At 38.8% G+C, this 71,615-nt stretch overlaps 1 protein-coding gene, 2 long non-coding RNA genes and 1 pseudogene across 3 annotated transcripts; 3 read left to right on the top strand and 1 right to left on the bottom strand.

Moving 5' to 3' along the window:
- Positions 1–8,120: 8,120 nt before the first annotated feature.
- On the top strand, positions 8,121–15,679 carry LOC107569374 (uncharacterized). Its single transcript, XR_001606891.1, has 3 exons — positions 8,121–8,317; positions 8,673–10,259; positions 15,601–15,679. It is a non-coding gene; the product is annotated as an uncharacterized lncRNA (long non-coding RNA).
- Positions 13,550–14,065, top strand: LOC107569375 (uncharacterized). The gene is made up of 2 exons (XR_001606892.1): positions 13,550–13,657; positions 14,013–14,065. It is a non-coding gene; the product is annotated as an uncharacterized lncRNA (long non-coding RNA).
- A 14,335-nt stretch (positions 15,680–30,014) lies between the features above and the next one.
- Positions 30,015–67,107, bottom strand: LOC107569371 (death-inducer obliterator 1-like). Its single transcript, XM_016255453.1, has 16 exons — positions 67,091–67,107; positions 66,104–66,293; positions 62,012–62,808; positions 53,786–53,981; positions 51,475–51,693; positions 43,847–44,021; positions 40,302–40,650; positions 38,985–39,144; positions 38,809–38,877; positions 38,591–38,734; positions 36,422–36,560; positions 35,822–36,296; positions 35,565–35,706; positions 35,339–35,428; positions 34,996–35,191; positions 30,015–34,911 (listed from the first exon to the last, which is right to left on the bottom strand). Exons 1-16 carry the CDS (start codon positions 67,105–67,107, stop codon positions 31,133–31,135), a joined length of 7,137 nt encoding a protein of 2,378 aa, XP_016110939.1. The 3' UTR covers positions 30,015–31,132.
- A 1,126-nt stretch (positions 67,108–68,233) lies between these two features.
- LOC107569370 (uncharacterized) overlaps positions 68,234–71,615 on the top strand; it is a 4,850-nt pseudogene continuing 1,468 nt past the window's right edge.

Genomic DNA, 71,615 nt, shown 5'->3' with positions numbered 1-71,615 from the left:
TGGGCAATTTTTGGCTCGCCCCCCCCCCCCCCATCTAAATTATTCCTTGCATAATGTGTGGCCAAAAATCTAGCACATGCTATTTCCTGAAATTAGTTTTTGTACAAATGTGTTTTTTATTTATCACCGCAGTGTGAAACTGGCTGCAATAGTGTCTGATCATTGAGGACTGTGTTGGTTAAATAAACTAATAGCATTTTCACAACTATGTGTGTCTGTTTTGCAAACAATCTAGGAATTATGCAAATTGAGTGTGGTGTTTGGATAATTGTGCTTATATTGTGAAAAAAAGAACCCGGTTTTCAAAATTGCGTGTAAACAATTGGAAAAAAAAACTGAGAAATGTAAACAAAAAGCTCATTAATTTACTTGTGCTGTTGATAGTGCATTATGGGAAAGAAGGGTGGTGGTAAAAAAGGAAATTGTTTTACTTGATGTGTGGAATGTTTAAGATAAAAGTTGAGATGTTGAATGCCTGTTTTATTAAGTTTGAGGAAATTATGGATGTTGTAAGGATGGTTTCCCTATGGTGGTTCAGGCTGTAGGATTGCCGAATGACTAAAGAAACGTTATCAGCACGATGGTATAAAACTGTACATTTCTAGTCTATTACCACCCACTGCCACTTATACCAACGACGGAAATAAGTGCAGTTAGAATAGCTACATTGTGGGAGAGCGTTGCTATTGTGTAACTATTGTATTGCAATAGGTAGCACTTTAAGATTAACCTTGAATCAAGACTAGTTAGCACATAATTGAAATGGTTTAATATTTTGTTATGGTTACACTTGAATTGGTTACAAAATAGATGAAGGATGGTAAAGCATAGTTAATGGTACCCAACATGTAAAATATTACCTGAGAGAAAGAGATAGAGAGAGGAAGAAAAAGAGGGAGAGAGGGCAGAGACCCAAGAAGAGCTCCAACAAAGAAAAGAGGCAGCAAAGAAAAGAGACAGAGCAACAGTTACAGTCCTCTTTTATCCCTTCCTTGACCATGTGACTAAAAACCAAATGTGAGACATTCAAACTGACCAATCAGCAGATTATAACTTCACCCACTGGGCAAAAGGTGTGACAATTAGCAGACCCCCGATGTATACACATGTTGGCCCACAGGCCTAGATCACTATCAGCACCTCTGTGCCTTCAGGAATGCCAAATGGCCCTTTTGTTACTGAAGATAGGTTTGGGACAGGAAAGCAGAAGTCTTTGATAATTTTTGACCTTACAATGTTTTTTATTGTGTTTTTACTCAGGAGGTCTTAAAGGTTTTAAATGACTTGGGGATGGAATTGTCATTTTTAAAAGATTAAACCATTTAATGACTCCTTTTTTAAAAATGTTTGTAAGATGTCTGTAAACTCTTAATTTTAGGAGTTTTATGTCAAAGAAATCATCTTATGTATTTTGATATGTTAAATAATTGATATGTATGTTTGAATTGATAAAAAAAAAAAAAAGTCTGAGTCCGATCTCGTCTGATCTCGGAAGCTAAACAGGGTCGGGCCTGGTTAGTACTTGGATGGGAGACCGCCTGGTAATACCAGGTGCTGTAAGCTTCAGTGTTTTCTTCACTACTTATCTAATACACTGGCCTACAGAGTGGCTGATCTTTAAATAGCCCACTCTTTGCGGCAGTCCCTGCTTACGGCCATTCCACCCTGTCTGTGCCCGATCTCATCTGATCTTGGAAGCTAAGCAGGGTTGGGCCTGGTTAGTATTTGGATGGGAGACTGCCTGGCAATACCAGGTGCTGTAAGCTTCAGTGTTTTCTTCACTACTTATCTAATACACTGGCCTACAGAGTGGCTGATCTTTGTGGCAGTCCCCGCTTACGGCCATACCACCCTGAGGGTGCTAGAGAGTTGTTCAGGAAGTGAGTTGGCTGCAGTAGGGAGAGGAAGGCTCTCCCAAGCTTTTCTGTGTTTTAAAATCTGAGAATATAATTTCAGAGTCTTTGGATTAAAAGAATTTGTGTGTTACTGCCCTGAGCAATAACAACTGCTCAGGAGCGTGCAAAATGAGCAATTTGCTCACAACGGATGGATCCACTGGGAATGAGGCGGATATGATGAGAGACAAGGAACAAGACAATGGAATGGAGAATGAGCAAAGACAAATTCAAAGAAGAGGATCAGAAAGAAGAGGAGAGAGACAAGTGCATGAACAACATAAGGAATATGCAAAGGAAGCGACAATGACTGTAAACGTGTCAGAGGTGGATGGAGGAAAGGCGGAAGATGTGATCAACGCTTTAATCGCAAAGGTGGGAGTTACTAAAATATTGGCAGTGCGACCCAGATTAAATAAGGAATTTGAAATAACTTTGGAAAATGAGAATGTTTGTGAGAGTTTAAAAGAAGGACTAACAATCAAAGGAACTGTTTGTGAAATTAGGAGTTTACACGCAAGAGAGTGTATTGTTTCGTTTATGCATCTGCCGGCTTACACAACTGATGAAGAAATCATTAGAAAGCTGAATGCATGGGGTGTGTCGGTGGCATCAGGGATCAAAAGGAGATACTATCCAGGCACGAGTATTACAGATGGGACTCGCTATGTGAGGGTTAAATTTCCTAAGGACGTTGTATCACTCCCGTACAGCACGAGGTTTGAAACAGAGGAAGGGGTACAGTATTTTAGAATTATACATGATCGACAGATAAAGATATGCAGGCTCTGCATGGGCCCTGGACATGTAATGAAGGACTGCTCTGAATTCAAGTGTCGTGACTGTGGAGAGTTGGGTCTTTTCGCAAGAGAGTGCGATGCAGTGAGATGTCCTGACTGTAGGAAAGTACTCATAAAATGTGAGTGCTGGATGGAGTCCTACAATGTGACAGAGAATGATGCAGAAACAGAGGAAACACGAAATGTAGAGGAGCCAGAGGAGGAACAAACAGAATTAATGGAGGGAGAGGAAGGAGAACAAGTAGAAGAGGATGTGGAGAATGATGTGGAAATAGAAAAAGAAGGTGGAAGTCTGGGGAGTAAAGAGGAGGAACAAGACCTATCAGACAGTCAGGAAGAAGAGGAAGAGATGGAGGGGGAAAGAAGGGAGGACAATAAAAAAGACTGGGAAAAAGTGTCAATAACAAGAAGACGACTGTTAAAGGTAAAGCCGAACTTTGAAAAAGCTAAAAGAAGACATTTAATGAAAATGAAAATAAAAGAAAAAGAGATAAATAGAGGTGAATGTAACCAAAACAGATTTGAGGTATTATACGGAACTAATGATGATGTTTCAAGAGACGAACTGGAGAGTTGAAGTAATGAATGATTTTAAAAAGTTATGGAAAGGGGATGTTTTATGTAACAATGGAGATGGGAGAAGAGGGAGAGGAGTAGCAATCTTAATCAAAAAAGGGGTGTGTGAGGATGTGCGAGTAGTGTATAATGATGAAGAAGGGAAATGTTTGGCAGTGGAAATAGAAGAAGGGGGGAGGAAAATAATTTTATGCAATGTACATGCACCAGTTATAGAAAAGGAAAAAGTGTCTTTTTTTAAAAGATTGAAGACTGTTATGGAAAAATGGAAGGAGTTTTTAATAATTGGAGATTTTAATACTGTGTTTAGCAAAATGGATATTGCAGAGGGCATGGTTTTTAAATCAGATAGAGGGCTCAGGGAATTTAAGTGTATAATGGAAGAAAATTATGTGGTGGATATATGGAGAGAAAGAAACGAAGGAATCAGTGAAGGCAACAAGTAGTTCAAAATGTTATGTGTGCAAGTAGAATAGATTTTATATTATGTAAAAGGGATTTTATGAAGATGGTTGATCATATTTATTACAAAGAAACATCATTAAGTGATCATAAAATTTTATGGGCACAGGTTGATTTGAGTACAATGAAGAGAGGGCCAGGATTATGGATTTTAAATACAGAGCTCTTAAAGGAAATTAGTTTTAAAGAAGGAATAGAAAAATTAATAAAAGAAGAACAGAAAAATCAATTGTACAAAGAAGACAAAATAATATGGTGGGATAATGTTAAATATGAAATCAGGAAATATGCAAAGGATTAAGTGTCAATAACAAGAAGACGACTGTTAAAGGTAAAGCCGAACTTTGAAAAAGCTAAAAGAAGACATTTAATGAAAATGAAAATAAAAGAAAAAGAGATAAATAGAGGTGAATGTAACCAAAACAGATTTGAGGTATTATACGGAACTAATGATGATGTTTCAAGAGACGAACTGGAGAGTTGAAGTAATGAATGATTTTAAAAAGTTATGGAAAGGGGATGTTTTATGTAACAATGGAGATGGGAGAAGAGAGAGAGGAGTAGCAATCTTAATCAAAAAAGGGGTGTGTGAGGATGTGCGAGTAGTGTATAATGATGAAGAAGGGAAATGTTTGGCAGTGGAAATAGAAGAAGGGGGGAGGAAAATCATTTTATGCAATGTACATGCACCAGTTATAGAAAAGGAAAAAGTGTCTTTTTTTAAAAGATTGAAGACTGTTATGGAAAAATGGAAGGAGTTTTTAATAATTGAAGATTTTAATACTGTGTTTAGCAAAATGGATATTGCAGAGGGCACGGTTTTTAAATCAGATAGAGGGCTCAGGGAATTTAAGTGTATAATGGAAGAAAATGACGTGGTGGATATATGGAGAGAAAGAAACGAAGGAATCAGTGAAGGCAACAAGTAGTTCAAAATGTTATGTGTGCAAGTAGAATAGATTTTATAATATGTAAAAGGGGTTTTATGAAGGTGGTTGATAATATTTATTACAAAGAAATTAAAATTTAAATTAAAGAAAAAGAAAATCTAAAAAAAGAATTAGAATTAAAATTTTATGGGCACAGGTTGATTTGAGTACAATGAAGAGAGGGCCAGGATTATGGATTTTAAATACAGAGCTCTTAAAGGAAATTAGTTTTAAAGAAGGAATAGAAAAATTAATAAAAGAAGAACAGAAAAATCAATTGTACAAAGAAGACAAAATAATATGGTGGGATAATGTTAAATATGAAATCAGGAAATATGCAAACGATTTTTAGCAAAATGGTGAAGAGGGCAAGGAATTTTAAAGAGAAGGAAATAAGAAAATAATTAAAAGATATTTTAATTGAGGGAAGAGAAAATGTGCAAACAATTGTAATATTAGAAGAAAAACTTAAAGGAATAGAAGAAAGGAAATTTAGAGGGGAGATGCTAAGAAGCAGGGCAAAATATGTAGTAGAAGGGGAAAAATGCACAAAGCTTTTCTTTAATCTAGAAAAAAGTAGACAGAGAGAAGGGATGATCAAAGAAATAAAAGGAGAAAAAGGTGAGATGGTAAAAGAAACAGAAGATATTTTAAAAGAAATAACAAAATTTTACAAAAAGTTGTTTAGTAAAGAACAAATTTTAATGACAGAAAAATAATTTTTAATAGCAAATATAAAGAACAAATTGAATTTAGATGATAAAAAAATGATTGATGAGGAGATAGGAAAAGAAGAAAGAGTGTGCTATAATGCAATTGAATAATGGAAAGAGTCCTGGAAGAGATGGTTTACCAAGTGAGTTTTACACATATTTTAAGGAAGTGTTGACACCAATTTTAAAAGAAGTATATGATGAGATGTTTAAAAGGGAAGAAACAAGTAATTGTATGGGGATTGGAGTTATTAAATTAATATATAAGAAAAGAGGAGATAAGAAAGATTAAAAAAATTACAGACCAATAACAATGCTAAATACAGACTTTAACATGCCTGGGAATACCCAGACTGCCTGGGAATACCAGGTGCTGTAAGCTTTAGCATTTTCTTCACTACTCATCTAATACACTGGCCTATAGAGTGGCTGATCTTTAAATAGCCCACTCTTTGTGGCAGTCCCTGCCTGAGGGCGCAATTGAGCTAATCAGGAAGTGAGAGTACTGGTGCAGAGAGCAGGTGGAGAGTGATTGTTTGAAAAAACATTTAGTTTTTTGGGTTTGTTTGCTTTCATTATCTAAAAAAAAACAGTTTATCAGTTGTGTAGCTTTAACTTTTCTTTTTTTTGAGTTGCTAAATGATACGTACAGATAACATGGAGATGGACAAAGGACAAGGCAAACAGAATATGACAGAGAATGAAGATGAAGATGTATCAAGAAGACGAAACTATGAGAAGAGATTAACAGTGTTTGTGGAGATAGTGGGGGAAGACAGAATCACGATGATTGAGTTGCTGAAAAAAGTAAGAGAAGAATGTTGAGTGGTAATCGGTTGCAGGTATAAAAATCCAAGAGAATATGAACTGACAATGAATAAAGAGAAAGGAAAAGACAAAGTACTGGATGGGCTAAAGATAAAGAATAGTCGGTTGATGGCAAAGGAAATAAGCAATAATGAGATGGTGGTTTCATTCCTAAACCTGCCGACATATATTCAAGATGAGGAGATAATGGGAAAACTAACTGATTGGGGAGTCGCAGCTGTTTCAACAATTAAAAAAGAATGTGGCCAGGGACTGACATAGCAGATGGATCAAGATTCCTGAAAGTCAAGTTCACGGATACTGTTAAATCGCTGCCATATTCAACAAAGTTTCAGACTTTGGGAGGAACTGAGCACTTTCGAGTCATTCATGACAGACAGGTAAAAGTTTGCCGTCTGTGCATTCAACCTGGACACATAGTGAGAGACTGTCCAAACTTTAAATGCTTTAAGTGTGGCAAGCAGGGACACTATGTGCGGGAATGCAATGAGGGAAACTGCAGCGTGTGCAGGATGAGGACTGCATTTTGCGTATGCAAAATTTCAGAAGAGAGGAAGGAGGAAGATAGCGGGGGAAGCTTCGTTGATCTTTATGAAGAGTCGGAGGGGATTTTAACAGCGGAGGAAGAGGAGAAAGAGGACGCATGGAGATTTAACAGCAGGACAACGGACGGCTGAGAAAGAGAGCAACAGAGCTGATGTTAACTCCAACCCGAGAGGAGATGGAAAGTTTAAAGCATGGCAATGGGAAAAGATGACCGAAGAGAAAGATGGAGGGTCAACCAAAAGTGGTGGTAAAAGTGAAGGGGATGATTGTAAAAAAATCAAGGAACAAAGCTCCAAGAAGAGGAGTTTAAAGAGGAAGGAAAGCGGAAGAGAAAGGGTGACGGAGGTTTTAGAGACTCCACTGATAAATTTGGAAGAGGAATTGGACACAAGTGAAGGAAGTATCAAGTTGCTGAAAAGGAAAATGAAAGGAGTCGAATAATGCTATGCAAAAAAAGTAAGAACTTGATATTTTTTTATGTGTTGTCTCCTTGTATTTTTATTATATGCAATGTGAGACATAATGAGCATTGCCTGCTTGAACTGTAATGGTCTCAGAGACATTAATAAGTTTGAGCAGGTGATTGGAAAGCTTAAAACAGATGTAATTTGTTTACAAGAGACACATTGGTCTGAGGACATAATGGTTAATATAAAAAAAATCTGGGAAGATGATATTTATGTAAATTATGTAAATCAGAGGGCTTGTGGTGTGGCGATTCTGATAAAAAGAGGAGGAATATATAATGTAAAGCAAATATATAATGATGGTAAAGGAAGACTGTTAGGAATAGATTTTATGTTCTACAATGACCTATTTAGATTGGTTAATTTATATGCACCTAATGTAGAAATTGAAAGAAAATGAGTTAAGCAAATTAAGCCATTATGTACAGGCAACTGTATAGTGGTTGGAGATTTTAATGTGTGGTGCACAAGACTTGATGTGTCTAGAAGTGCAAATTTCAAATCAGATGTGTCCAGAAAGATTTTAAATGAATTAATGCAAAGTGAGGACATGGTAGATGCCTGGAGAGAGGAGAACCCATTTAAAAAGGAATTTTCAAGAAAGCAAATGGTGCTGGGAAATTTAAAACAAAGTCAAATAGATTTATGTTTAGTTAAAAAGGAAATATTACATTATGTGAAAAATGTGAGATATAAGTTTATTGGAGTAAGTGATCATGCTGCCATGACAGTAAAGATGGGTGTAAATATGGAAGCAAGAGGTGGAGGAATGTTGAGTCTGAACTCATCTTTATTAAAGGAAGAAGCTTACAGGAAAAGTATTAACAGATGTATAAGGGGTGAAATTGAAAATTCATTATTCGAAGAGAATGTGTGTGAGTGGTGGGAAATAATGAAAGGGAAAATTTAAAAAAAAAGTATAAGATATTCAAAACAGAGGAATTTTATGAGAAAGAGGGAAATGGAGGTCATGGGAAGTATGATGGAGAAAGAAGCAGAGAAAATAGAAAATAACTCTAAGTATACAAAAGAACATTTCTTTTGGATAAAAGCAGAAATGGAGATGTATGAAAAGGAAAAGTGCAATAGTGAGGAGCAGAGGTAACACTTTACAATAAGGTTCCATTAGTTAATGTTAGTTAATGTATTAACTAACATGAACAAACAATGAACAATACATTTATTACAGTATGTATTAATCTTTGTTAAGGTTAATGAAAATACAGTTGTTCATAGTTAGTTCATGTTAATTCACAGTGCATTAACTAATGTTAACAAGCACAACTTTTGATTTTAATAATGCAGTAGTAAATGTTGAAATTAACATTAACTAAGATTAATAAATGCTGTAGAAGTATTGTTCATGCTTAGTTCATGTTAACTAAAGTGGTTAACTAATGTTAACTAATGAACCTTATTGTAAAGTGTTACCGGTGAAAGTGTTACCGGAGCAGAGCACAGTATGCGGTGGAGGGGGAAAGGTGCACAAAGTATTTTCTGAATTTAGAGAAAAAAAACAGAGAAAAAATTATATTACAGAGTTGGAAAATGAAGAAGGGGAAAAGGTAACAGATTATGTAGAAATAATAGAAGTAGTAGAATCATTTTATAAGAAACTCTTCAAGAAAGAAAATGTAAAACAAGAATGTGTGGATGAAGTTTTAAATACTGTAAGTGCTAGTTTATCTGATTGTAGAAAGAAATAAGTGTGAAGGAGACATAAGTATCGAAGAAATAAAAGAAGCAATAAAACAAACAAAGCCGAATAAAAGTCCAGGATCAGATGGTTTAACGCATGAGTTTTATAAGACATTCATAGAGATTTTAGCACCGATATTGATTAGGTTATTTAGGAGTATGGAAGAGAGAAGTGAGGTACCAGAATCAATGGGTTTGGGGGTAATTGCTATTCTGTACAAGAATAAAGGTAGTCCACTTAGTTTGAACAATTACAGACCTTTAAGTCTTTTAAACACTGATTATAAAATTCTGACAAAAGTTTTAGCTAATAGAATAAAAGGAGTAGTGGGGAGTATAATATCGCCAAATCAAGCATACAGTATACCAGGAAGGGACATTACAGATACAATATGTACAATAAGGGATGTAGTGGTAGTATGGATAAAGATGGGGAAGGGGGTTTGGTTTTATGCATGGATCTAAATAAAGCCTTTGATAGGGTAGAGCACGGTTTTATGGAACAAACAATGAGGAAATTTGGATTTGGGGAGAGGATTCTGAGGTGGATACATCTGCTATATAATAATGCAAAAAGTTGTGTAAAAGTAAATGGTGTTTTAACGAATCCCTTTCCACTAGAAAGATCAGTGAGGCAGGGATGTCCGCTGTCTGCGATGCTGTATTCAATGTCAGTTGAGCCGCTGGCAACACTGGTAAAGAGAGATGGGGAAATAAGAGGAATTCCAGTACCACATGGGGGATTGAGTTTAATTCACCAGTACGCAGATGACACAACATTTACAGTAAGAGATATGGAAAGTATAAAAAGAATAATGAAACATTTTGAAACATACGGAAAAGCATCAGGAGCAAAAATTAATATAGAAAAATCGGAAATAATGAGTATAGGAGGGGTAGATATGAGCGGGTGGGATACTACTTTTAAAGTCACAAAAGAATACACAAGGATTTTAGGAGTGAATATAGGAGTAAATGCAAAAGAAGCAAGAGATGCTACATGGACAGGGATTTTAAATAAAATAAAACAAGTATTACGTTTTTGGAAATTAAGAGAATTAAGATTAAGGGGTAAAGTAATAGTTGTTAATTCCTTGCTGCTTACTAAATGTAATTATGTTTTGGGTGCAGTTGACTTGCCAGTTTTGGTGTTAAATGAGATGAAGGAGGTTCTGAATAATTTTTTATGGGGAGGGAAAGGGGTTCAAATATAAAAAAAATACATTCATATCAGACTATATGGAATGAGGTTTAAAGTTGATCGATTTAGAGGTCAAAAGAAAAGCAATAAGAGTGAAAATAATGAAGAAGTACTTATATGATAAAGTGGAATATGGATGGAAAGGTTTTATGAGAAGGTGGGGGAAGTCAATCCAAAGAGCTCGTGATTGTCACTGGTTTATATGTGATGGTCATGCTGTGCATCTCTGACCATTTAATCTTGATTACTTGCCCCAAAAATGACAATCTCCTTGGAATTGTCAATAAGTGTTCTTTTGTTTAAATGCTGTGAGCTACTCAAAGCTGTTAGTTGGTGGGCTTGCTTCAGGCTTGTGGCGCCAGGATCTGATTTACGAACATCCTGTGTCTTGGGCCTCTGTGGAATTCGGCTCCTCGTGTTTCAACTATGTTCTTGATCAAATCTTAAATTGTCTGATTCGGTCTGATACCCTACATTGTCCTTTCTGTTAAATGAATGTAAAGTGCAACGCAATTAGCACGTGCTTCAAGTGCATCGATCAAAACTGATCAAACTTAGTGAAAATACAGAAATAATCAAATATACACGTAAAATAATGTAACAAATATGATTTAAACAGAGTATAAAAGTATAAAAGTGATTTTAAGCAAAGATGAAATTAGATTAATCAGAGCTCGTTAAAATCCCACCTCTCCCATGCAGAAACAGTGCAGAAAGGGAAGAGGAGGTGCAAAGACAGGAAATTAAGATTAACGCTGCTGTCAGAAATTTAATGGGGAAGTGCACACACACAGACAGGCATATCAGGTATACATCGTGAACATTTTTGTGTAATTCTACATATGAAATGAATATATTACTTTCCATACCTGTTACACTCACCCCCCTAGAATTACACAAAATTCTGAGAACATGAAAAACTCTGTACACTGGAATTACATGGTCCACACTCTAAGCAATCAGTGAAGACAGTCAGCAATCAAAAGAAACCCAATAAAAGGATAAAAATGTTTTGAATTTATAGAGTGGCTGATCTTTAAATAGCCCACTCTTTGTGGCAGTCCCTGCCTGAGGGCGCAATTGAGCTAATCAGGAAGTGAGAGTACTGGTGCAGAGAGCAGGTGGAGAGTGATTGTTTGAAAAAACATTTAGTTTTTTGGGTTTGTTTGCTTTCATTATCTAAAAAAAAACAGTTTATCAGTTGTGTAGCTTTAACTTTTCTTTTTTTTGAGTTGCTAAATGATACGTACAGATAACATGGAGATGGACAAAGGACAAGGCAAACAGAATATGACAGAGAATGAAGATGAAGATGTATCAAGAAGACGAAACTATGAGAAGAGATTAACAGTGTTTGTGGAGATAGTGGGGGAAGACAGAATCACGATGATTGAGTTGCTGAAAAAAGTAAGAGAAGAATGTTGAGTGGTAATCGGTTGCAGGTATAAAAATCCAAGAGAATATGAACTGACAATGAATAAAGAGAAAGGAAAAGACAAAGTACTGGATGGGCTAAAGATAAAGAATAGTCGGTTGATGGCAAAGGAAATAAGCAATAATGAGATGGTGGTTTCATTCCTAAACCTGCCGACGTATATTCAAGATGAGGAGATAATGGGAAAACTAACTGATTGGGGAGTCGCAGCTGTTTCAACAATTAAAAAAGAATGTGGCCAGGGACTGACATAGCAGATGGATCAAGATTCCTGAAAGTCAAGTTCACGGATACTGTTAAATCGCTGCCATATTCAACAAAGTTTCAGACTTTGGGAGGAACTGAGCACTTTCGAGTCATTCATGACAGACAGGTAAAAGTTTGCCGTCTGTGCATTCAACCTGGACACATAGTGAGAGACTGTCCAAACTTTAAATGCTTTAAGTGTGGCAAGCAGGGACACTATGTGCGGGAATGCAATGAGGGAAACTGCAGCGTGTGCAGGATGAGGACTGCATTTTGCGTATGCAAAATTTCAGAAGAGAGGAAGGAGGAAGATAGCGGGGGAAGCTTCGTTGATCTTTATGAAGAGTCGGAGGGGATTTTAACAGCGGAGGAAGAGGAGAAAGAGGACGCATGGAGATTTAACAGCAGGACAACGGACGGCTGAGAAAGAGAGCAACAGAGCTGATGTTAACTCCAACCCGAGAGGAGATGGAAAGTTTAAAGCATGGCAATGGGAAAAGATGACCGAAGAGAAAGATGGAGGGTCAACCAAAAGTGGTGGTAAAAGTGAAGGGGATGATTGTAAAAAAATCAAGGAACAAAGCTCCAAGAAGAGGAGTTTAAAGAGGAAGGAAAGCGGAAGAGAAAGGGTGACGGAGGTTTTAGAGACTCCACTGATAAATTTGGAAGAGGAATTGGACACAAGTGAAGGAAGTATCAAGTTGCTGAAAAGGAAAATGAAAGGAGTCGAATAATGCTATGCAAAAAAAGTAAGAACTTGATATTTTTTTATGTGTTGTCTCCTTGTATTTTTATTATATGCAATGTGAGACATAATGAGCATTGCCTGCTTGAACTGTAATGGTCTCAGAGACATTAATAAGTTTGAGCAGGTGATTGGAAAGCTTAAAACAGATGTAATTTGTTTACAAGAGACACATTGGTCTGAGGACATAATGGTTAATATAAAAAAAATCTGGGAAGATGATATTTATGTAAATCATGGAAATCAGAGGGCTTGTGGTGTGGCGATTCTGATAAAAAGAGGAGGAATATATAATGTAAAGCAAATATATAATGATGGTAAAGGAAGACTGTTAGGAATAGATTTTATGTTCTACAATGACCTATTTAGATTGGTTAATTTATATGCACCTAATGTAGAAATTGAAAGAAAATGAGTTAAGCAAATTAAGCCATTATGTACAGGCAACTGTATAGTGGTTGGAGATTTTAATGTGTGGTGCACAAGACTTGATGTGTCTAGAAGTGCAAATTTCAAATCAGATGTGTCCAGAAAGATTTTAAATGAATTAATGCAAAGTGAGGACATGGTAGATGCCTGGAGAGAGGAGAACCCATTTAAAAAGGAATTTTCAAGAAAGCAAATGGTGCTGGGAAATTTAAAACAAAGTCAAATAGATTTATGTTTAGTTAAAAAGGAAATATTACATTATGTGAAAAATGTGAGATATAAGTTTATTGGAGTAAGTGATCATGCTGCCATGACAGTAAAGATGGGTGTAAATATGGAAGCAAGAGGTGGAGGAATGTTGAGTCTGAACTCATCTTTATTAAAGGAAGAAGCTTACAGGAAAAGTATTAACAGATGTATAAGGGGTGAAATTGAAAATTCATTATTCGAAGAGAATGTGTGTGAGTGGTGGGAAATAATGAAAGGGAAAATTAAAAAAAAAAGTATAAGATATTCAAAACAGAGGAATTTTATGAGAAAGAGGGAAATGGAGGTCATGGGAAGTATGATGGCGAAAGAAGCAGAGAAAATAGAAAATAACTCTAAGTATACAAAAGAACATTTCTTTTGGATAAAAGCAGAAATGGAGATGTATGAAAAGGAAAAGTGCAATAGTGAGGAGCAGAGGTAACACTTTACAATAAGGTTCCATTAGTTAATGTTAGTTAATGTATTAACTAACATGAACAAACAATGAACAATACATTTATTACAGTATGTATTAATCTTTGTTAAGGTTAACGAAAATACAGTTGTTCATAGTTAGTTCATGTTAATTCACAGTGCATTAACTAATGTTAACAAGCACAACTTTTGATTTTAATAATGCAGTAGTAAATGTTGAAATTAACATTAACTAAGATTAATAAATGCTGTAGAAGTATTGTTCATGCTTAGTTCATGTTAACTAAAGTGGTTAACTAATGTTAACTAATGAACCTTATTGTAAAGTGTTACCGGTGAAAGTGTTACCGGAGCAGAGCACAGTATGCGGTGGAGGGGGAAAGGTGCACAAAGTATTTTCTGAATTTAGAGAAAAAAAACAGAGAAAAAATTATATTACAGAGTTGGAAAATGAAGAAGGGGAAAAGGTAACAGATTATGTAGAAATAATAGAAGTAGTAGAATCATTTTATAAGAAACTCTTCAAGAAAGAAAATGTAAAACAAGAATGTGTGGATGAAGTTTTAAATACTGTAAGTGCTAGTTTATCTGATTGTAGAAAGAAATAAGTGTGAAGGAGACATAAGTATCGAAGAAATAAAAGAAGCAATAAAACAAACAAAGCCGAATAAAAGTCCAGGATCAGATGGTTTAACGCATGAGTTTTATAAGACATTCATAGAGATTTTAGCACCGATATTGATTAGGTTATTTAGGAGTATGGAAGAGAGAAGTGAGGTACCAGAATCAATGGGTTTGGGGGTAATTGCTATTCTGTACAAGAATAAAGGTAGTCCACTTAGTTTGAACAATTACAGACCTTTAAGTCTTTTAAACACTGATTATAAAATTCTGACAAAAGTTTTAGCTAATAGAATAAAAGGAGTAGTGGGGAGTATAATATCGCCAAATCAAGCATACAGTATACCAGGAAGGGACATTACAGATACAATATGTACAATAAGGGATGTAGTGGTAGTATGGATAAAGATGGGGAAGGGGGTTTGGTTTTATGCATGGATCTAAATAAAGCCTTTGATAGGGTAGAGCACGGTTTTATGGAACAAACAATGAGGAAATTTGGATTTGGGGAGAGGATTCTGAGGTGGATACATCTGCTATATAATAATGCAAAAAGTTGTGTAAAAGTAAATGGTGTTTTAACGAATCCCTTTCCACTAGAAAGATCAGTGAGGCAGGGATGTCCGCTGTCTGCGATGCTGTATTCAATGTCAGTTGAGCCGCTGGCAACACTGGTAAAGAGAGATGGGGAAATAAGAGGAATTCCAGTACCACATGGGGGATTGAGTTTAATTCACCAGTACGCAGATGACACAACATTTACAGTAAGAGATATGGAAAGTATAAAAAGAATAATGAAACATTTTGAAACATACGGAAAAGCATCAGGAGCAAAAATTAATATAGAAAAATCGGAAATAATGAGTATAGGAGGGGTAGATATGAGCGGGTGGGATACTACTTTTAAAGTCACAAAAGAATACACAAGGATTTTAGGAGTGAATATAGGAGTAAATGCAAAAGAAGCAAGAGATGCTACATGGACAGGGATTTTAAATAAAATAAAACAAGTATTACGTTTTTGGAAATTAAGAGAATTAAGATTAAGGGGTAAAGTAATAGTTGTTAATTCCTTGCTGCTTACTAAATGTAATTATGTTTTGGGTGCAGTTGACTTGCCAGTTTTGGTGTTAAATGAGATGAAGGAGGTTCTGAATAATTTTTTATGGGGAGGGAAAGGGGTTCAAATATAAAAAAAAATACATTCATATCAGACTATATGGAATGAGGTTTAAAGTTGATCGATTTAGAGGTCAAAAGAAAAGCAATAAGAGTGAAAATAATGAAGAAGTACTTATATGATAAAGTGGAATATGGATGGAAAGGTTTTATGAGAAACTTTTTGGATAAAAGTAGTGGATGCGGAGAAGAAAGGGTATTCATGGCCTTAAAGAAGCCAATGTTTGAAAATATACCCTTATTTTATCAAGAAGTATTTAGTGCATGGGCTGAGTTTCTAATGGACGTGAGGTATGAGTGTGAAAATATAAATCAAATACACAAGCAGCCAATATTTCTGAATCCAAAGATACGGATGAAAGGTAAAATGTTTTATAATAGACTGTACATGAAAGCGGGAGTAAGACAAGTAAAGGATATGGCATATGAATATGTGAGAGGGTTTTTGCCAAATAGAGCTATTTATGACAACGTGGTGGATTGGGATGGCGAAATTGAAAAATCAAAAGCGAATTCTGTATGTGAAAATATTAAAACAAGCTTGCCCAGGATTTGGGCAGAAATGATTGAGAGAGAGAGACTGTTAAACCGGGGAATTGGGGAGTGCCAGAAATGTTTATTGTGCAAAAAAATGGTGAAAAGAAATGTCTGACTGATATAATGACGAAAACTATATCTAGAATATTTGTGGAAAAGGAAATTAAATTGCCTGCATCAGAAGCTGTGTGGCCAAAACTGTTCCCTGGATTTAATGTAAAGTCAATATGGAAGAACTTAAGTGTCAAGTATAACGGACTGGAGTGTGAAAACTTAGATTTTAAATTAAGACAATAGAATATATACGAAGGTGGTGATTCATCAAATTAACAAGAATGTGAATAGAGAATGTGATGTATGTAAGACTGATACAGAAACATTAATGCATGTCTTTTTTGAATGTAAAGAGCTGGATGTCTTTCATGAAAAACTGAAAAAATTGATAAAGGATGAATGGAGAAAATTGTTTTTATTCGGTGACTAACAATTGTAAAGACATGAAGGTTAATTTGTGTAATTACATTTTAAGTCATGTAAGATATGCAATTTGGGCAAGAAGGAATTTGGCATATTTTGAAGGGAAAAAAGTGGACATTAATGTGATGTTCAAAACTGTGATGAGAAAGAATGTTTTTTTAATGTGGAAATATCTGAGCAAAGATGTTTTTGAAAAAGTTTTCACTAAGGGATGTGGGCTTGTATGTGTGGATGACAAATTTTAAATTTTAAATTTAAGTTTAAATTTCTAAAAGGGAAGAAACAAAAATGCCATGATAAATAAGGCGTAGGAAGAATGTATGTATGGAAATCGTATGGTGATGGGATTGATGGATCTTGTATTTATGTAATGCTTTCATGGTTATGATACTCTATTTTAAATGTGAATTGTATGGATTTGATACTTTTGATAATAAAAAAAAAGTCTACGACCGATCTCGTCTGATCTCGGAAGCTAAGCAGGGTCGGGCTTGGTTAGTACTTGGATAGGAAACCACCTGGGAATACCAGGTTCTGTAAGCTTTAGCGTTTTCTTGACTACTTATCTAATACACTGGCTTATAGAGTGGCTGATCTTTAAATAGCCCACTCTTTGTGGCCTTCCCCGCTTACGGCCATACCACCTTGTCTGATCTCGGAAGCTAAGCAGGGTCGGGCCTGGATAGTACTTGGATAGGAGACCGCCTGGGAATACCAGGTGCTGTAAGCTTTAACGTTTTCTTCACTACTTATCTAATACACTGGCCTAAATAGCCCACTCTTTGTGGCAGTCCCCACTTACAACCATACCACCCTGAGCGCCCTCTTGTGGAATTCAGGAAGTGAGTGAGTCAGAAGAATACACAAGGATTTTAGGAGTGAATATAGGAGTAAATGCAAAAGAAGCAAGAGATGCTACATGGACAGGGATTTTAAATAAAATAAAACAAGTATTACGTTTTTGGAAATTAAGAGAATTAAGATTAAGGGGTAAAGTAATAGTTGTTAATTCCTTGCTGCTTACTAAATGTAATTATGTTTTGGGTGCAGTTGACTTGCCAGTTTTGGTGTTAAATGAGATGAAGGAGGTTCTGAATAATTTTTTATGGGGAGGGAAAGGGGTTCAAATATAAAAAAAAATACATTCATATCAGACTATATGGAATGAGGTTTAAAGTTGATCGATTTAGAGGTCAAAAGAAAAGCAATAAGAGTGAAAATAATGAAGAAGTACTTATATGATAAAGTGGAATATGGATGGAAAGGTTTTATGAGAAACTTTTTGGATAAAAGTAGTGGATGCGGAGAAGAAAGGGTATTCATGGCCTTAAAGAAGCCAATGTTTGAAAATATACCCTTATTTTATCAAGAAGTATTTAGTGCATGGGCTGAGTTTCTAATGGACGTGAGGTATGAGTGTGAAAATATAAATCAAATACACAAGCAGCCAATATTTCTGAATCCAAAGATACGGATGAAAGGTAAAATGTTTTATAATAGACTGTACATGAAAGCGGGAGTAAGACAAGTAAAGGATATGGCATATGAATATGTGAGAGGGTTTTTGCCAAATAGAGCTATTTATGACAACGTGGTGGATTGGGATGGCGAAATTGAAAAATCAAAAGTGAATTCTGTATGTGAAAATATTAAAACAAGCTTGCCCAGGATTTGGGCAGAAATGATTGAGAGAGAGAGACTGTTAAACCGGGGAATTGGGGAGTGCCAGAAATGTTTATTGTGCAAAAAAATGGTGAAAAGAAATGTCTGACTGATATAATGACGAAAACTATATCTAGAATATTTGTGGAAAAGGAAATTAAATTGCCTGCATCAGAAGCTGTGTGGCCAAAACTGTTCCCTGGATTTAATGTAAAGTCAATATGGAAGAACTTAAGTGTCAAGTATAACGGACTGGAGTGTGAAAACTTAGATTTTAAATTAAGACAATAGAATATATACGAAGGTGGTGATTCATCAAATTAACAAGAATGTGAATAGAGAATGTGATGTATGTAAGACTGATACAGAAACATTAATGCATGTCTTTTTTGAATGTAAAGAGCTGGATGTCTTTCATGAAAAACTGAAAAAATTGATAAAGGATGAATGGAGAAAATTGTTTTTATTCGGTGACTAACAATTGTAAAGACATGAAGGTTAATTTGTGTAATTACATTTTAAGTCATGTAAGATATGCAATTTGGGCAAGAAGGAATTTGGCATATTTTGAAGGGAAAAAAGTGGACATTAATGTGATGTTCAAAACTGTGATGAGAAAGAATGTTTTTTTAATGTGGAAATATCTGAGCAAAGATGTTTTTGAAAAAGTTTTCACTAAGGGATGTGGGCTTGTATGTGTGGATGACAAATTTTAAATTTTAAATTTAAGTTTAAATTTCTAAAAGGGAAGAAACAAAAATGCCATGATAAATAAGGCGTAGGAAGAATGTATGTATGGAAATCGTATGGTGATGGGATTGATGGATCTTGTATTTATGTAATGCTTTCATGGTTATGATACTCTATTTTAAATGTGAATTGTATGGATTTGATACTTTTGATAATAAAAAAAAAGTCTACGACCGATCTCGTCTGATCTCGGAAGCTAAGCAGGGTCGGGCTTGGTTAGTACTTGGATAGGAAACCACCTGGGAATACCAGGTTCTGTAAGCTTTAGCGTTTTCTTGACTACTTATCTAATACACTGGCTTATAGAGTGGCTGATCTTTAAATAGCCCACTCTTTGTGGCCTTCCCCGCTTACGGCCATACCACCTTGTCTGATCTCGGAAGCTAAGCAGGGTCGGGCCTTGATAGTACTTGGATAGGAGACCGCCTGGGAATACCAGGTGCTGTAAGCTTTAACGTTTTCTTCACTACTTATCTAATACACTGGCCTAAATAGCCCACTCTTTGTGGCAGTCCCCACTTACAACCATACCACCCTGAGCGCCCTCTTGTGGAATTCAGGAAGTGAGTGAGTCAGTGGAGAGAACAGGTGGAGATTGATTGTTTGGAAGAGCTGGGAATCCTTGGTGTGCTGTAGAGTTATTTAATCCCCAAGCAGCTCTTGCTGTTTGGGGATAAATACTTCTATTGCTGAGAGGGTGGAAAATGCAGATGGAGAACATGGAGAAGGAAAGAAGATTGGACAAGAGGAATGTGAGAGAAAAGGAGGACGAATGTGAACAAAGTGAGAGAAATTATGAGAAGCGGCCAACAGTACTGGTGGAGATAGAGGGAGAGGACAGAATCACCATGATGGAAGTGTTGAAGAAAGTAAGAGAGGAGTGTGGAGTGGTGATCGGATGTAGATATAAAACTCCATGAGAATACGAGCTGACAATGGAAGAGGAGAAAGGAAATGAGAAAGTATTGGATGGACTAAAGATAAAAAAAGAGCAGAATCATGGCGAAAGAAATAAGTCACACTGAGATGGTGGTTTCGTTCCTGGGCCTGCCAACGTACAGTATATCCAGGATGAAGATATATTCAGAAAGCTGATGGAATGGGGAGTGACGGCGGTTTCAAGAATCAAAAGGAGAATGTGGCCAGGAACTGATATCGCAGACGGGGCAAGATTCTTAAAAGTCAAATTCACAGACACCGTCAAATTGCTGCCATATTCTACGAAGTTTGAGACAGAGGGGGGAGTGGAGCACTTTCGAGTAATCCATGACAGACAGGTGAAGGTGTGTCGCTTGTGCATTCAACCTGGGCATGTGGTGAGAGACTGTCCGAGCTTCAAGTGCTATAGGTGTAGCAAACAAGGACATTATGCACGAGAATGCAATGAAGGGATCTGCAACATGTGTGAGATGAGAACTGGATTATGTGTGTGTGAAACGTCGGTGGAGATGGGAGAAGAGGACAGCGAGGAAAAGTTATCGGATCTGTATGAGGTGGATGAGGAAGAGGAGGAGGAGGATGAGGAGGTGGGAAATTCAGTGGCTGTGGAGGAGGTGAGAAGAGACACATGGAGCAGAAAAGAAGAAACAGCAGAACAGAGAGTTACTGTGAGGGAGAGCTGCCGAGAGGAGGTGGTCTCAGAGCTGTGGCTGAGAGAGGGGAAAGAAGATAAGAAAGGTGAGGAATTGAAACTGAGTAAAGAGGCAAGTTCAAAGGCTGGATATGTGAAAACATCGAAGGAACAGAGGACTGAAGAAGAAGATAGGGAGACAACTAAAAGTGGTGGTGAAAGTCAAGAAGGTGGTAATGCGCAAAGTCAAGGTACGAAACTCCAGGAGGTGAAGAGAATGAAGGAGAAGGTCGATGGAGAAGGAGGAGAGAACGTGGTGCTAGAGACTCCAGGAACAAATGTGGGGGAGGAAATGGACACATGTGAGGAGAAGAACATTGGCCTACAGAGGAAAAGAAAGAAGAAAGGGATGGAACAGTATAGTGGAATAAAGTAAGAGATTGGTTTTATTCAAATGCGTTTTAGATTCCATTTAACTGCAATATATGCAATGTGGGGCATAATGAACATTGCATGCTTAAACAGCAATGGACTAAGAGAAATAAATAAGGTTGAGAAGGTGATTGGAATGCTGAAAGCAGACATAATCTGTTTATAAGAGACACATTGGTCAGAGGATATTATGGAAAACATAAAAAAATTATGGGAAGAGGATATTTTTGTTAATCATGGAACTCAAAAAGCATGTGGTGTGGCGATTTTGATAAAAAGAGAAAGAGTGCACGGTGTAAAGCAAATATATAAAGATGATAAAGGAAGATTGTTAGTCATAGAATTTGTGTTTTGTAATGAATTGTTTAGGTTGATAAATATATATGCACCTAATGTAGAAACTGAAAGAAAAGAAGTCTTTAAAGAAATGAAACCATTATGTAAAGGTAAATGTGTAGTGGTTGGAGATTTCAATGTGTGGTGCACAAGATTAGATGCGTCGAGCAGTGCGAACTTTAAATCGGATGTGTCCAGGAAATTTTTAAATGAGTGGATGCAAAGTGATGATATGGTTGATGTTTGGAGAGAAGAAAACCCATACAAGAGAGAGTTTTCTAGAAGGCAAATGGTGATGGGAAGTTTAAAACAAAGCAGGATCGATTTATGTTTAATTAAAAGGGAAATAATAAGTTATGTTAAAAATGTGAAATACAGTTTTGTGGGATTAAGTGATCATGCTGCCATGACAGTAAAGATAGGTATAAATGTGGGAGAAAGAGGAAGGTGAGTGTGGTGTTTGAATTCATCTATATTAATGGAAGAGGCTTACAAGGAAAGTATCAGAAAATGTATAAGTTATGAAATGAAAAACCCTTTGTTTGATGAGAATGTGTGTGAGTGGTGGGAAAGAATGAAAGAAAATTTTTTAAAAAGAAGCATTAGGTATTCAAAACAAAGGGATTTTATGAGAAAAAGCATAGTAGAGGCAATGAAAAAGGCATTGGAAAAAGAAGCAGTAAAAATAGAAAGAAATCCTGAGTATGGAAAAGAGTGTTTTTGTCAGATAAAAGAAGAAATAGATGAGTATGAAAGAGAAAAAAGTGAGGGTGCAAAAGTAAGAAGTAGAGCGCAGTATGCACTGGAAGGAGAAAGAAGTACAAAGTTCTTTCTGAATTTAGAGAAAAAAAAGCAGAAGAGAAATCATATTATGGAACTAGAAGATGAAAAAGGTGTAAAGGTAACTGATTATGTGGAAATAATAGAAGCAGTAGAGGCGTTTTATGAGAGATTGTTTAAGAAAGAAGGTGTAAAACAAGAGTGTGTGGATGAGGTTTTAAACACGTTAAGTGCTAAGTTAAAAGAAGCTGATAAAAATATGTGTGATAGAGATATAAGTATTGAAGAAATAAAAGAAGCAATAAAACAAACAAAACCGAATAAGAGTCCAGGATCAGATGGGTTAACACATGAGTTTTATAAGACATTCATAGAGATTTTAGCACCAATTTTATGGAAACTATATAAAAGTATGGAAGAGAGAAGGGAAGTGCCAGAATCTATGAGTTTAGGGGTAATCACTATCTTGTATAAAAATAAAGGCAGTCCGCTTAAATTGGAAAATTACAGGCCGTTGAGACTTCTAAATACAGATTATAAGATCTTGACAAAAGTATTAGCTAATAGAATAAAAGAGATAGTAGGGAGCATAATATCGCCAAGTCAAGCGTATAGCATACCGGGTAGAGATATCACAGATACAGTATGCACAATAAGAGATGTAGTGGACAGTATGGGAAAGGATGGGGAAGGGGGACTAAAAGAGGCGAGAGATGCCTCATGGACTGGGATTTTAAATAAAATAAAACAAGTTTTACAGTTTTGGCGATTAAGGGATTTAAGATTAAGAGGAAGGGTAGTTGTAGTTAATTCGTTATTGCTTGCTAAATGTAATTATGCAATGGGAGCAATTGATTTACCAGATTGGGTGTTGAATGCAATGTGGGAGACTGTGAATATTTTTTTTGTGGGGAGGGAAAGGAGTGAAAATATCAACAAAAACATTAATAGCAGATTACAAGGAGGGTGGGTTGAAGCTGATTGACTTGGATGTAAAAAGAAAAGCAATAAGAGTGAAAACAATAAAGAAGTATTTATGTGATAAAGTGGATTATGGATGGAAGGGGTATATGAGAGAGTATTTGGATAAAAGTGGTGGATGTGGTGAGGAAGGAGTATTCATGGCTTTAAAAAAGACAATGATTGAAGACATGCCTTTATTTTATCAAGAAGTATTTAGTGCATGGGCTGAGTTTGTAGTGAATGTGGAGTATGAATGTGAAAATATAAATCAAGTGCACAATCAACCAATATTCTTGAATCCAAAAATAAGATTAGGAGGGAAAATGCTGGATAATAGATTGTATATGAGAGCGGGTGTAAGAAAAGTCAAAGATATGACATATAAATATGTGAGGGGTTTCTTACCAAATAGGGCTATATATGATTGTGTGGTGGGATGGGATGATGAGATTGAGAAATCTAAGGTTGATTCTGTATGTGAAAATATAAAAACAAGCCTGCCCTAGAGGTGGGTGGGAATGATTGAGAAAGAGACTGTTAAAGTTGGAAATTGGGGAATTCCTGAAATATATATTGTAAAAAATGAGGAGAAGAAGTATTTGTCTGAGATAACTGTGAAAACTATATATAAGATAATGGTGAAAAAAGAAATTAAATTGCCTGCACCAGAGGCTGTGTGGCCAAAACTATTTTCAGATTTGAATGTGAAGACAATCTGGGAAAATTTAAGTGTGAGATATAATGGTCTAGATTGTGAGAACCTAGACTTTAAACTTAGACATAACAGGATATTTACGAAAGTTGTGATTCATCAAATTAACAAAAATGTGAATAGAGAGTGTGATGTATGCGAGACTGAACCAGAGACATTGATGCATATATTTGTTGAATGTAAAGAGCTTGAAGAGTTTCATGAAAAATTGAAAAAATTAATCAAAGATGATTGGGGAAAAGATGTTACAGGAAATGAATGGAAAATGTTTTTATTATTTGGTGAATGTATGAATTGTAAAGATATGAAGGTCAATTTGTGTAATTTTATTTTAAGTCATGCAAGATATGCAATATGGGCGAGGAGGAATTTGGCATATTTTGAAAAGAAAAAAGTGGATGTATCTGAGATGTTTAAAACTGTGGTGAGGAAGGATGGTTATTTAATGTGGAAATATCTGAGCAAAGATGTTTTTGAAAAGGCTTTTGTTGAAGGAAATGGGTTTATATGTGTAGATGACAAAAAAGGGTTAAGTATAAAATTCTAAAGGAGAAAAGAAAGTGAGTAGTATGGTAAATGTGGATTAAGTTAAAATGTGTTTGGAATTATCTGGTTGAGGTATATATTGAATTGAATCTATGTTTTAGATGGTATTGTGATGTAAATTATACCTTAGTTGTTGTGTGTGAATGTAATGAGGAGATCTAATACTGCATTACGTAAACAATATTTTGTAAACTTTTGATAATAAAAAAATAAAAAATCTCGTCTGATCTTGGAAGCTACGCAGGGTCAGGCCTGGTTAGTATTTGGATGGGAGACCGCCTGGGAATACCAGGTGCTGTAAGCTTCGGTGTTTTCTTCACTACTTTTCTAATACACTGGCCTACAGAGTGGCTGATCTTTAAATTGCCCACTCTTTGTGGAAGTACCTGCTTACAGCCATACCACCCTGAGGGTGCTAGAGAGTTGTTCAGGAAGTGAGTTGGTGTGGTAGATTTTTATTGGTTAAAAGATTAATTGTTCGAGTGTAATCATTAGAAATATAGCCATTTAAATATCTAGTTATACTTCCATTATAATCCTATATGCCTATGTGTGGAATATGCCTACGTGGCAAAATGTACAGACCTCAGATGACAAACATCTGTAAAAACCATAAGTGGGGGGCTTTCTTTAACATAAGACTAGAGAGGAGGGGCTTTTGTCTCTAGGGAGAATGATATGCACAAAGGAACCATTATATGTATGGAAAAACTGTATGGAATATTTACCCCACGCCTCCAAATCCAAATGTATAAAAAGAAGACAAGATGATCATTCTGGAGATGTGTTTTCGCTGCAGAGAGAGCCATCTCCGCTTTATTATTTATTATCAAAAACAAGACTGAGTGTGGTTCCTAAGATGAGAAGCAGAAGACACCACATTGGCTGCAGTAGGGAGAGGAAGGCTCTCCCAAACTTTTCTGTGTTTTAAAATCTGAGAATATATTTTCAGAGCCTTTGGATTAAAAGAATTTGTGTGTTACTGCCCTGAGCAATAACAACTGCTCAGGAGCGTGCAAAATGAGCAATTCGCTCACAACGGATGGATCCACTGGGAATGAGGCGGATATGATGAGAGACAAGGAACAAGACAATGGAATGGAGAATGAGCAAAGACAAATTCAAAGAAGAGGATCAGAAAGAAGAGGAGAGAGACAAGTGCATGAACAACATAAGGAATATGCAAAGGAAGCGACAATGACTGTAAACGTGTCAGAGGTGGATGGAGGAAAGGCGGAAGATGTGATCAACGCTTTAATCGCAAAGGTGGGAGTTACTAAAATATTGGCAGTACGACCCAGATTAAATAAGGAATTTGAAATAACTTTGGAAAATGAGAATGTTTGTGAGAGCTTAAAAGAAGGACTAACAATCAAAGGAACTGTTTGTGAAATTAGGAGTTTACACGCAAGAGAGTGCGTTGTTTCGTTTATGCATCTGCCGGCTTACACAACTGATGAAGAAATCATTAGAAAGCTGAATGCATGGGGTGTGTCGGTGGCATCAGGGATCAAAAGGAGATACTATCCAGGCACGAGTATTACAGATGGGACTCGCTATGTGAGGGTTAAATTTCCTAAGGAAGTTGTATCACTCCCGTACAGCACGAGGTTTGAAACAGAGGAAGGGGCACAGTATTTTAAAATTATACATGATCGACAGATAAAGATATGCAGGCTCTGCATGGGCCCTGGACATGTAATGAAGGACTGCTCTGAATTCAAGTGTCGTGACTGTGGAGAGTTGGGTCTTTTCGCAAGAGAGTGCGATGCAGTGAGATGTCCTGACTGTAGGAAAGTACTCATAAAATGTGAGTGCTGGATGGAGTCCTACAATGTGACAGAGAATGATGCAGAAACAGAGGAAACACGAAACGTAGAGGAGCCAGAGGAGGAACAAACAGAATTAATGGAGGGAGAGGAAGGAGAACAAGTAGAAGAGGATGTGGAGAATGATGTGGAAATAGAAAAAGAAGGTGGAAGTCTGGGGAGTAAAGAGGAGGAACAAGACCTATCAGACAGTCAGGAAGAAGAGGAAGAGATGGAGGGGGAAAGAAGGGAGGACAATAAAAAAGACTGGGAAAAAGTGTCAATAACAAGAAGATGACTGTTAAAGGTAAAGCCTAACGGTGATGTGAAAGAAGGGGGTTTGGGATTACAAGATCCAGAATTAAAGAAAAATAGCTTTAGAGTTAAAGCAGTGAGACGGTATTTAAATGAGGAACATCAGGCACAATGGAAAAAGATTATGAAGTTGTTTTTAAACAAATATGGAAATATGAATATTGGATCAGATATTTTATGGATGAAACTGAAGCAAAACTTGATGATTAGAATCCCAGAGTTTTATATAGAAGCCTTGGAAGCATGGGGAGAATTCAAAATAAATGTTTGTATAAAGCCGGAGAGGAGAGAAGAGATTCTAAATCAACCATTGTTTTTAAATGATAATGTCTTATATGAAGGGAAAGAATTGTATTTTAAACAATGGATTAATGCTGGTTTTAAGAGAGTGAAATATATAAAATATGAAGTAAAAGAAGGTTTTTTGCCATTTCAAGCCATTGTGGATGAGGTGAAAGAGGTTGAAGATGATGTAAATGTGAAAAGTTTAGAAAAGCAATATGAACAGGTAAAAGAAGCAATCCCTAAACGATGGATAAAGAAAATTGAGGAAGATAAGGGAAATGAAGGGGGGAAAATTAAGATGTTTATAAAAGACAAAGGAGAAAATGTTTCTTTTAATCAATGTTTAGTGAAAGAATTTAATGTGTTTTTTAGGAATTTTACAGTCCGGGGCATTTTTTATTTTATTTTATTCTTACAATGGATGGATTAATGGTTAACGACAGAGGACCGGCTGGAGAGACACGAATGGAAAACGACACTGGACTAGGCGGAGAGACACGATCGGCAAATGAAAAGAAAGAATTTTTTAATGTTTTAAGAAATATCGTAAACAAGTATAAGGAAATAATCATGATAGGGGATTTTAACACAGTTTTTAGTAAACAAGACATGGCAGAAGGGATGGTTTTTAAAACTGACACGGGGAGAAAAGAATTAAAAGCTTTAATGGGAGAAAATAATATCATCGATGTGTGGAGAGAAAGAAATGAAAAGAAAAAAGAATTTTCAAGGAGGCAAATAGTGGGGCAGTTTGTGTGCGAAACAAGAATTGACTTTAGAATTTTATGTACGAGAAATGTGGAGAATTTTATGGAAAAGATGAAGTATGAAGAAACCAGTTTTAGCGATCACAAGTTTTTATTTTTGTTTTTTTAAGTAGACTGGAGTAAAGTGCAAAGAGGGCCGGGAGTCTGGATTTTAAATACAGAGGTTTTGAAGAATGAAGATTATGTTTTAAGTATAAAGGAGATCATTGAAAAGGAAAAAGGAAATGAAATGTATAATGAGGATAAGCGGATATGGTGGGAGAATGTGAAATATCTGGTAAAAAGGTTTACAATAATGTATTGCAATTTAATTAATAAATGTAAGAACAATAAGGAAAGAGAGCTAAGACAAAACTTAAATAAGGAACTGGATAAGGCAGAAAAAAGCATAGAGAACATAAAAGAAATAGAAGGTAGACTGAAGGAAATGGAAGAGGAGAAGTATGAAGCTGCAAGATTAAGAAGCAAAGCAAAATATACAGTGGAGGGGGAGAAGTGCACAACGTTTTTCTTTGATCTAGAGAAAAGTATATTGCAATTTAATTAATAAATGTAAGAACAATAAGGAAAGAGAGCTAAGACAAAACTTAAATAAGGAACTGGATAAGGCAGAAAAAAGCATAGAGAACATAAAAGAAATAGAAGGTAGACTGAAGGAAATGGAAGAGGAGAAGTATGAAGCTGCAAGATTAAGAAGCAAAGCAAAATATACAGTGGAGGGGGAGAAGTGCACAAAGTTTTTCTTTGATCTAGAGAAAAGTAGAGGAAAAGCAGAAATGATTAAAGAAATAAGGGGCAAAAATGGGATAATAGTCGAGGAAAATGAGGACATTTTGGAAGAAATAAAATCATACTATGAGAACTTATTCTGTACAGAGGGTAAAAAAAGGAGAATATATATACATACACACACACACACACACACACATACATATATATATATATATATTATATATGTGAGTGTGTGTTTGTGCATATATATATATATACATATATATATATTATATATACATATACATACATACATACATGCATACATATATGCATGTACAGTATGTATGGTGTTCCAGTTTAATGTACTGAAATGGGTTCCAGGACAGTCTAAAAAAATTAAAAGTTCAGTACTATATGAAAAAACATCAGATTAATGATCTGAAAAATATACAGTTGGTGTAATATCTTTATCTTAAATGGTGTTCAAGTTTCATGGATATAAACGGGTTTAGTACTGTCAAAAAAATTATAATCTGAAAAACGAATCTTGTGCATTATAGTGAATCATATTTAGAGATTTTTTCAGTTGGTTTGATACATTTATCTCAAACGGTGTCAGAGTTTAATTAATTTAAGTGGGTACAGTATATAAAACATAAAAAATATGGTTTCAGTACTGTATAAAAAAGCAATAAAGGCATAATCTGAAAAACCAAGCCTTGAGCATTATAGGGAATAATATTCTGAATATTTGAAAGTTGCTTTGATACCTTTATCTCAAACTGTGTCAGATTTTAATTGATTTAAGTGGGTACAGAATAATAAACATGACAAATATGGTTTCAGTAGTGTATATAAAAACAGTAAAGGCATAATCTGGAAAACCAAGACTTGTGCATTATAGAGAATAATATTCTGAATATTTTACAGTTGGTTTTATACATTTATCTCAAATGGTATCAGAGTTTAATTAATTTAAGTGGGTACAGTATATAAAACATGACAAATATTGATTCAGTACTGTATATAAAAACAGTAAAGGCATAATTTTTTTGGTTTAGTAGTGTATACTATTTGCAGTCTGTGCGTTTCTCTTCGCGAGACACGAATATCTTTTGTGAAGCCTATAATGAATTCAAGCACAATATTGAACGGAGAAAAAAATATTTATAATTTTTAATTAAATGGGCTGTAAAAAATGTGAATGTTCAAATATTTAAGGCACAGTTGTTGCATTACAACCTAGGCCGTTATCATTTGCTTATGGAAACAATGTTAATTCGCATATGCCTTTGGCCGGGTCTGCATTTATAGCCACACCTAAAGCAACAATAGATAGTTTACCTCAGATCTTGAAAATAAATTAACAAACATGCGTGTTAAAACCGCTAACTCAAAGTGAACCAACAAGCACAGTCCATAACAAAGATGGCATCAGTCACTCTGTACTTTTAATAACGTTAAAAAGGTTTAATATTTATGAATTAGATTATAAACCTGTCCATTTCGTTGGGAGTGCAGTGCGCTTCTGAATGGCTGTGATTTTTGAGTGATTGTCGCGTCGCGTCTGGCGTGGACAGACATGTCGCGTCGCGTCTGGTGTGGACAGACATGTCGCATTGCGTGTAGTTGGGACACGGTGTTAAGCCGCCTTTCCACTGTCTCCAACACTTGGATACGATTGTGGCAAAAATGTGAAAATGTTATCATTTATTCATCTACTGCCATTCCATAACAGAATGTTATGTGTATGTGTTATTTCTTCTGTGGAACATTAAGACTTGAAAAATGTCTGGGGTTTTTTTATACAATAGAAGACAAGGGGTTACAATGTTGCTTGATTCCCAGTGTTTTACTAAATATATTCTTTTGTGTTCTGCAGAAGAAGAAAAAACATACAGTATTGGAACCAAGCAAGGGCAAGTAAATTATGTTTTAATTTTGGGGAGACACAATTAGAGACCATGAAGGGCACTGGTCAGGTTTTGTAGTACAGTTGTTTAATAAATGAAATCAGTGGACATTCCAAAAGATTCCATCTTTCATCTTTTGAGATTCTGAATTACTTACAAATGTACATTTAGAACATTACATAAAAATCTATGAACAAAAGTACACTGATATTTATAGTTCATGAGAACTTTTTGTCATTGCAATATAATGTTTACAAACTTTTCTCAGTAGTTAACATGACCATGTCCTGCTTCCAAAAAACAAAACAAAAAAATTCAGTAATCAACTTAAAATAATTAAGTTGGTATGGCAGGATGAACAAACCTTCAGTCTTTCAAGAAAATTCAAACTGATTTATCAAAAACTGCTTCCTTGCTTCACTTTCCCAAACAATGAAAACACACACATATACACACGCACTCCCACACGCACGCATACAAACTCACACACATGCACACACACACACACACACACACACACGCTCGCACGCACACGCGCACACAGTGAACTGGCGTATAACAAGGTCTATTTATGCTTGAACTTGCAAATATTAATTTAAACCTTCATAGGGGTTGCCTTGCTCCTTTATTCCATCCATTCTAATTCTGAACATTCTGCAAACTGAAGTCTATCTGTATTACAATTGTGCAGCACCCCATAGTTTAAATCTTGACTACTCAACCAAACACTGCAAGACCTGCTCCTATTATTTCTATATAGTGCTCTTGCGTTTCCTCTATATTAAAAAAAAAAAAGATTTTCAATGAATCAATCTTCTCTTCATCACATTTTCCTTTGTTGTGTAGACTGTCTCCAAATATTTGCCATTTTTTTCATCTCTACATCTACCTCTGCCTCTTCGTCCTCTTGACCGTCTGCATGCTTGTCTATGACTAATGTCCTGAACACTTGGTTCTTCCTGTCTACTTTCACACTCAACTCTTTGTTCCTCCTGAATTACACTTTTTAAGGTTATCACTTTGCAGAAGTTTAAAACAGTTACTAATGCTTGGCTTCTCTTCATGAATACAGCATCCACTAGCATCCTTTGCGACATGACCTTGTCTTATGTCAAGTAGTCCCTGTGACATATTCATTGTGAGAGTTTTGTCCGTGTCCCCGAGAAAGGTTCTGCCTAATCGGACCCCCGGGAGGAGTGGGGAGTAGTGGACCTGATAGACGTAAAGGGCGTATATTAGTCTGTCTGAGCCCCAAATGCTGATGCTGTGGTTTTGTAAAATGAGTGGGGATGGTAGTGGAATGGTCGGGAAAATCAGATGAATGGGTTTCATTATGATCATCAAAACCATCACAGTTTTGAGGTGAAGGTCTTCTCCGTCTATGTAAATCAAGAGAGGGTTCTCTTTGGCCCAAAAACTGTTGTGGTGAATCAAAGCGAGGTCCCCTTACTTGTGCATTATTTTTATGATCCCTGGCATAAAATGGGCCCACAATGCCTCTTCTTCGTCCTCTGAATCTTTGAAGCACTCTTGGTTGACCCTTGATTTCAGTATACTGCTGTCCTTCAAACCGGCTATGCGTTGCCCCATGTGCCGTGTCCTGAGAGTGTGATGGAGCCGGTCTTGAAAAACCTGTGTGTATTCGGTCTTCTGCTTCCTCTGCAAATGTTTGGTGGCAGTCAGGGCTATGTAGCTCACAAATATCTTGTGCATAACCACTTGGATTAGCAAAATGAGGCATATGAGATTTACTGGTCGGGGTTGTGTGTGAGCCTCTGGCGTCAATCGGTCTCTCCGTTGGCCCTTCAACATTGGGAATGCTCATTTGTTTAGATGAATTTATTAGATGCGTTCTATCATGCATTACCTGATGCGAACCCCTGTGACTACCCCTACCTCGCCTAAAAGAACGCTGTCTTAGAGATGGGTCTTTTGATCCAATGGGTCGAGCAGGTCCCGGACTCTCAAACATCTCTTCTGTAAATGGTCCACTGGGTTGAGGATCTTTAGTCGGGCCTTCGTACCTCACAAACCCTGAGGATTGGCCCCTAGGTCCAAAGTTCGTAGAACTACCAGAATTACCATCCCTAGGCTGAGAAAATTCAGGACTTCTCCATTTCATTACAGAAGGACGCTCTCTCAAAGGCTTCCACTTATCAAAGGTGGAAAGGTGAAAGTGCTCTCTAGGATTAGGAGGTCTGAAATTGCCCTTGTGCACTGGAGGAGGCCCTAATAGTGACTCTCTTTGCTGAAACTGGACAGATTCATCCTCATGAAAATTCTGCCCTTGTTTATAAGATGTGTATTTTTTGTGACATAATCCAGCGGTTTCAGGTTCTTCAAAGTTGCATTCGTGTAAGTGGTCAGGCGTGGGTTGCTGACTTTGATAAACCTGATCGGTCGCTTCCACTGGAAACCTTCTGAGCCTGTGGTTTGGATGTTTTTGGTGAACACATTTGTCTGTGGAGAATTCTTCCTGTTTGTGAGATACATAAGGTTGATTGTTGTTGTCTCCATCATGCACAAATTTTCCTCTTTTATTTTGAGGCAGTTCTCTGGAATATAATTGATCGGTGTCAGATTGTGATGAATTTCTATATTGTAAACGGAAAGCTCTTTGAGGGTAATCTCCTGAATGTAATTGGTCTGTCTCATTATGTGAATAATTTGGCCTTTGCATCGATGGCATGTTTTTCTTTTGATCAATCTGGCCAGACTCAGAAAAACGATCTGTTTGGTTATGTGGTGGCTGGATATCATGGTGAAAAACGTCTGTCTGAATCCCAGATGGCTGTAACGCTGGTGAATCTCTGTGTAAAGGCAAGTCAGTAGCACCATGGGCCAGACAGCGTGTAGGCAGTAGTGCTCCTTGATTAGAAGAGTCAGTTTGGTTCGGGGGCAAATTCTCCCTCTTCATTTCAGACAGTACTGAAAGTGGCTGATTTTTGTCAATTGACTTATTTAACAGAGGCTGTGAAGAACCCTCCGCAGGATTTTGGAAAGTCTGAAGTCCCTGGTTTCGATCAGCCTCATGTTTTGTATTTGGAGGAGCACCTTTCTGAACTTCTGCCAAACGCTTGTCTTTGCCATTAGCAGCCTCCCCCTCCACTTTAACACTCTGTCCTGATGTATACGCAGATTGAATGCTATCACTGTCTGGCACCTGGCCAGATTCATGTTGTGAAGATCTAGTGATATGCTCTGATAGGTCAGTCTTGCGTGACTGGTCACTGTCGTCATGTGAAGATTTGTCTCTCCGGCTTGACTGTGAGACGGGGGAATAATGACGCCTCATCCGATACCGTGGGGGTGAAGATGAGTCTCTGTGTTGGTGATAATGCCTTTTCCTTGATGTTGTCACTCCTTTTTTGTCACTGTAACATCCTGCAGAGTGTTTACTTCGATGGTGTTTGTCTGAGACCTCCTTTGAGGAACTAACTGTACGCAATGCTCTTGAAGACGCCCCGTCTTGATGGTGTGACCCGTGTTCGTGCCATGACCTCCTCCTCGATGACCTATATGTGCTCAGTGTGGACCTTCTACTGTCTTGATTTTTGTGGGTGTACCCTGAGTGTGAGCATTTAGTGCTCTTTTGTTGTGCACTTTTAGTGTCTGGTGATCCTTCTTTGGGCATCGCTTTATCAGAAGCTAATTTCTCTTTCTTTGTGGTAAAAGATTTGTTCAGGACTACATTCGTGGCTTCCTCCGTGTTTAATAATTTCTCTGCACTTTCTTTATCTATTGCCTCACATTCAGTATCATCAAATGGCATATCCTGGCTTGTGTTTCGACAGATCCGTGGATCCCTATTCTGATGAATTATCTGACAGTAGGGTATGTTTTCTATGCTTTCCTCTTCATCCCTATCAAAGTGTGTTGGTGACATCAGAGCTTTAGAAACAGAGAAATGGGCCATGGAAACACCAATTGCTTCCTTCTGTAGGCGTAGAGTTTCTGTCTGTTCTTCTAACTGTCTTTTCTGTTCCTCTATCTGCCTATTCAGCTCTTCTAGGATTTTTTGCTGCTCAGAGAATGTTGTAACTGAGGTGTTATCCTTGTAATGTGACATGTTATTTTCACAGAAGGTGGATTTGTGAGGTATAGCATTACTTGTGAGGTAACTTTGCATCTCCTCAAACATCGTCTCGTCCTCTGGATCATAAGCTATATCACTGGTAACTGTAGAGGTCTCTTCCATGTGTTTAGCCTCTGATGCTTTCGGTGTATTATTTCTGACAGTATCACCAACTGCACTGTACTCTTCCTCAGGGTCGTATGGTCTATCATCATCATCATCATCAGCCACTGCAGATGGACCTTTAGGTTCCAAAACTGGACTGAAAGAACCCATGGCCCCATTAGAGCATGCCGGATCATACTCCTCAGGATCGTAAGGCCTGTCATCACCCAATATCATTGCATCATCATCTTTGCAAGTCTGTTGACAAATCTGAACCGTATCTGTTAATGAGCTTATCTTACACTCTGTGACTTCTGAGGGTTGTTTCTTTTGCCCAAATAATGTGTTAAGGATGGTCTGAAGTGGGGTGGTACTGGATGGGCCCACAGTGACAGATGGGGTAGGATTTGACACGCTGGGGAGAGAAGATGGGGCACATAGAGAGCTGGCAGAGCATGACGAGTCTGGTAACCCAACTGAAGGTAAGGATCCAGCAGGATTTGAGTCAAGGAAGATGTCAGCATCACCAGCCTTTATGCTATGTTGTCCAGGATCATTTAGTGAGGTAGGGTTGCTGGTTCCCTTCCCATCTGAACACATCAAGGACCTAGAATTCTTTTCACCAACATCTTGTGGCAATCCCTCGGGACGCTTCGGCTTTTGACAGACTGCTAGCCCTATTAGGAGATTAGGGTGATTCTGTTCAAGCCCTAAGAGAAGTCATACCATAAAACAGGTTAAAATCATTATAGTCTGATGTCAGAACCGATCAGTGCAATCTGTGCGTGGTATACCTGGTCCCTCTATGGGAAGAAGCACCGCAGGGATGGACTGCTTTGTACTCAGAGGAATGAGGTAAAGATCTTTGATGTGTTTACAAATATTAGAAACAACCCCGAATCTCCTACGACTGTTGAAATATGAAAACAGAGAGACATATGCAACCTCTTCCTCTTCAGATGATGGATGGAACCGGATTAATGACAGCTCCTGCATTCAAAGAAATAGTGCAAATATATTTTACTTTACTAAGGGCATTTACCTAAATAATGTGCATTTAATATAATATATATATATATATATATATATATATATATATCAGAATTATTAATAATAAATTCGAAGTCACGGTTTTACCTTTGCCTCTGATGTCCTTATCAAATCAACATATTCCCACACAGTTTGAGGTAATATCCTTCCTCCTATGTGTATAGTGTCTGGTAAGTCCTGAACAGAGAAAATGCACATATTTAACACCCACTAACCACATTCACACCTCCTCCATATACAGCATAATTAATAAAAACAAGGAAGAAATTTTTTTTTTTTTAAACTTTCATTTAGTTAAGCTTAAAAGACCAACCTCTTTTAGCAAGTTAGGAGAGCCAGAAATCAAGTATCCCTTTGTGACAAATTTGGCCACAGTTGGCATGTTAAGAAAGCCTTTCCATAAAATGCTCTGTTTAGATAAAAACAGTTTTGTTCCTTTATCACAATCTGCCAGCCTTGAAAGAGAGAGAAACACCATTAGAATTAATAAAATATGTGCCATATAAGTATCAACAATTACTTGTATTGGTTTAAGGTTGAAATGACATACAAAACACTGTCTGCATGCACCTTGTCATTGAGCCATATGAAGTGTCCAGAGAAGCTGGCGGAGGTTTCATGAGGATTGATTTTGGCATAGGAGCAGGCAAAGGTACGGACACATGTGGTGGAAGCGTCTCTTTCAGAGATTCTGGTGCGTTCTTCACAGGGTGCGGATGCTGCTGTGGGATTGAGGCAGACTCTGAGACAGCAGACGATGGCGGAGCTTGTCGGTATTGTGCTGTACGGGGGTCTCTTCTTGAGATGGACACCATGGGAACTGAAGGTATCAACACAGGAGAGAAATCTGCTGAGGGTATCTGTGAGTTTAGGTCCTCCTCGCTGGGAGAAGCAGGGGACTCGAATATATCAGAGTCCAGCGCTGGTGGATCCAACGCTTCATCGATCACGTGAACAACCCCTGAAGAGTTCTCCTTTTCTGTCTCATCTTTTGTCATTGTCATCTTGGGTTTCTTGGTTTCAGGATCATCAGTGGATACTTGGCCTGCAGGTAGGAAATTAATATGCAACTAATTATACTGTATACAAATTATAATTGCATAACTTTATAACTATTTTTACAATTTCTTAAATTTCCAGGTTTTTCCAAAGTATTTCAGAAGGTCATACCTGTACATATCCTGCAATTAAGGTCAAAGAGATGGCGCTTATGTTCTGCTGTAGTCTCCTTCAGCATGCAGCTGTTCACATCTGGAGCACCTAAGCTTATTTCCTTCGCCTGAGACAGCTTCAGAGACGATTTCTCCTCCTGAGGATAGACAAGATGCTTGATCGCTCAGAGAATAACAAAAAAAACAGGTTTCATAGAAAGAGAACGATGTGCGCCGAATGAGTCGCTGTAGAAATCAAATACTTCAATGGTTGTGGACTTGTGGACAGAACACTTGTGTTCTGGTTCATTTAGTCCTGACCAAAATAGAAAATTATGCATTTAGTCCTGGTTCATGGTGTCATTTTTAACACAGGACCTAAAGATACCAAACCAAACCAAAAACAAAAGAGTGAGGTTCACAACCTGACTGGACAGATTTTATATTTTGTCACTGAACAAATAACTCCAATGCTGTGTGCTGGGCTAAAAGTGCTCATTGTATGTCTGTACATATGGTGGTATTTTTACCTGCCGAGAACTCACAAAAAGGTCATAAAATGTGTAAAGTTGTTTAAACTGCATCAGGAATTCAATTCCACATACAAATGAATATCTGCTGCAGGAGATGGCAATTTCAACGACTGTACCAAACTGTAATAGGCTCGTCTCAGCTCCTATGACAAGAAGGGAATGTTTTTGGTCCATGCTGCTTTCGTATTTCAGTCGAACTGCACCAGAGTTTGTTTGGAAGTGGACCAAGACCCACCGTTTCAAGGGGTCTCGGCTCACTCGTTTGGATGGAAGCATTCACACTTATTCAAATCGTATCTACCCTGCCAGTGTGAACACACCTTAAGACTGTGTGACCCAGCTGTGTGGATGATCTGCAATGTGTGTTAACGCTGTCTATAATCCAGCTAGAGAGAAGTAAATCAATGATCAAGGTTATGATTCCTTTAAACTAGTGCTGTCAATCGATTAAAAAAATTAATGAATTAATCACACATTTTTTTCTGAAATTAATTGCTATTAATCCCACCTAACACTAGAGTTTTTAAAAATCCTTTTACAGTGCAATAATTTCACATTCAATCTCCAAATTAATGTACAAACAACATAGTATATTATTCATATTTGTATAATGACATCTTTTTTTTTATGACTGAAGGCAAGTATGTTTCACTGACACTAATACTACTGATGTCTCTATGAAATAGTTTCCCCCCTAATATTTAACCAGTGACTAGCCATTCAACATTACAGCATAACTGAGAGCTATCAATTTGAACATTTATTAGACTACTTAAAATAACTTAATTTCTGTGAATTTAAACCCATTATAATAAATGTCATAATTAGCTACTTGTGCCCTTCAGCAAGTAGGAAATATACAGAAATTGAATAAAGTTATCAAACACTAAATTTTAAATTAAATATAGATGAATCCTCAAAGGTTATTGATTTCCTCTTTTTTCTTTTGTTGCTTGATTAATAGTCATCACAGCAGCTGGTTATTAGGTTATTTGTCTGCTTTAAGAGCTGCTGCTGCTGAACATGACACACATCTCTGGACCTTTTCTGACCCTCCTCAGCTCTTAAAGTCTCTGTAATGAGCGGAGGAGTTAGATTAGGGAGACAGTGCTGCTGCTCCAGGACAGATCTGAAACCCACTGCATTTCAGAGACATGCTCTTAAATCTGACTCGTATTTAACAAAATACTTACATGCATGCACAGTTTTAAGGCAGCTTTTATTGCCTTTTTGGTAACTTCATGACTTCACTGACAACATAACTATGACACTGCATGCTCGTCATTTCTTTCTCGCTTTGATATGAAATGATACAGGCTACAGCGCGCACTGCATCTGTGCGTGCAACTGAACGAGCACGAGCTATGAGCGCAGCTGCTTTTCTGGTGCTGAGGTGAAGTAGGAGTGTGTGTCTGAAAAGTCTCCCATTTTAAGTGGTCGTAAAGATGTTCTGCGTCTAAATAATTGTATAATCTAAATGCAATTCTTGTCAAGAAAAGAGACAGAAGCAGCAGTTGTGAGTTGGGTGGTGAACCCTAGCTCCGCCCCGCATTAAACTAAAACATGAATCGCCTGCGTTAATGCGTTCATTTTGCCAGCACTACTTTAAACAATAAAAAAAAAAGTAATTTGTAAGAAACGAAGCATCATCTCACTGAAGGAGTGGTTGTGCTCAGTGACGGCGTGGTCTCTACACTCGTCACTTTCTCAGGAGGAGCAGCTGGCTCTTCCACATCCTCAGATAAAAGGGACGATGGCTTCTTCATTGAGATCTGTAGCAGTGGATCAGCAGCGGATTCCTGTCAAAAAACAGTCAAGAACTGAAATGCTATACATTGACTTGACATGAGTTTGTGACGTCACAGTACTTTACCTCCTGCTGACTCAACTGAATGAGCTTCACTGAAGGCATGTTTCCTTTCAAAACCTGATGACACAGTTCCTGAAAACAATAAACCATCAGAATAAATTCATGACTCCACACATTACAAAAACATTTAAAGAGAATAATTGTGTACACCGTAAATTTACAAAACAAATAATAATAACCTTGTTTTTGTGATCTTGCAAGGTGAGGACGAGATCCTGGTATTTATTCTTATACTCCTCATCTGTTGTGTAACACATGTTGAACATTTCTTTCTCCATGCCCACAGCCATCTTTTCAATTTCACTCTCAGAAATCTTCAAATCATCACTCTGACTGAACCTGATGAAGAAAATGACAGGATTATAAATAATAGCTGTTAGCGGCAGCACACAAATGGTAAAATATGGCCTGAATACAGAATATTTTAGGCAAAGTGGTCTATAAAACCATAAGCATAATTACTTATAATGCAATAAAACTGATTTGAACTTGATCAATATGTGACGCTGCCATCACATGGATATTGCATCGTCCACATTGATATTATAGTATTGTCATAATATGACACACTAAGATATTTCAAAGCATTATTCTAAATGATGTCTGAAACTTTGTATTACTAGCAATACTATCGACTAGAATTGTTTTTATTGCCTCTTAATGATAAATCGCTTGTTGTATTCCTCATTTGTACGTCACTCTGGATAAAAGCATCTGCTAAATGAATAAATGTAGATACAACCTCAGATCCTTTCAATTTGCATACAACCTGCCCAAACACACGGGCCTGGATGGTTCTAGCAATCCGGCAGACTTTGATTAGCAGGTTCAGCTCGGTTTATTTAGGACTGGAGCTGAACTCCAGAAGCTTTTTATTTTCATTTTACAAAACAAAATTCTAAATTGTCGACATTCAATTTGGCCGACATAGGAACATTAGGTATCATTCAACTCCGTATGCCTCACAAAATAAATAAAAAGATCAGTCTCATGATGTTAGGCCAAACTAATATGAAGCAAAGAGTTCCATATTTCTTGACCAGAAGGTGGCACTATACTAAAGTTACTTTAATTCATTCACAAAAGTGCCGTCAACCTTACATTCTGTTTGGTGTGCGCAGTGTTAAATTTGTTGCAGCTTTATACAAGAATGCTTTGGTCTTTCAGATAACTTTCTATGACTTTTGTCAACATGATCTATCCATGATTTGAGCCAGATTTAGTGAAGACCTAATGAACGATCGAGGAGTTTGAAAGAATGATCCATTTGGCATTAGCTCTGGAATCAGAAATAAAACGTTTAGCTGTTGGTGACATTAAAAGTTCAAGATTTGTATAACTACTCTGTGTATGATTCTATAGACTCCACAAGAAGACAAATGATGACGGCTTGCATTCTGTCTCTTCGCACCTTTGGTGCTCGATCACTAATAAACATCTGTTGCAGGATTGTTTGTTTGAAGTGTTTAAATGAAGACGAGGTAGCTTCCTCTGACCTTCTGAACAGAACTGTACTCAGCGAGCGGCGAATGTTTTGTCTCATCAGGAGAGGACTGGCGTGAGGGGCCGCAGCGGGCTCCTCTGCCCAGGGGCCGCAGGGAACCACTTCTGGGGGTTTGCTGGACTCAGAGGGCTTTTTAGGGAACGGTAAAGGGCTTTTACTGAGAGCCCCTTTCAGAAGCTCCAGTCGTGGAGAGCCTGGCATGGTTTTCTTTGCTCTTCCTGGAGTGGACTTCTTAATTAGCGGGGCTGCAGGAGTTTTTTCAGAAGAGGAAATGTTCAGAGTCAAATCTGAAGGTTGGCTCTGTGGTGTACTAGTATTGCACTCAACTTCATCTTTAACGGCTGAAAGAAAGAATAAAGAGAAGGATACAATGATTTAAAACACCAGAAGAATATAGAAAAAAACAGTAGTTCACATGCAGCGTTCACATCATCTAAATGAACCCAAAAGTGCTAGTGTGAAAGCATTAGGCCTGCACAACATTGGAAAAACCCGACATTGACATTTTATTTTTCTGCAATATGAAAAATTACAGCAATTTTTTACCAGATGACTTTATGAACAGCTGTATTGCAGTACAGAAAATATTTTAAAAAGCTGAACATTTAATTTTTATTCTGAAGTTGTATGTGTGTATGTTTACAGGTTTTCTATTCTGGTGGGGACTTAAACCTGAATACACAGACTCATGGGGACTCGTGTCACGGTGGGGACCTAAATTGAGGTCTCCATGGGTACAGAAGCTCATAAATCATTCAGAATGAGTTTTTTTGAGATTGTAAAAATGCACAAAGTTTTCTGTGAGGGGTAGGTTTAGGGGTAGGGTTGGTGTAGGCGACAGAAAATACAGTTTGTACAGTACAAAAACCATTACGCCTATGGAGAGTCCCTACAAGTATAGTGCACCAGACAGTGTGAGTGTGTGTGTGTGATCCTTTTAGCTCTGCAAGAAAAACAGAGAAACTTTTTTGGGGTGTTCATACTTGGGTTTACTTATTACAAGAACCAACTTTAACTTTATTCAGTTCCACTTGGATTTTCATAGGCCACATTCTCACTGTTTTCAACCAGTTTAATCTGACTATAAAATAAGTGTCATGATTTTATTGTGATTATTGTTTATAATATTGAGATTATTGTGATATGAAACATTAAAAATAAGAAACATTCTAATAATAATAGTCAAATAAAAAGAATATACTTTACTGTAAAACTACAATACAAATGTCTTAATTTATTAATTTAATATTTATTCAGTGAATCTCAGCTCTGTGTGTTCATGCAGACCATGATATCAGTGTCTCAGAACAGCTCCATTCACAGTAAATGAATCAAACCATTTCATGGGTGGGGATTATTCGAATTATGAAAGGGCATGCAAAATACACCCTTTTCATGAAAGATTGAAACTTAACACATTTAACATACACAAGTTTCGGGAAGGTCCGTTTTTTTAAATGTACAAATTACTCAATATACTCATATATGTATGATTTACAAGTTTTATGAATGGAGGCCAATTTTGTTTTTCCACAATTTTTTTTTTTTTTTTTTAAATAACACTGCTCTGGGTGTGTTCACAGTGTGTGTGAGTGTGTTTGTGTGAATGTGAGTGTGTGTGTGTGTGTGTGAGTGAGAGTGAGTGTTTATGTGTGTGTTCACTACTGCATGCACTTGGATGGGTGAAATGCAGAGCACAAACTCCGAGTATGGGACACCACACTTGGCCACTCGTCACTTTACTTTCACTTTACAGTACATTTTGCTATTTTCACTTGTTTGGACACTGTACTGATACTTAAACTGATATTTTAGTATAATGAAGTTGAATATTTTGGTAGTGTACGTGTTGGCAATGAAATTAGTTACATTATTTGTAGCTGAATAAATATTCAATGTCTTCATCTTACTTGACTTAATGTTGTCAAAACTAGCGTTGGATACCAGAGGTATTGACATTTTTACTTAAGCTAGGTTTGCTGTGGTATTAGAATATGCAATATGCATATTGTGCTAGCCAGAAGAAGGCCCACTTGTAGACACTATGAGAAAGAGACACAAATTCCACTGACCCTTGTTTCTGGATGATGAAATATAGCTTTTTTTTTTATTCTTTAGATGGAGCCTATGGATAAAAATCATATCAACAAATCTGAACCTTTGAGCTTCAATGAAAAGCACATGGCAGTGAGAAGTGTGTAGTGTAATATAGAGTTGTTTCTTCCACCCCCTTGTCCACAGACTGGACACTCACGCGGGTCGCCAGATTGAGGACATGCTTCAGCAATCAAATTGGCAATGGAAGGTGATGAGTTTTAAGTCAGTGAGTTCGTTTATCTACATTTTAATATTCCTCTGGTCAGAGATTTTTAGATGGATGCAGAGGCTTTTTAGGTAGAGTATAATCTGCAATCTCTGGCCCAGTTCATTTGCTGGCTTCCATAGCTACAGTACACCAGTACACCATTTACTGTGTCAACTTGACAAGCCGGGGTGTTGAAATTTTATTGGGTAAACTGGAAGTGGGCGGAGTCACAGACCAAAACAAAAACAGACATGCTGACACGGAACGCATATTTCAAAATAGAATAAACGGCTGTAGCATTGTTTTTCAGAGAAGCATGTGTGTGAACTTAGCATGTTTCCTAAATATCAACAGACAAAATGATGGTATTTTTACGCTTTAGTACAGTCCAAAAAAAACAGAGCACCTTTAAAAGAAATAAACTTGGGCTCAAAAGTTACCTGAAAGTAAAAAGCAGACCTTAAAAATAAATGACCACCCTAAATTTTAGTTACCCTCAGACCATCAAATATACAGAAGATTTTTTTCCCATAATCCACAATAACGCTTTCTCCAGTGGAAAATTTCTCTCCTGATTTAGACGAGATGACAGTTTAAAGTTAAAAACCAACTTAATTTGTTTCTTACAAACATGCAGCTTTTGTCTTCTCCAGATGTTAAAAAACTAAAAAACGTTTAATTCCCAATACTGATGTTGCGTAATCATCTGTGTATTTGATTGAGTGTATTCCAATTGTTATTTGAGTTAAAGATTTTAAAGGGATAGTTCGCTCAGAAATTAAAACTGTCATTTACTCACCCTCAAGTTGTTCCAAACCTGCATGAATGCCTTTCTTCTGTTGAACACAAAAGGTGATATTTTGAAGAATGTGGCTGGGCAAACAGCTGGGGACCAGAAACTCTTTGGATTCCCACATTCTTCAAAATCATTTCTGGGTGAACTATCCCTTTAAAGCCTTAAAACCCACATAGTATTGCAAATGTCAGCCTGCACAGACTCCTTCTCCTCATGTCTGCAGTTTGACTGTTCCTCCTTCGGCTGCATAAGATAACACATTATTATAATTTCTTGGGTCCGGAAAGAGTCGGTGAGTACAATTTCTTTTCTCAGTTAACGAAACACTTAACATTACCACGTGTGTTGTCAGATTAACCATATTTGGTTAAAGAATGTGCATGTAACGCACTCACAGAGAGAGATTGTGTCTGTGAGGACAGTATATGATACATACTGGGTTTGTACTCTGGAGCAGGACTGGATGGTGTGGCTGATTGTACAGGCTCAATGACTGTAGCGGAGCACACTGACTCTTCATCCAGTTCTTGCTTGCTCACACGCTCCTCCTGTGCCGGCGTCTTATTGATCTTCACCTTGAAAAGCTTTGCAAGAAATGATCGTTTCTCGCTCTGAAATGTGAAAGCATAAGAGTGAACTAAGTACACAGCTACAGTAACAAACACTGAATTGATCCAAAATGTGATGTGATTCCACAACCTAATCAGTGTTTTATTTCATGCTGGGTTTTTTTTACATTTAAATGTATGACATTTTCTTGCCAATGACCTGATGACTGACACACTGCACTATTCATATATATTTATAAAAGAGGAGCATGCCAAGGCAAGCATGGCTGAGATTGGTTGTCCACTCTTTCGTGGAGATAATCTGCACTGTTCAGATGTGTGTAGCTCCAGCAAACCATTCGCACAACCGCTGCGCTTACAAGCTAACTTTTGGTTGCACTAAAGTTAGGTGCATTTCACTTCGGTCACGCTGCGTGACCATGCATGACCGCTTGCAGTTTATTCTGCATTTGCTACTCTTAGCTTTCAGAAAAAGTAAAGAAAACATTTATAACAATAATGTACAAGTCGGTCAATATTCAAACACACAATGGCATTCATGGAGTCTGTAAAGCCTCCTGTAAATCTGTTATTCAAAGTCTGATATAAAACCTTTAAGCTAAAACACTTTTAAAAAAATTAGATTTGGGGTGGGAATCACAGGGTACCTCATGATACGATACATGGCTCATGATACTGATAATATCATGATACAGCAATTCTGCGATAATCGATATATTGCTAGACAATCCTATAATTATCACGATATCGGTTTATGAAAACTAAATGCCTTTGAAAAGGTTAAGTGCATGTTCTCTCTCTTCATTCAAGTCCAAACTGCTGAAAAGTCTGCAAAAATAAATATTCTCTCATTTACTCACTCTCAAGTTGTTTTAAACCTGAATGAGTTTCTTTCTTCTGTTGAATATAAAAGTTATTTTGAAGAATGTGGGTAATCAAACGGTTGCTGGTCCCCAGTGACTTCCATAGCATTTTTCCTCCTCCTATCAAAGTTAATGGGGACCAGCAACTTTTTCTGGGTTTTTCCTGCATTGAAATTGTTTTGGTGGCCGAAGCCTTTTTTGATCGGTTAATGTGATTTATGAGTGCTGTAAATGACTGCTGCACTTGTGATAGCGCTAATGTTAACGGAGGGAGAGAAAGAGCAGAAAGCCCCTTAAAAAACCCTGATCTGTCCAACACTGAAGACCATCTCAGACCCAGGAAAAACCCTGCCGGAATGGCGTCTTTCAGCCAGGTTTCCGTGAAACACAGAGCAGCAGAGTTTGAAAAATCTTTATTTGTCCGGGAGAGCAGAAGAAGTTCGTCCGTTTTGTTGGGTAAAGAGCGGAGGTTCGCCAGATGGATGCTAGGCAACGGCGTTCTGAATCCGCGCTGTCTGAGCTTCACGAGCGCGCCGGCTCGCTTCCCCCGTCTGCGCGTCCTGAAGCGCTTGATCAGCGCCACAGCTCCCCCGACAACAATGTCCAGCAAAACATCCGAATAGAATTAAAATTTTGGGGTGAGCTATCCCTTTAATGACAAGCGGCAGCATGTTTAGTACAATTAGTCTGCGGTCACTTTAAGAGCTGCACGCATCTGATATACGATTTACTTTCACTTTAGACATAGCCACCTGTGTTTATATGTAAACCTTGTATGTTTTTGACAGTATTAGTGCAATGAGACGTGAAAGATAACTCAGTCCAGTAATCAGGGGCTGTTTGTGAGGCTTTTTAGTGTGTGCACTCTTTTCATGTGTACGCGTTCAGAGAAAGGGCATGTCAGAACAGCACATGAATGAAATGTTTAACCGGCAAGCTTTAAAGCACATGCAAATAATGCAGTTCTTGCATACAGTGTACTCTGTCGATTTGGTTTGTCCCATCGATGGTATGAAAGCCGAAGTGGGTTCAGGCATCTATAATTTTACTCGCACTGCTGTCTGCCATCCTATTAAAAACCTATTTTCTTAGGCTAGTTAACTTATGTTCACGCTTCCCTCATTCATGTGTTGAGCAACACCTTGAGAAGCCATGAAGTAGCGACGCTGCAAGCAGGGAAATCTATTTAGAGAGCCTTATCTTAATTAAAATATCGATATTTGGTGCCAGTGTATCGATTCTCGTATCGCATGGAGGGAGATAACGATATACTTCCATATCGATATTTTGTCCCACTCCTAATTTACATGATATAATCAAAGAAATAAGTTTGATTAATCATGTTACATTCAAGAAATTGTTAACCCTTTTTAGAAGTTCACATAAGAATGGAAAATTTCACTCTTCACCGGGGAACCAGACAAAGAAGTGCACTCTCACCTTTATTTGCCATTTGCATACAACCAGTTGCTGCAGCAATACAGTAAAACAATAGAATTAAAGAAATACAAGATATCGAAACAAAACGTCTCTATTATTATGTTGAATGGACACCTTACAATTCACTACATCAAATCTTCAAAATGATTAATATACTCTTAAAAATGTCAGATTACACAAACTGCAATAAATCAATTTGCAACTGATCTCCCGAACCCCCCTGCTGAACTTGTGTCTGAGCACTGAAATATACACAGCATTATTCAATAAATCCAGCTCATTTCTATAATCACATTGTCTCCTGCTTTCCTGCTAATTCACGGCTTCCTCTGTCAACCTCTCAGCAATACCTGATAAAACTAGGGCTCCAGACAAAAAAAATTAAGGAGCCACTGGCTCCTATAAGAAACAAAAACAGGCGATAAATTACTTTAAAGGTATTTTTTCAAAAACAATTTATGCTAAAGTTCACACTACAGGATTTTAAGCCCGATTTGCAAGTTAATGAGCTCGATGACAGGTCAGGCTGTAATCGGTAGAAAATCAGCGGGTGATCGGCACTCTGCAATCTTTATGTGTGAACTACACAACGACGCATCAAAGAGGCACGCCGACAGCATACAAATATTTAGCATGCTAAATATCTGGACTGGTCGGCCGACTCAACATCACGTGGTGTCAGGTGTCGTGACAAGCTACAGCCAATGAGAGAGCAAGGCATGGGTTGAGGTCACCGGAAAAACAACAGCAGCAACACGGCTTAAAGAAAAGTTTGGACAATAAATGGAGCAAAATTTTTCATTGAGCAAACAGCTTGCAGCGCTAATTTCTTCCCGACATCCATTTTCAAATAAACAACTCCTGTTTCACGTGTTGTTTCGCGTCATTCCCGTGCCAGTTCTTGCTGAGCAAAGCAAGACGTTTTCGTGACAAAACGTGGTTTGTAGAGTCGTTGGGTGACAGAGTTGTCAGCTTGTGTAGTGTGTACGTACGTATCCAGCCCAGATGGTGGATCAGCACCTAGAGAGGACCTCTACAGCCCTGAATGTCAGCCAAGACCAGGACAACTAGATGAGCCCCAGAGACAGATCCCCAGTAAAGACCTTGTCTCCTAGACGGCCACCGGGACAAGACCACAGGAACCAGTCGAGTCCTCTGCACAATGTGACTTTGCTGCAGCCTGGAATTGAACTGCTGGTTTCGCCTGGCCAGAGGAGAACTGGCCCCCCGACTGAGCCCGGTTTCTCCCAAGGTTTTTTCTCCATTCTGTCACCGATGGAGTTTTGGTTCCTTGCCGCTGTCGCCTCTGGCTTGCTTCGTTGGGGACACTTCATTTCCAGCGATATCGTTGACTTGATTATTGACACAGAGACTATTTAAACTGAACTGACACGTTGACACAGAGACTATTTAAACTGAACTGACACGTTGACACAGAGACTATTTAAACTGAACTGACACGTTGACACAGAGACTATTTAAACTGAACTGACACGTTGACACAGACACTATTTAAACTGAACTGAGCTGGATGATGACATCACTGAATTCAATGATGGACTGCCTTTAACTGAAAATTGAGTGTTTACTTTTGTCACTTTGCATTAATGACACACTATTTTCCTAATGAATGCTGTACAGTTGCTTTGACACAATCTGTATTGTTAAAATACGCTATATAAATAAATATAACAAATATTTATATAAATAAAGGTGACTTGACTTGACTTGTGTGACCCCCTTGTTGCAGATCATTTGCATAGTCACGTAGTGTGAACACCACAACGACTAAAAGACAGACAAATCAAGTCATGTAGTCTGAACCGCACAGCGATCTGTCGACATTTAAAGTCGTGTAGTGTGAACTTAGCCTTAGAAAACAGAGTCGGGCCAAATACCAAAACAAACTTGTAGCCTATCAGGAGTAAGGGGCGTGTCTACTCATGTGGAGGAGAGAGCGTTCAGTGCACAGGACGGACATTAACCAAGCCGAGCGACAGAAAGATAGAGATGGCGGATAAAAAACAAAAGAGGAAAATGTCTGCGGAACAAAAGAAAGCTTACAATAAGGCAAGTAGGACCAGTGTAAATATCGGATCAGCTTTCCAGCACTGGAGAGAACTCAAGGAGTGGAAGGCCTGCGATCGGACGCCGAGGTTGCTTTGTTTCTTTGTAACACCGTGTCTGTGCCACAACAGCTAACGTCTGTCTAGTACACTGGACGCGACAAAGCGACCGTTGAAAATCATTTGAAATTTGTGTCAATACGTCATGAATAGAACGCAGCACCAGTTTTCTGTCAGGGATTTGTTGTGTCGCGCCACATTCAGTGTTGACAGCATCACTGATTATAATGAGTTCTATAGTATTTTGTCACGCCGCGCCACTCGCGTCCAGTGTAGACACGGTGTAACATTGGTTTTGCTTTGATTCACAGAACAAATTTTTGCCTGGGTTGCATATGTACAGTATGTGTGGGGCGGCGCTATCAAAATAGGGGCGAGACCCTTTTGGGGTAGGGGTGTGTTTGTTTTGGTGATTTGAAATATCAACATTGGCTACCAGAAATCACTTACCCCACCTTTAAGTGCCACAGAATAAACATGTTTTATTTTTGAAACGCTTTAACATTTCAGTCATTCTGTATTGTGTCTCCCCTCCTTTTACAGCATCAGCATTTTAATTCATCTTGTAGATGTCCTGGGGCCGGTTGCACCAGCTGGACGTACACCCGGTTGTAAGACTAGGCTGGACGTAAAATGCGCTTTAAGTCGTGCGTAGAATTTATACCCGTTGCACCATCTCGGCATAGTGCTACGTCTGACACTAAATCTTACGCCTAGTCAGAGGTAGGTGTAAAGTGAAAAGTCATGATTTGCTCTGACATTATTCGTTTTTAGGATTCATGTCTGTTAGTTAATTATTACTGCAGACGTGACCTGTAATGTTTATGGTCTTTTCGGGCATAATAAGCGATATCAATCGCGAAGCTCTGTGCTATCCTACCACACTGTCGACATTGAATACAAAATATATTTCTGTAAGGAAGTAATAATTATGCATTAAAATATTACATATGAACTGGGATTATTAAAAGAAACTGAACCATTTGACAGTGTGCTTGAAAATATTTCACGTCTTTAATTCAAGTAATTATTTGTAGCGTGCCTGCCATCCAATAATCGCAATAAGTTTTGTGCTTTGTTACTTTTAATCAGAAATAAATTATCAGCTTTCAAATTCTGTGAATTTTATCACAAAATACAAACCATAAACGTGTTTTTTCAGCCACAGAAAGACAGCAAAACACAATGTCACGTAACATCCCAATTACCTCAGGAAAGACATTCCTTGTACATAAACTTGATAGTCCGCTATAAAAAATAACCCTAGAGAAGCATTGTATTACATTTATTATATTTTACTCAACCTTGATGAAATCTGTTATGGGAGTGTGCAGGGAGACTTCAGATATAAAAACACGGACTTGTTAGGAAATGTTTACTCAATGAAATCATAGCGCGGTGATTTCACTTATATTATGTCTTGAGCAATTCAGTTCTATATTAGTAGTTGTAGCCATTGCGGCGTGAACGTCATCTCAGCTATATCTATAACTGAGGAAGAATGTGTCGGCGTGGATGCACATTGTCTACGCCAGACGTAGTTGCGCCTGATCGTAGTTACAGTTGGTGCAACAGGTGTAAATATTTATCATAAAGCAGGATGTTGCAAAGCCCAGCGCAGGGCTTACACCCAGCGTTTTTACATCTAGCTGGTGCAACCGGCCCCTGGGAACTAAGGTTAATTTAAAGTGGGAACTAAATGTCTTTTTAACTTGAGAACTATATACAGTCACAAAGAATTGTTTATTACACAGAATCTGTGCCAATATCATGGATTATTACAGCATCACTTTGCCATTGAGTGTAGTTTGGGCTCTTAATCAATGCATCCTATAAATGTTGTCATACGTCTTGCACACATCCAGTCTGTTCGTTCATTAGTTTCATGCAGTTATAAAGGAGGTGTTGAATTTTATCATTCGCTCCTTGCATTCTTTCTTATATTTTTACTTAACCTACCCGTCTACATGAATATGCTATATAGCGCATATATAAGGCAAATTGCTTTATTTTTTTAAGCTGACTGATGAGCTTATGGACGCCGAATGGTTATTCTGAGGTAAATGTATTGTTATGTGGAATTGTTAACAAGCTTTACATGTTTTCCGCCGTTTGAAACACTGAATGAGCGATTAACATGAGACATTTCAGTAAGATGTACTGTATCTTATAATATACCTTTTGGTGTCCATTCATGTTTATTTTGTACTATAGTGGTAAAGAGAAAGATTTGATGGGTTCACCTGCGGCGCTAAAGCGAGCGCTCATGCAACATTTAAAGAGCGCCAATAAGGTATTTATTATTTGAATTTTGTGAATTTTTATTTTAGTTTATTAAAAGGTCACAGAGCACAAAGCTTATTGCAATTACTGGATGGCAAGTGCGCAACAAATAATATGAAGTTCACGGATTAACAGAACACAGTATATAGACTAAAGATATTGACAATAAGAAACCATGTTTGTATCGATTATAAACGAGAAACGTTAACGATATTGTTACAGTCCACACAGTGTTGTAGTTTGTTCAAATTCTGTGCATGAAATAGACACTGCTTTCCTGCGCTTACTTCAGTGTTCATTCACACATCATTTTTCATTAGCAGGTGTGCCATCAACGCTGGCGTTCGGCGGAGATGAGGATCGTTTTTCCACTAAAACTTTCTCAGTTTATTACGTCAACATAACAAAAGATGTGATCGCAAAACAAGCAGGAAAAAATTTTTAAAATCATAAATTGTACATTTATATTGTCGCCAGTGGCGATCTCAGCAAAAATATCACTCGCAAATTAATATTCTGTGCCGTAAATGCTAATGTTTTAGGCACAGTCTGGAGCCCTGTAAAATGGATGTCTTCTGACAAGATAAACTAATCTAACATTTTTGGTAAGCAGGATATGGCCACAATTTAAAACGGCACATTCTTCAAAATGCCTTCTTTTGTGTTCCAAAGCATGATAGTGATTAAATGATTTCCTTCCTTTTCCCCTTCATTTTCATGACAATGTAATAATCTGTGTTATGATTTCTACCACAGATCGGAGCTACACTGAAATAGACTTACCTTGAGAGGCGGGTCAGCTGGTGGGGCAGCAGGCTTTGTCTCAGTTTTGGGTTCAGAGAGAGACTTCATGGCCGCCGCTGCATGCCGCACAATACACTGATGACTGCAGTACACCGACTCTGGCAGAGAGTCATTACTGCAGCCTGGACCAATGCATTTAGGTAAAGCTGCCTTCTCCTCTGCCTTCATCCCATCCTCCACCAGCTGCTCAATCCCCACCTGAGACACAACTCACAGATTAGATCAAGTAATAGTGAGAAAATCCATGTGCAGTTTAGAATCTTAAGTGTGTTGGCATCAGATTGACTAAGTTTGGTGACGACTGCATAAAAACATAAGAGGAGTAGGGGCAGGCAATCTGCCGATTCTGTATCATGCTCTATCTTATAGGCATCCACAATGTAGTTTTCAAATTAATCATACAGATTGTTGTCTTATGTCCTATAAAATTGTCCTATTTTTTTCTGTATATAAATAAATCCACACTGCTTTCAGATTTTTTCATTTTTTGTTAACAACTGAGAGCGATGAAGAAACACGGATGAATCCAAGAGTAAAGAATGGGATGTGCTTGTTTAATTGCGTCAAGACTCACACTACGCAACGCAACCTGCATTAGATTTTTAAAAAAATGCATTAGATTAATCGATAACAAATTAACGTGATCGACGAAATTCTTAACGATCAATTATCGATCGTCAATTAATCATGCCCATCCCTACTTGATATTAAAAGAAGTTTCATCAAAAAATCAAAAAACCACAAAAGAAAAAAACATCCATAACCCTTGAATTGCTCTAAAACTAGACTAAATACTTATGTTTTCTTGGACTAAGATAAGACCAAAATGATCAGACTTTGTCAACTTAAACTTGACAAAAAAACAGGATAATGTTGACTAAACATGATGAAAGGAGATTTGACACAAGACAAACACTAATACAAATATTTAATAAATCCAAATGTCACACATTTTTTGCTGTTTGTCACATGCAGTAGACCATTTTTGTGTCAGCAGGTAATGCCACTCTTTTCCACTAGTTACTACCATACCTCAGATTTGTGAGGAACTGTAGAATCAGATCTGTATCGTCATATCGCCAAGTGCTAACCTCCACTAGGGATGCACTGTTGTGACGCTCCATTCAATATTCTGCTCTAGGAATGTGCGGAAGAGCAAAGTCCGCTCAAATAACCTGCCAACAGGAACTAAACAGGTAGTATACTTGATCGTATTTGCAGTAGTGCTACGGTGCTGTAACATGCTGAAGTACAGCTAGTACAGTAGTACAGCTAGTGGGCAACGCTGGTTAAATGACGCTCCCCTATTGTGACGCAATGCTCTGCTCACATGCTCTGATAATAATAGCTTCATAGGACTATACATTATTTGGATAAAATAAATTCAGTTAAATCTGATTCTGTTGCAAAGAACTGAATAAAAATAATATACTGATATTTAATATGAATATATTTTCTGTCCAATTTTATTGTTTTACTTTCCACAAAAATGTGGTTATTTTATTGACTTGTATTTTATGTTATTTAATCAAATAATAAGTAATTATTAAAAAGCATTTTCGGTTTCAGTTTTCGGTCAAGTGCATCCAGAATTTTCGGTTTCTGTCCAGATTTTTCATTTCGGTGCGTTCCTAATGTCCAGACCGTACACAGAGGTATCGTTTCATGCCTGTATGCTTTCTTTCGTCTGTGGGACACAACAGAAGATCATTCGTTCGTCCGCACAATGAAAGACTTTAAAATATGTTCTTATGTTTTCAACTGAACACAAAAGTCATACAGATTTGGAACAACATGTAAATTTATAATTTTCATTGTTGTGTGAAGTATTCCTTTAAATTTTGCCAAACACTACGCCTGCTTGTTAAAGGTGAGAATTCAACTGTTATTAGAAATGCACTTTCCTTATAAGTTATTGATGGAGAACAGTACAGGATTATTTTGTAGATGTGGCTAATCTTTTAGAAGTGCTTTGTATTACTACTGTGAAACAGAAATACTCTATAGCAGAGGTGTTCGACCCACTGTCCTGCAGAGTTCAGCTGCAACCCTAATCAAACACACCTGAAGCAGCTCATCAAGCTCTGCGGGACTGCTGGAAAATACACAAGCAGGTGTGCTGAAGCAGGCTGGAAATAACCTCTGCAGGACAGTGGGTCCCCAGGAGCAGGGCTGAACATGGCTGAACACTGAACATGGTTTTCCTCATTAGGGTCTAGAGAATACACATCGTTCATATTCTGATATACTTATTGACTCAAAAGCAGATCATTAGAAAAAAGAAAATTACCACATGAGTTGAGTCGATTTCATGTTTTTCACTGAGACCATTTGTCGTCCTGTTCTTGCTCGTGGCGTCTCGTTCGTCGGAGCATGAGGGACAAACATATTGTCTGTTCCTCTGCAGGAGAGGAGTACAAGCCTCTGCGATGCCGACACAGTCAACGTGACGCCACTTCTGGCAGGAGTCACAGCAGATCATCAACCTAACAGACAGAGCCGTTAGTTTGGTAGGGGATGAAAAATCTTACTAATATGTATATGCATTACCATTTCAATCAATTCACAAAGAAGCTTAATGAATAAAGAAAACAGATTTAACATCATATAATCTCTTGAATAAGAGATCAACTCTCTCCAAAATCAAATAAGATGTTGAGTGAGAAACAGAACAAAACTGAAATCCACAATCAATGTTCTCACCTGGCTCATCACAGAAACTAACCACATTTTGATACAACAATACACAAGTCTATTAGCACTAACTCAATTGAATGCACGTAAAATAATAATGCAGGTTGCAAGGTAAAGTTTAAGTGGTTAAGAGGTTAAGTTTAAGAGTTTACATAATAGCATTACTAGTACAGGGCTCTAGAGTGCGACCAATTTGGTCACATGTGGGACCTAATTTCTCAATGGTGCGACTAAAAAAAATCTGAGGGCGCACCGGTGCGACCAGCCGTTCAAGGGGGAAAAAAAGTCTCCGCGACTATGAAAGTCTCCCTGTGGTTCAACAACAGACACACATTAGGCCCATATTGTGGTCTAAACCAATCAGAGATAGTGAAGGGCGGACCCCCCTCTGATTGGCCATGGTCCAGATATTCCTGTACGTGTGTGTATGTTAGAAAATGCGTGTGCTGCAGTCACAGACAGAGAGAGGTGAGTAGCCTAGGCCCGTCAGATAAACAGAGTGGATGTAGCCGCGGATGAGGAGAGAATATGAAAAGAACAATTGACAACTTTTTCGTTAAGAATGTTAAGTTAAGGCCTGATCCATCCAAAAATCATAACCAATACACTGACAACCTCCCAGGTTATGTCAAGCCCTGGTCCGGAGACACATTGTGCCGTTCCACTGTATGCCTCACAGGTAAGACTAGAACTTGTAAAACTGTGGTGTTAAATGCGATGCGGTCGAAAATTTGGGTGCACCTAAGAAAAAAAGCTAGGCGCACCAGTGCAACCAGTGCAAAATGTTAGTCTAGAGCCCTGCAGTAACAACATAAACACCCTCCCTTCTCCATGACTCACATGTTCCCCTCATTACCGCTCTGGGACAGTGCTGCCACATGAGTGTTGGAAGCAGAAACTGTATTTTGACTGTGCTCTGAAGAGTGTATGATAAAAATCATCACATATAAATCTTGTTCTAAATTCAAAAGTAACCATGTTCCAAAAGTAACATGTTTGATGTATTTACTGGACTGTACTGAGACTAGTTTATTCTGTAAACTGTTTGGACCGTAACACGCTTTTACATGGGTTATCGTATCACCCTGTTCTAGCGCTGCAACAAACTATTATTTTGATAATCAATTAATCTTAATTATTTGAATGATTAATCGACTAATCATCGATTATTTCACTGATTAATCAGTAGACTTTGATTATTCAGCTTTTGCAATTAGTTAAAATATTTAGTTATACATATTCTAACAAATAAATAAAGGTAATCACTTCCGCTTAACTCAACAATTGTGAGTTTGTCCATTCTGAGGGGGAAAAAAATGACGAGTTGATTTTTTTAAATCATCAGAATTGTGAGGTATAGCCTAACCTCGGAATGGCGAGAAAAAAAAGTCTGAATTTTGAAATATAAACTCAAAATTACCTTTTACATTTTTTATTTCATGGCTTCCATAGACCGCTACTTTAAAACTGTAATTTTCTGCCACCAGATAGACCCCGCCCACCAAAAAACGTCACTGTTTGCAAACACCGAAATTGGTCTATATGAAAAAGTAACTGAATGACATCATTCTGCCTAACTTCTCCTTTCGTAAGTCATATGGATAAGAAACAAAATAAAGGTAAGTGATAAGACGTTTTATTTTTGGATAAACTATTTTATTTTCAACAATCTCTCTTAAAAGGGTACCGGAATGGCGAGAAAAAAAAGTCTGAATTTTGAAATATAAACTCAAAATTACCTTTTACATTTTTTATTGCATGGCTTCCATAGACCGCTACTTTAAAACTGTAATTTTCTGCCACCAGATAGACCCCGCCCACCAAAAAACGTCACTGTTTGCAAACACCGAAATTGGTCTATATGAAAAAGTAACTGAATGACATCATTCTGCCTAACTTCTCCTTTCGTAAGTCATATGGATAAGAAACAAAATAAAGGTAAGTGATAAGACGTTTTATTTTTGGATAAACTATTTTATTTTCAACAATCTCTCTTAAAAGGGTACTATGATGCGATTTCAGTTTTTCCTTTCTCTTTGGAGTGCTACAAGCTCTTGGTGCATAAAGAAGATCTGTGAAGTTGCAAAGACTAAAGTCTCAAATCCAAAGAGATATTCTTTATAAAAGTTAAGAGTCAACCACGCCTACCTAAAACGGCTCGTTCTTACACGCCCCCACATGTCTACGTCAGGATGTGGGAAGATTTGCATAACGCCGCCCAAATGTTCACGCAAAGAAAGAAGGCGTAACTTTTATTAGAAGCGGCACAGATCGATCAGTGTGTGGAGTTCCGATCATATGCAGATGTTCGTTCATACTGCACGACCGAAAGTGCGTGTTACGTGACCATTCATGCAAACTAGAGCATCATGCTACATCAGACAATAAATAATATTTATATTCCCCTTTTACTCAAAACTCACTTTAAACCACCATCGAGTGTTTGTAATAACTTCCGATTGCCGTCTAATGTGTGTTTTGGCCATGTAATGTTGCTGAAGTCAGAGCAGCGATCATGGAAGAGAGAACACAAGCAGACAGCGCTGGAAGCTGCTAATGCTCATCAGTAAATCAGTGGAAAATTTTTTTTTTTTAGATAATGTAATCTTGTTCAAATTGATTTCATAAAATTGTTATTGAAAAAAGTATTGTTCAGGAACCGGCATCGAAAAATTTTGAGCAATACCCAGCCCTAAATGCCGGTGTCTGTTTCTATAAAGTGGGGCAGTTCCAACTTTGCAAGGACAGTCTGGCGCTTCTGACTCACAGCCCGTAAGTAAATTTTTTATATTTAAAGAATTTGCCACTGACGATTCAAACGCAAGTTTTGAGCAGTGTAGAGTAGCGCTCGTTGTTTGTCGTTTCTCCAGACATGGTTTTATGTTTACGCTATGTTTACGATATGCAACGCAATATGTTTACGCTATGTTTACGATATGCAACGCAACGTGTAAAAAGACAGTATAAGTCATTATAATCCGTAATTATGTCCCCACTGGATGCAACAAATGCCTCGTTTGTTCTGAAGGAGAGTGGAGTGATGGGAGATGTGATTTTCACCATCCAGAGATGTCCGAATCATGTTCACAGATGTAATGAATGTTTTTTTTTAATTACCCGTACCTTCCAAAGTTACTCAAACAGCGAATAAATTATACGGAGAAAGAGAGCAAACAGGTATGACTGACTTCAGTCTAGCACGAATCAAGTCAAGTGACTTTGACAATACTGATTGTGTCAAAGCAGCTTTACAGTGTCAAACAGGAAAATAGATTGTGTCAATAATGCAAGAAGACAATAACAGTCAGTTTTCAGTTAAAGTCAGTTCATTGATGATTCAGTGATGTCATCATCAGTTCAGCTCTCTTCCAATAGTGTCTGTGCAATCAGTCAAGTGTCCCCAACTAAGCAAGCCAAAGGAACCAAAACTCCATCGGTGACAGAATTGGAGAAGAAAACATTGGGAGAAACCAGGCTCAGCCCTTATAATCAATAAAGCTATCTATTCAGTGTTTGATGAATGAATCTCCTACTTACACCATACGTACATCTACACTTTGTTGTTTATGATGAAAGAATTCAGTCAGCGAGTGCGCGCACTGAACAAAACTCCAGTGCTTCTGCAATGACTCATCTGAACGCCTCTGATTGGCCCCTGCATTCATAAACTCAACAGACTCGTGTGTGAGTGGTTATAACAAAGTGCTATATAAATAAAGGTGACGTGACTGGACTTTACTGGAGTACTGAACTGCAGAGCTCGTCCAAACATCCACATCACTGTAATCAGATACGTTTTAAACTGCTGCTTTCTCACCACTTTCATTAAACCACCTTGGGTTGTCTTTAAGAGACCTCCAAACTTACATAACATGCTGGTCAGGGCTGATTTATCGGTCTCTCAGCCAACACATTTTTTGATTAATATTCCTTCAGGTAACTATAAGTGTGGAGGTTGTAAATGTAATTTTACTTACAAAACACAAACTTTTAAGCATCCCTGTACAGGGAAATCTTTTAAGATCAGAGGAACGATTTCTTTTAAGACCTCTAATGTTATTTACATGCTGCACTGCCCGTGTGGACTTTGTTAGGTTGGTAAAACTAGCAGACAACCCAAAATGCAGATTGCCAAACATCGAAGTGCCATTAGGAGGCATGACCCTAGAAGTCCAGTAGCACAACATTTAGTTAGATTTAAACATTCAGTTTCCACACTACAACATTGCAGCTGTCAAATTACCTCGTAGAGGGGGTGATATTAACCATTTGCTTTTAAAACGTGAAGGCTATTGGATTTATACTTTAATCACATTATTAGTGTTGTCAAAAGACCCGGTACTTCGGTACCAAGTCAGTACTAAAAAAATGAAAACGTTAAGGTACCAGGTTTTTTTTTAAGTACCGGTGGTACCGAGTACCCGGGAAACCCGGATCTTGACGCGCTCGCTATTCGAAAGGTGCGCAGATGCACTCTCTTCATAAAAGCACTGAGACGTGGCGACATCAAAACGAGGAAACACACCAAACTAACAAAACACTTTGAAGACCTGGATCAAATGAAAGAGTTCAAGCAGGTAAGTTTCAATAAAATTTTTCTTCTGTTTCTTCTGTTTTCTTCTGTTATGAATATTATTCCATAGTTTAATTTGAATGTCGGATTGAAATAAACATCACCGTTAGCGTAGTTAATTGTTAGCATAAGCGTGGCTAACGCTAATATAATGAGCATTAGAATTAAGTTTTTTTATTAACTATTTAATGCTCCTATAACTTTTATTAGGGTAAAAAAAAAAAACAGGAGGACATGATGGTATTTACTATTTTTACACACCAGATGCTTTTAAATGAATTGTGAATCTAAAATATGCGTGTTAGAGAATGTACAAATGGTTTCCATCTATTTGATATACACTTGACTTAAAATAGATGTAATCCTATATAAATTTATTATAAAAGCTGAGGTTTGTTATTTACTGAAAGATGTATTTTAGCTGGTGTCAATGATCTAATGTTGCATTTGGTCAGACTCAGCCCATTGCTTTACTGAAGTATATTATATTTTCCTTTTACAGCTGCAGACTGAGGACGATCCTGAAACACACCAGCAAACCCTAAAACAGACAACAGTTTACAGTTGTTTTTCAGTGGCAGCAGAACTATAACAAAAACATTCGGGTGAAACTTGTTTACATTTTTTTTTATACTTGTATTACTTGTGGAAAATGGAGGTTGTAAATGTAATTTTACTTACAAAACACAAACTTTTAAGCATCCCTGTACAGGGAAATCTTTTAAGATCAGAGGAACGATTTCTTTTAAGACCTCTAATGTTATTTACATGCTGCACTGCCCGTGTGGACTTTGTTAGGTTGGTAAAACTAGCAGACAACCCAAAATGCAGATTGCCAAACATCGAAGTGCCATTAGGAGGCATGACCCTAGAAGTCCAGTAGCACAACATTTAGTTAGATTTAAACATTCAGTTTCCACACTACAACATTGCAGCTGTCAAATTACCTCGTAGAGGGGGTGATATTAACCATTTGCTTTTAAAACGTGAAGGCTATTGGATTTATACTTTAATCACATTATTAGTGTTGTCAAAAGACCCGGTACTTCGGTACCAAGTCAGTACTAAAAAAATGAAAACGTTAAGGTACCAGGTTTTTTTTTAAGTACCGGTGGTACCGAGTACCCGGGAAACCCGGATCTTGACGCGCTCGCTATTCGAAAGGTGCGCAGATGCACTCTCTTCATAAAAGCACTGAGACGTGGCGACATCAAAACGAGGAAACACACCAAACTAACAAAACACTTTGAAGACCTGGATCAAATGAAAGAGTTCAAGCAGGTAAGTTTCAATAAAATTTTTCTTCTGTTTCTTCTGTTTTCTTCTGTTATGAATATTATTCCATAGTTTAATTTGAATGTCGGATTGAAATAAACATCACCGTTAGCGTAGTTAATTGTTAGCATAAGCGTGGCTAACGCTAATATAATGAGCATTAGAATTAAGTTTTTTTATTAACTATTTAATGCTCCTATAACTTTTATTAGGGTAAAAAAAAAAAAACAGGAGGACATGATGGTATTTACTATTTTTACACACCAGATGCTTTTAAATGAATTGTGAATCTAAAATATGCGTGTTAGAGAATGTACAAATGGTTTCCATCTATTTGATATACACTTGACTTAAAATAGATGTAATCCTATATAAATTTATTATAAAAGCTGAGGTTTGTTATTTACTGAAAGATGTATTTTAGCTGGTGTCAATGATCTAATGTTGCATTTGGTCAGACTCAGCCCATTGCTTTACTGAAGTATATTATATTTTCCTTTTACAGCTGCAGACTGAGGACGATCCTGAAACACACCAGCAAACCCTAAAACAGACAACAGTTTACAGTTGTTTTTCAGTGGCAGCAGAACTATAACAAAAACATTCGGGTGAAACTTGTTTACATTTTTTTTTATACTTGTATTACTTGTGGAAAAACTTGAAACACAATTTTAAATAAGTATAAAGAATGGCATTGATTTGTTTTAGTGTTTTGCTTTGGTACCGAGAACCGTGGATTTTCACTGGTATTGGTACCGAATACTGAAATGTTGGTACCGTGACAACTCTACACATTATCATCTAATGGTCTTAATGAAGAGTTTGATAATCGTCATTTTTTGCATTAATGATGCCGTTTATTATATTTACACGTTATAGATAATTATGTATAATTCATATAATATATTTATATAATTAATTATATGTTAATATTAAACTTATCATTTTAATTAACAGGCTATAACTACATAGGTATAAATACAAGGTTCAGTATATAAAGCTTTTCAAACGGATGAAGCTTGTTTTCTTTTGAGCTCCTTGTAATATAAATGATTTAAATTCAGTTGATTCACTTGACTTGATATAGTCAGTAGCAGCCTTCTCAAACTTTCACTGCAGCAGTGTTTATTATTTTTTCATAATCTCGTCATCTTCAACAGAGAAGTGAATTGCGCTGATTCTTGCGAGAAGTCCATCAAACTGATGCTTTCCATGTTGCGTGTGATTGGCTGTTTGCAGCACGTGTCTCACTTTCAGGTGCACGCCCATGCCTCACAGACTAGATCAAACCCGAGTCGACAGAGAATGTTTATAGTGAGCGTTGTGCAACAGCTGATCCTGATCTAAAGGTTGGGTTTGTCAGGTTTTGTCAACTCAAAAGGTCACAGGTGTGTATGTTAGATTGTTGTGCTTTGTTCTTGGCATTTTGTGTTTTCACTTTTATTTCAGATTTGTAATTCGTTGCCTGAGGGTTTAGTTGTTGTTGTGGGTTTTTGTGTGTGTGTGTCATGTGGTTTATCATTTGATGTAATTTTTGCTAGTATTTAAGGGCTCATTAGTATACGTGTTCACTGTCTGATGAAGAGCCATATGGCTGTGGTGTAGGGTTGGGCCGATGGCTGACGGACATCACAATGTTGAGCCAGCATCATGATTAACCACAGTAGGGTTGGACGATGGAGGTTTTTTGGAGGATCTGTCCCTTTTATGTTCATCTTTATCATGTTTATTTATTACACAGCTCTCTGCTCTCTCAGCTCTACTTTACTTCTGGTTGGTCAAGCTTATCATTCTTAACATCGACTATTGTCTATGGCAGTGCTGTATACTGAACTTCTAATCCGGGTCACTAAAACCTGCACTTTCATGTCACACGTATCACACCACAGGCTCTCATAAAAACACTAAATTAGTTCCTTCCTGAGTAACGGTTTCTGATCATACTGCAAAATTCAACAGGCCCATAATGCTCACCTGTTACTGTGTCCTTGTTGACATGTGCAGCAGACAGTATCCTGATTCATCCTTTCAGTGTCTTCCTCGCTATTTTCTGAGAATTCCTCCTGCTCTTCATCCTGATGCTCTTCATCTGCAAGCCCACAGTCTTTCTTTGCTCTTTTAGCCTTTCTACCTCCAGTGGCTTTCCGAGCTCCTGCTGCAGCCACATAATTCCCACTTGCCCCTGTGGCTGTGGAAGAACACACCTTTTCTCCTTTTGATATGATATCTGTGCCATCAAACACGTTCACTTCCTGTTTCATCAGTAATCTCACCCCTAGGTCGATATCTTCTACACTTCTCGTATCAACATTATCGTCATGATTGAGTTCTTGCAGCCTTCGAGCCACAGCCCGCTGACGAATCTCTTGGAGATTGAGATCATCGCTATCTTCGGCTCGATCTGATGTGACTCCTTCACTGGCACATTCCTCGCCTGATTTCAGCTCCGCAGCGACACACTGCACTCTTTCTGCATCTGCCCGAGCTTCATGTTCACTGCTTGGCTTATCTGCGGCTGTGAGCTCAGGAACCAGCACATGTCCTCGACCCCCTCGACCTCGTTTAGAGGCTACAGCGGTCACGCCGCTCTCATCAGTCTGCTTGCCTCGGCCTCGGCCCCGTCCCCTGGATGGGCGACCCCTGCGGTGCTGGATGGGAGGGCTGCTGTCCTCAGAGCCAATGGCTTCTATGAACTCCCGCCTAGCAATGGTGCTCCGGCGGAAGCCCCAGGTCTTGGTAATTGCTGTAGTGCTGGAGCCTTCCTCATCCATCTGACTCAAGGGGGAAGAAAAGATGAAATACAACATTATCTTCACAGTTAACTTCCACTGCACATGACCCATTTCAACAACAACAAAACGAGATTAACAACTGTGTCATTTAAATTTCAAATTGCATCACTTATTATCGAAATTATGAAATGATCCGGCTTCTGTTCCAGGCTCTAAAAAATTTACAAGTTAAGCAGCACTATGGGTGCTTTCGGACCTACAGTTTTCTTGTTTCGTTCTGAAACGGACTGAAATTGTTACATTTGTGCATACATGTGAGTTGCATTCTCCTTTTGACTGTGTTCGCTTTCATAAGGTAGGGGTGTGCAATATGACGGCCGCACATTCCCTCTTTCACACAGAGATTTCGGAAAATTCATGGATAATGTGCCCCGGGATCGTTTGATTCTGGTTCATTCACACTGGCAGTGACTTTCCGGAATCGGTGCGTGCGTTCACACACATCCCGTAAAGACACAGGACATTACCATTTCACTAAGCTGGCAAACAATCTCAGCTTCAGCACAGACAGTGAGGAGCTCCCTGATCTCTGCTTCATTACAGTTTGCACATATTTTTCCATTGTGAATGTTAATCTGCCTTCAAAACACCCGGTAAAAGAGTCACACGATAAAGTGCATCACTACGACACACCTTTTACAGCATTGGTCCTGGCTTTTGTTCACACAGGGTTCGTTCCGGGACTGATCCCGGCAATGTTACTAGGTCCCCATTCCCAGGACGTGTTTGCGTTCTCACAGAGGGCACTCTTCTGTAAACTTTCCAGAATCAACGAGCAGTGTGAAAGGGACTAGAGAGCGCGCAAGTGCTGAATTGAGCACTTGAATGTTTGCAAGTGATACACTCCGTCATCTGTCCCGAGTGTCTTTCACGCTGAAATATTTGCAGGAATTTCCTACATTACAAGCGCATAAACTGTGGGAATCATGCACAATCCCGCGCTGAAATTCAAGCCCTGTTGAACTAAAAATTTGAACATTTCACACAGGAAACACTGCACACAGACTTAAATAAGTGTACAGACTTGACTCCCACTCTAACTTATACATGTTATCAATATATTATATTTTTATTGCCATATTGCCATTTTCAAGGCAAGATTAATGTATTTTAAAAGAAACAAATAGTAGTAACATGCAGTAAGAAAAATTAAATTTAGATAATTCCTGGTGACATTTTAAAAACATCCATTAGAGACGCTTTCTGAATACACCTGTTGCTAAACAGCATTTAAAGCTGTACATTTCAACAAAATATGCTTTATAAACAGAGGTATCTGACCAAATTACATGTTGGTGGTGCATCAACTTTCAATACAAATAAATGAGTTAACAGTACAATCATGTCTACACTCAAAAAGAAAATTTGCAAATTTGTTGCTATGAATTTATCAATATATTAAATGCATTAGAGCAGCAATTTAAGTATGTGTGTGTGTGTGTGTGTGTGTGTGTGTGTGTGTGTTAGGGGTTGAACAACTTCTGATTTTTTTTAAGTCGACTCTTATGTGATGAAAGTCGAGTCGAAGTCGATTAGTCGCTGATGACGTCATTAATGAACAAATAAGTCTGGAGCTGTGACAAACACCTTGTGCACAGCTATGGCATATGACACAGTGCTGCCCACACAGCTATTGCTCCTATAACAGCTCATTTTTATCAGTTCTTTTGTCTTTGGGTCGTTATATTTCTCACAGATTTCTGCTCATTCTAAATCAGATGCAGATAAAGTAGCACAGTAAAGATTATATTAATATGAATGCATTAGTGAAAGCGATTGCATGTGTGAATTAATTCTACCTGGCAGCGTCTCTCTACTAGTAGTGAAGCTGTGGGATTTAGTTATTAAGAAATATATGCTTGAACTTTTCAGTTTCTAAGCTATTTTATTGAGAAATCACAGAACAGTGTTGACAATAAATTTTCACGCTGAATGATTCTGTGCGCATGGGATGTGTGTGTGTGATGTACGAGCTACTGTCTGTAATGTGTTTGCTTTACAGTGCAGCAGCGCATTAGATTAGAACAGCATTTAACTTACCTGTAAAATAAGCTGTTTAAAACGTGCATTCTCCTGTTCAATTTCGAGCACAGTTTCAAAAATGCTCTTCAGAAACCTACGGGTGACGTCACGGACACTACATCCATGTTTCATACAGTCTATGGGTCACCCCTGATAGGGTGATATTATGCACTCCTTAACTGTCATAAAAAGCATACAGTCAATGACATCTGTCAGAGAAGACTTACTGATAGAACTTTATCACAGTTCGCTAAGATTACATCATGGTGGCAAAGAGATAGTTCCCTTTCATCATCTCGTGTTCGAGATCCACCTATGTGAAGGGCATCCGTACCTGACCTCTGCAGAAGCATCCAATTGCACCAAGTCTGGCTAGACAGACAGAAGTGCACAGCCAATGCCAGGTAAGGCCCCACCCCCTTACCTGAGAGCATATAAGGCCTGCACGCGACGCTATTCTCCAGTTGACATTCGCTTCTCGCGACCTCTGGAATTTACTCACAGCTCGTTGGTTTTGACTTCACTTAACCATCTACAGGAGGACACATCTCTGGATCAGCCTCCGCCAGGCGTGCTTGTCAATTTACCAGATCAGCTGTTTTTATTCTGTAAGCCGCCCACGCTCGCACTAATTACTAAGCTACCCGCCTCTTACCTGTGCTTTTCCACTGTCCGTTGTTATTGGCTCTTTCCAAACCGAGTCTGGCTACTACCGTGGACAACCTGTCGCGAGCCTGCCTGGCCGTGTGCGGCGCCCTCTCGGGGTTGTCTGACTCGGAAGGGATTAAGGCGACACCAGTGCGCTCCCGGGGGTCTCCCGTGGGCCTCCCGTGGAGCAGCCTCACTTACCCAGGCCGATCAATGCATTTCATCGACGGGCCGACGGGGGCTCCAGGGACGCGGACGATAAATGCCGTCTCTACGGCTCGAAAGAGGAGGCCATCCCGTCATCTGTAGTCCTTCAGATTTATGATCCTGTGGCTCTGCCCTAATCGGTCCTCCTCGAGTTTTGTGAGCAAGCGACCGCTCGCCTCAATATCGAATGGCCAGTACTTCAAATGCGTCGGACCAGGAAAAGGACTCGTATGACTGGAGACTTCTCGGAGCCTTCCCCGGCCATAGAAAGCTGCTTCTCCCCGTCTTTCTGAATGGCAAAATTGATTGTTTTTCAGCGATCATTCATCAGGTTTCTTATTAAGCCCCGGGTTTGACGGTAAGAGCCCTCAGCATCTCCTCCCTGACATTCACTTACCAGCGAACTGCTGGTCGTCATGGGATAACATAAGAAAGGGCCGCCATCACCCGCGTTCTCAGGGAGGAGTGACTCATGGTGAATCACCTTGTTCTCCGTAATGCCCATCAAACTGTCCGAACAAGCGGGCGCTCTATGGCTCTCTTGGTGGTTGGAGAGCACGCAGTGTGGCTTAATCTTTCCGTTCTCCCTGAAAGAGAATCGTCGGTTGAGCCTGACCAGGCTCTCTTCGGGCCTGCCATCATGCTAATACAGGAGCGCTGCGACGATAAGGAAAAGGAGGATGAGGGTTTTAAACTTTGCCTTCCTAGCAAGCCTGCGCTGCGCCAGATTCCCTCTGTGCGGCCGGATTTTTAAAAAAAAATTGTTGCACGGCCACAGGTGGCTTTGAGTTCAAGTTCACAGGTGCCAGCCCTCCGGACACCAGTTCTACCCGCCTGACCAGGCTCTCTTCGGGCCTGCGATCATACTAAAACAGGAGCGCTGCGACGATAAGGAAAAGGAGGATGAGGGTTTTAAACTTTGCCTTCCTAGCAAGCCTGCGCTGCGCCAGATTCCCTCTGTGCGGCCGGATTTTTAAAAAAAATTGTTGCACGGCCACAGGTGGCTTTGAGTTCAAGTTCACAGGTGGCCAGCCCTCCGGACACCAGTTCTACCCTCGTATTTCCCCGTTTAAACAACGGAGGTTATCTGTCAGCGGAGTCATGGTGTTCAGTGTTGGCACGGGTTGCATTGTTCCCGGTGTAGCCCAGTGCTTGTTTCCCCGTTTTCAGAGGGGAATACAGTGAGGAAAAAGTGCACAAGCAGTGTCACCACACAGCTCCCTTCACACTTTTCTCACAAATTCAATAAAGGCTTCTGTCTCAGTGTTGCCCAACACACACACACACACACACACACACAAAAAAAGATAATCAAACGAATCACGTTATTTCATTAATAAGAGAAAACATCTCTTTACAGCCCCACATGTCGCTCCTTCGTTACCCACGAGATGGCGCCATTGCACCACAAATTAGCGAACCAGCTGAACTAGCAGCTCTAAGCAGTTCTCCGGTTTGTGTGAGGATGCACGCGAATCACGTACAGTCTGGCTGTCTTTGTCAGCTCCCGAATGGGTGATTCACACAACCCTCGTGTTCCCCACACAAAAAAACTAAAAAAACGTTTCAGGGAGAACATCTCTCTGAACCCCTGCTTGTTGCCCCTAGTCTGTTCACTAGAGGGCGCCATTGCATCACAAATGAGCCAACTGGGTGCACGCGAGTATGCCAGCGCTTCCCCGGCTCTTGTGGGGACACTCGCATGTTACGAGTCGGCCTGGCAGACTGTTTCAGCTCTCGAGTGGGTGATGTGAACTGTAATGCAGGGCTACAGATGGCAGTTTGTAATAAAACCCCCGCATTTCAACTGTATTCTTTCCTCTCACACAGAGGAGAGCGCCGCTCACATTCTGAACGAGGAAATCTCTTCCCTTCTATTAAAGGGAGCGATTCAGGTGGTGTCCCCCAATCTGATAAATCAAGGATTTTATTCTCGTTATTTCCTGGTTCCAAAGAAGGACGGTTCTCCCCGCCACATTTTGGACCCAAGAGTGTTGAACAAACATTTGAGGAAATACCATTTCAGAATGTTAACCCACGGCACTCTGACCTGGCGCCATAAAACAGAACGACTGGTTCACATCGGTCGATCTGAAAGATGCTTTTTTTCCACATAAGCATTTATCCGCCACACAGGAAGTTTCTTCGTTTCGGCATATGTTACGAATTCACAGTCCTCCTGTTTGGGCTCGCCCTAAGCCCAAGGACTTTTTCTCTGTGTGTGGAGGCAGGCTTAGCTCCCCTGATAATGTCAGGTCTGCGGATTTTGACATACATAAACGATTGGCTCATCATAGCCGAATCGAAGGTGAAAGTACTGTAGGACACCCGTCGTGCTCACTCACATCACATCTCTCGGGTTCAGGGTGAATTTGAACAAAAGCAACCTTACACCCAGTCAGAGTGTGATTTTCCTGGGCTTGGGGCTGAGGCTCAGTCTCCATGCGAGCACGTCTCAAGAGCGTTTTTGCTCTCTAATGAACTGTGTGTCACAGTTCAGAGAGGGAGCGAAAGTGCAATATCGCACATGTCTCAGACTGCAGGGTTTAATGGCTTCATCTATCCAGGCTTTGCCTCTGGGACTTCTGAGAATGAGGGCATTCATGAAATGGGTTTTGTCACTACATTTCAGTCTGTTACGCGATCTCTGCTGCTCTGTAACAGTGACGCGCGCCTGCACGGCAGCTCTGGAGGAGCACAGGCAACCCCCATGGGGACGGTGATGTTGCGGAAAGTTGTGACGACAGATGCGTCCCTAACAGGTTGGGGTGCCACCCAGGAGGGTAGAACGGTGAACGGTTTGTGGCAGAGCAGAATATGTGAGTGACAATTTATTTAGAGCTTATGACCATATGGAAAGCTCTGAATTATTTTCTGCCTAGCCCGCAGGGGCATCATGTGCTCGTACGCTGCGACAATACCACAGCATATCAATTGCCAGGGCGGTTTGCACTCATCGAAACGTCACGCTCTAGCTCACAAGCTTTTAGTGTGGAGCAGGCGGTTTTTCCTGTCGTTATGTGCGACTCATGTTCCAGGCATTCCGAAGAGAGGAGCGGACCTTCTAGAGGAGAATCCACTCTACGGAGATTGGCGGCTCTACCCTCAGATGGAGGACTTGATATGGATGAGATTCGGACAGGCAACCATAGATCTATACACCTCGTGCAAAAACAACCATTGTCCTATGTTCTTCTCGCTAAAGGACATGGACCCACCCCTCGGGGTCAACACACTGGCCCACCCATGGCCCAAAGTGCTGCTGTATGCTTTTCCTCCACTGTGCCTGATAACTCCCAACACTGGCCAGGGTGAGAGAGAAGGGCCTGACTCTCATTCTGATAGCACCCAGGTGGCCCAAAGCACCGTGGCATGCACAGATCTATTATCTCAAGCGAACAGGGAGATTTAATCACCCACACCCGGACAGGGTGGCTCTCTGGGCCTGGCCCGAGAGGACAAACTTAAACGCACTAGGGCTTCCCCCGCGTGTGGTTGCTACTGGGGAAGTTGTGGCCTAATGGTTAGAGAGTCAGACTCATAACCCAAAGGTTGTGGGTTCGAGTCTCGTACCGGCAGGGATTGTAGGTGGGGGGAGTGAATGTACAGCGCTCTCTCCCACCTTCAATACCACGACAAGGTGCCCTTGAGCAAGGCACCGAACCCCCAACTGCTCCCCGGGCGCCGCAGCATAAATGGCTGCCCACTGCTCCGGGTGTGTGTTCATGGTTTGTGTGTGTTCACTGCTGTGTGTGTGCACTTTGGATGGGTAAACGCAGAGCACTAATTCCGAGTATGGGTCACCATACTTGGCCACATGTCATGTCATGTCATGTCACATGTCACTTCACTATACAGAATGCCAGGGCCGTGTCTACTCGGTCTTTATATGGCTGTAAGTGGCAGGTGTTTGAAGGGTGGTGTGATGGGCGTAGTCTCGCATCATATCAGTGCTCAATTCTTGATATTTTGTGTTTTTTACAAGACCTTATGGATAAAGGCAGGTCTGTTTCTTCCACTATTAAGGTCTCCCTGGCGGCTATTTCTGCTCGTCATGTGGGCTTTGAGGGCTCAACGGTCAGGCAGCATCCTCTAATCCGCAGATTTATAATCCCCTATCGTTCTTTGACAGTTATCAGGAGAACTGTTCCTGAATGGGACCTCTCCATGGTGCTGGAGGCTCTGTCTCAATCCCCTTTTGAGTCCCTGGGAAGTATTTCCCTGAAGCTGCTGTCCTTCAAGACAGCTTTGCTCTTGGCCTTGGCTTCAGCTAAATGTGTCAGTGAGCTACATGCACTCCCGGTTCATTCCTCATGCACTAAATTCTCTTAGAGGAGATAAGGATTTTCTTAAGCCGAACCCGGCTTTTTTGCCTAAGTGCTTCCCTGCGTTTACATCGGAGATGGTGGAGCTGTCCGATTTTCACCCTCCACCGAGGATCAGAGGTTGAATGCTCTGTGTCCGGTTCGTGCATTACAGACGTATATGATCAGGACCAGTGCTTTCCGGAAGAGCGACCAGCTCTTTATTTCATGGGCACCCCCGCACAAAGGGAGTCCCATATTTAAGCAAAGCCTCTCACATTGGCTCGTGGAAGCTATTGCTTTGGCATATGATTCGATGGGTGTGCAGCCCCCAGGGAAAATCAGAGTAGAGACCTGCGTGGGATGGATTTTTCAGTCCCGCTCCCGCAAGATTCTGTCCCGTACCCGCCCGCAGAAATATATCTTATCTGGTCCCACTCCCGCCCGCGACATTCATGTTTTGTCCCGCTTCCGCCCGCAAAAGCCTGCATAAAAGTAATCTATATAGACTTTTTCAGTACATCAAAGAAATTTACATGAAATGGTTCTGTAAGCTCCACAACATCCCAGCATAAACACTCCCGATAAAATATTTGTTATTTAGGCTAAGCATCAACATTAACAAACCACTGTTATTTTTAACAGAAAAGCAAGCATGGGCTGCTGCGTGCATGGTTTGGCATGGCAGAATGCGAGCAGCGCTTCCTTTATTATCACTAAAAGCTGACATCTCAGTTAATCTCTATCTCAAAGTTATAACACAATAAATGTATGCATAATGAATCTTTCACAATGTCTACACTTCATGTGTTAAAATTAGAGGATTCATGAGCATGCAATTTCAGCACTGTGGTGAGTACATTCTAACTTAATAACCTCTGATTGGCCATTGTGTTCTAGAAAAAAAAATAGCTGAGTTTGTGATTGGCTACATTGCGCTACCCTTTAAACACGTGTTAATAGAAACTATGCCTAGCTTGCGCATATCAATCATTTTAATGTTAATATTAGTTATAACTTTTGTACAACAGATAAATAACAATTTATATGTTTTAGACACTTTATATTTAGATAATTTCTATTTTGCAGGAGTCCCGCGAATCATTTTATTCTCCCGCATCCCACACACACACACACGAGTCTCTTCCCGCCTGTTGCGTTGGGTCCCGCGGTACTCCCGCAGGAGTGCAGGTCTCTACATCAGAGCTCATTCCACGAGGGGCCTAGCCGTCTCTTGGGCCTTGTTCGGGGGAGTGTCACTGCAGGACATCTGCTCTGCTGCCAGCTGGGCCTCTCCCCATAGGTTTTTGCATTACTACCGACTGGATGTCACCAAAACTTCGGTAGCACATTCTGTTTTAGGGGTGGCTGTCTTCATAGCTCCTTGTTACCTTCCTCTCTTCCTCCCATTTACACATTGTAGTAAGGGAACGAAGGGTGAGTGGGCCGTCGGGCCATGCACATTCGTGTCACCAAGCGTGCATTTATTTTCCTGCCTGGGAGTTTCATATGTGTTGCTGGATTTATTTACATGTGTGGGCCTCATACATGTTTCATGTCCTGCCTGTGCACAGCAGTCATGTGTGTGCGCGTGTGTGTGTGTGT

This window comes from Sinocyclocheilus grahami, unplaced genomic scaffold (assembly GCF_001515645.1).
Source record: "Sinocyclocheilus grahami isolate Dianchi unplaced genomic scaffold, SAMN03320097.WGS_v1.1 scaffold1340.1, whole genome shotgun sequence".
NCBI classification, from domain to species: Eukaryota; Metazoa; Chordata; class Actinopteri; order Cypriniformes; family Cyprinidae; genus Sinocyclocheilus; species Sinocyclocheilus grahami.
The sequence above is the reverse complement of the archived record's forward strand: the minus strand, read 5'-3'. Positions and strand labels throughout refer to the sequence as shown.

Coding starts and splice junctions, on each gene's coding strand:
- LOC107569371 (XM_016255453.1), bottom strand. Junction 36,561..38,590: donor TGAGCACAACCACTCCTTCA/GTGAGATGATGC, acceptor GTCTATCCTCAG/GAGGAGAAATCGTCTCTGAA. Junction 35,707..35,821: donor TCATATGGCTCAATGACAAG/GTGCATGCAGAC, acceptor CTCTCTTTCAAG/GCTGGCAGATTGTGATAAAG.